Source organism: Cavia porcellus, unplaced genomic scaffold (genome assembly GCF_034190915.1).
Source record: "Cavia porcellus strain 051 isolate PalLab524CR breed Dunkin Hartley unplaced genomic scaffold, mCavPor4.1 scaffold_5, whole genome shotgun sequence".
Classification (NCBI taxonomy): Eukaryota; Metazoa; Chordata; class Mammalia; order Rodentia; family Caviidae; genus Cavia; species Cavia porcellus.
In genome coordinates, this window is record NW_026947488.1 from 77,438,981 (window position 1) to 77,511,069 (window position 72,089).

Here is a 72,089-nt window from a genome sequence, read left to right on the forward strand (position 1 = left end):
CGGATAGTAATTTGGAGATTTGTAAGTTGTCAAATCTACCTCAAGAATAGAAAGTAAAAATATGTCTGTGGAATGAATAGTACAAACATCCATGACAGAGAATTGTTTCTTATTTAAGAAACAATTTAAGTTGGGGTTCTTGGGTCAGTGGTACAGCAGTTATGCTCAAGCCCTGGATTCCATCCCAAGACCACAGCACTAAAAAATACTTTTTTTGTGTCATACTGGGGACTGAACTAAGAACCTTCATATCAAACCACATTCTCAGACATTTTTTACATTTTGTAACAATGTCTCCAGAGTTTAGTTGCCCAAACTGGACTCAAATTTTAGATCCTCATTCCTTAGCTTCCCAAATTGCAGTGTATGCCACCACACTGGATATTAATAATTTTTATAGTCCACCATTTCAATAAAGGATAAAGTTACAATGAGCTTCATTGGGTTCAACTTGGGTTCTGTGTTTTATTGTCACCCCCACCTTGTTCACTGATATTTTATACTTGGTTGCACCAAGATAAGTCAGGGTTCATGAGCTAGTTTAAATACAAATGAATAAAACAAACCTTAAAAAACAGGTCAACCAACAGGCATTCCCATGGTATAGAGGCATAACCAGTAAGAAAAAATGGGAAAACAAAGTAAAAAATAGAGATTTTTTAATGTTTATTTCTCTCTTTAAAATTAAGTTTACTGATATATATAAGGATCATATGAATCACAGGGAAAGTCTACCTGTGTATCATATACCTTGATTTCTCTGTTTTTCTCTGATCCACTGTTCCCTTCCTTACTTATAAGGCTTTGTTTCCACTTTATCCTTTTTATTATTTTTCTTTTCTCTTTCTACTTTTTTCCTAACCCCTCTCTCTAGTTCCTCTTTCTTTTGAATTATATTTTCCTGTTTCACAGTATTTATTGAACATTTTGGTCCTTATTTATTCTTTCAGTTTCTCACACCAGTGAAACAATGCAATATTTACACATATGTGTCCCATTTATTGTACTTAAAAGTATGTACTCAAAGTGTACCCGTTTACCTAGAAATGTCTCACATTTATCATTCTTTATGGTTGAGTAGTACTCTACCATTATGGATTAAAACTGGTGGTCAACCTAATGCCAGCTGGGGAATGTTGCCAGCATAGAGATGTGGAGAAGGAGAAGGGAGATGTTGAGGCATTGAGTCATTGTGGGTTCCTGTATGTGTTGCTGTTTGAGCTGTTGGTTCTCCTGGAGAAGCTCTGGTCCTTACATTGAGCATTGCTTCCTGGCTTCAGATGGGAAGACATGTTCTGCTTAATCTAAGGATGAACTAATCAAGCTGGCTTCCTGGCATGTACTCGACTGTGCTTATCATCCAAAGAGTTTGGGCCCTCCATGTTCCTGAGGATGGCTGTGGTACTTTTCAGGGCAGCCCTGGTCTTTGTTTTGAGCATGACTTCTCAGCTCCAGTGTAGAACTCTCAAACCTAACACCTCCTTCACCCCACTGGCAAAGACTTTCTAGCTTCCACCACTGAACTTTGGGCCTTCCCAGCATGGATCCATAAAATAGACTGGTGTGAGTCCTTCTTGTGGGTTTTAGACCTCCATCTGGACTCGTAGGAGGCATTGTCATGGGCTCTAGGTTTTCATCTGGACTCATGTAGGACATTACTTTGAGATTAAGGCCCTTGGCCAAATATTCTATGTATTTAGTGTTGTGAATAGATATCCTGCATTTCTTTGTGTTAACTCTGGGTAGCCATTGTAAAATAATACTATTAACTCCATGTCCTGACTCTAATTGTTCTCCTCACAACCCCTGACTACAACATTCAACTGTATCAAGAAACTCATCTTTTTAAACCATTCTTTGGTTGATGGGCATTTGAGGTGCTTCCAAGATTTAGCTCTTAGAAACTGTGCCATGTGGTGTACATATATTTCTGTGGTAAGCTGTTTTTAATCCTTCTGGCAAGGTATCCAAAAGGGGAACAGCTGGATCAAATGAGACTTCTATTCCCAGTTTTTTGAAGCATGTATGTACTTATTTCCACAGTGGTTGAACTACTCTATACTCTTACCAAAAGTGGAGAATCATTCTTTTTTTCCCCATTCCCCCTCTGGCACTTGTTGTTGGTTGACTTCTTGATGATAGCTATGTTTTCTGGAGAGAGATAGAATCTCAGCATCATTTAAGTTTTCATCTTTGAATGACCAGTGATGTTGAACATTTTTTCATATGTTTATTTGTTGTTTGTATTTCTTCATCTTAGAAGCACATATTCACAGAAAATTTGAAAAGGAATGAGTAATATATCAATGAAACCTCACTGAAGATTTCCACTTGGTGGATGATTTTACTACAAGAGTGCAGTTATTCAGAAAAATGTAAAAAGGTATCTACCAAGAATAATGTAAAATTCTCAATTCAAAGTTATATTCTTTAATGGGTCTTTATCATGGTTATTATCAAATGTTGCATGTATAGGAATTTCTAATCTCAGAATAAATTGAATGTACCTAATGATACTTTATAATTAAATTCACTATGTTTAGGTAAATATAACGTAATTAAGTAATGCAGAATTTTTAAAATGCTATACTATGAGGCTCCCCCATAAGGCTTGACTCCTGGTCTATAGGAACTGAGTTGCCATGTTGACAGTGTTTTAGAGAAATGGTAACATAGTATTTTGAAAAACTTGATTTATTGCTCAATACTTTTTAAGTATTGTGTTTTCCACTATTTTTTAATTAAATGTGACCTAGCAATATTTTGCCAGGCATTGAGGGATCATTGCCTTTATTACCTGATATTGTATGACTAGCCTAAGCTCTGTGAGGGGTTGGGAGCCACTAAAGCTGGAAATTGACCAAACATGCAAGGCTCAGGGGTGGCTATTCCAAGAACGAAGAGTGCCTGGGGAAAGCCATGTGAAGAAACTCTTTGAGCCCAGAGAATACTTAGCCCAAGACAATCCAGACAGTGGGTTTCTAGGACAACAGGATGTTGTGTGACATTAAGTTGCTATATATATATATATATATATATATATATATATATATATATATCCCTGCAGTGAGGGAGCAGTTCCCTTCCTACCATCTGGAAAGCAAGGGCTGCATATGACTCCAGCTGTGTCTGTTCTTTATTTTCCCATCCTATTGAAGTTCTTCACCTAAGAAACCTCAAGGACCTCATGGGCCATGGCAGGGAAGATCTGGAATAGAAATTGTAAAGTGGTTTTATGAATTAAAAATGTCTGCAAGAAGAAGACAAATGTTATTGCTTCAAACACCTGGGTGCACGATATTTCCTAATAGATACTGTCACATCCTTCATAACTCACCCTTCTACTCAATAATTTTGAAGCACTATTTTATTTACATACAAAGGTCCAGAGGCAGAGGGGTTTTGAAATCCTTTCTTTGCTCTAGCACTCAAGTCTATCAGCACAAGTCATTGGCTCACTTATTAGGTATCTTGTACATAAAATCAAACACACTCACAAATTATGCAGTGTGATACAAATATACAGTGAATGTTAAAAGAGTTATTTCAATTAAAAACACATTGTCCTTAATCCCCTTCAAAAACACATGACTTCACATCAAACCTATTTTCCTTATTGTACTTACCACTTTCTGAAGTAGTTATGGATGTCTTTTTCCATGAATAACTTTTTGAGATAATTGACCAAGAATATAGGGAATGCTTCTCTGAAATTTTATACAAAAATAGAGATTTATAAAAATATTGTGATACATCCTTATCCTTCTTGTAAAATCTAGCACCAGGTTGAAGACATTCCATCTAGAAAGCGGAGGGAGATCATGGAGGAAACTTGGAGGGAGATACATCTTTCCAGGTGATACCCCCAGTGACTCATCTCTCCCTAAAAGACCCAAATTCTAATATTAAATTATCTATACTATCACATAATCCAATCACCTTTTAAACCCCCTAGCTGTGAGCATGAGAGGATCTATCTTGGGGCTACTTGGATCTGAACCATAACAGTATCATTTCACTGTATACTTTTTATAGTTCAGGTTTCTTCTTTTTCTTTTAAATATTTTATTTGAAATACTTTATTTTCCTCTTTTATTTAGCATATTTTACTTTCCTATTTTTCTTTTAAATATTTTATAAGTTAAATTTTTTGTACTAGATAAAAAACTTTATTTTTTCATATGTTTGACTCACTCTCATGATGTTGTTTTACAATATTTAACTTTATCATAACTACTTCTAGCTAAATAATCTTAAGGGAAGGCAAACTTCCTACAGGCAGATTGTATGTTTTGCTGCTTCTTTCATTCATCATGGTGATATATTTTATGTACAGAATAAATACAGTTTGAGAGAAAAGTCAAGATAGTACATAAACAAATAGCTTGAATCCAAAGCAATACAAAAAGATAAACTATAAAAACAGCAGTTATAAGAATATTAGATGCATTTAGTAGCATCAAACAAAATACATTTTTAATAATCTGCATATTTAAAGGTAGAGGACACTTAAACAATCTTTTATGAAATGAACAAAGTTTACCACTTTTAATTCTCCTCATCCCTTCTTGTGTATTTCAATTACCTTGTTATACAATTTCAGTTCAGCATAAAGGACTTTGGTATTATCTGAAGTATAGTATGAGCAAATTTACAGCTTTTTAAATTTTTACTTATAACATAATGACTCAATTGGCTTTCACTTTGAAGGATAATTTTTCTAAAATTTATTGAAAAAACTTTTGCTTTAGAGTAAATTTATTTGTAGAACTTTGTATATGTATTTCCACTACACTCTGACCTTCAATATTGTTGATGAAAATCTAGCATTATCTTTGAAAATAAACTTCGTGTCAGTATCATAAATTAATGTTTAGTCTCTTTTTAAAAGACTATAATATGAAGTAACTTGTAACATACATTTTAAAATATTTCATTGCTTAATACTCACAAAATATTATGATTAAACTTAATTTAATGATTCCATTACAGAAATGAAGTAAGTCTGACAGCAGAGCATATCTGTAGTCCCAGCACTTGAGAGGCTGAGACAGGATGATCACCGAGACTTCAAGGCCAGCCTGGGCCTTGAAGTGAGCTAAAAGGCAGCCTGCATCACAAAGTGAGACTCTCTCTCTCTCTCTCTCAAAAAAAAAAAAAAAAAAGAATAAGAAGAAAAATGGCAAAGTGACATTGTTTAAATTATTCAAAGTCAACTAACTTCAAAGATATAATTTTAAACCCAGGTTTTCATCTCTGTAATGATTGATGCACTGTGTCAACTGGTTAGTTTAAAGAAGTGATTTAGCAGGGGCCAGGGCTCCCCACTTTGTAACATACTCAACATGTGTGAGAGGATGGCAGGGTGATGGTGTGAGGGCTAAACCCACTGGATGAGTGTAGTATGCATACAATAAAAGCGAAATGAGGAGGAACTGATTGCTGGTTCGTGGGAGGAGCTCCAGTCTTTACTTTTAGCTTGGACTTCATCTCTGGCTTCTAGAACAGACTGGTTTCTGCCTGGAACTCCTCAACTTTCAGCATAGACTCTTTAGCCAACCTGGTGCCCAGGAGGTGGTAGTACTCTGAGTTATTACCTTCAGAGAGGTGTTGCAGCTGCTGGAAAACCAGGGGGAGAATCAATGCAAACACTGACCTACTCCCAACCCAAGCAGCTTCCTGTCTGAGTCCTCATCACTTGCTGGTTTCCATGTCTGAGAGCTCTGATGATCCTGGAGTGACAAATTCTGTCTCTGGATGCACAGTTCCCAGCTCAGGTCCAAACACTGAGAATACATACACCAGTCTCTCAATGAAAGCATCAGTGTGGCTACAAAACTCCCATCATCACAAGGACATTTCTGCCTGTGTGTCCTGGCATGCATGAGCTCCTACTCTAGCAGGAAACCATCATCTCCTGAGAGAACCACCTTGCACACATTCCCACCTGGTGACATCCACCGGTGAGCTCTGCTGAAAAGAAGACCACGCTCAGGTCCTCCTCTGTTGAGTCTCCTCCGAGTCATGAAGCAGAACATCTCCATCCTGTCCACTGGACTCTGTGCTACCACCCATCACCAGTGCAAGGAAAATGTCATACAGTGTTGAAACTGCTGCTGTTTTCCTTATCATGCCTTTGGCTTCTTGCATGAAATTTTTCTGGTATCTGCCAGGCCTCTGCAGTGAGGGAAGCTCCAAATTCCAGTCCCTGGAAATAGCACTTGGCCTCACAGTGTTCTTGACTCCCTTGGAGTTGTGGTTCCAGATGACAAGATCCTGCTCTGAGTCCATCCAGGGGAGCTCGCTGTCCAGGTGCATGAATCCTCTGTGGAATCCCTTCCCCTTCTAACCACACTGCTTAGCTCAGGCTGTGCAGGGAAGGCTGGAGGACTTGAGGCATCCTCAGTTTCTCCTGAAGGTTCTCATTCTCTGTTCATTTTTTGTAGACAGAAAACATTAATTAGTTCTCAGGAATAAAATGAAAGATGACAACCACAGATTAGCACTGAAATTATTATTTCACTTTATTCTTTAAAGAAAGACCACTGGCATGTCCACATTGAAAAGATCATCAGGAACTTCATCAGTAGGGAAAATACAGTACCTAGGGATCAAGGAGGGAAATTCAATGTCAAATATTGAATTTAAATCATGTTAAGGTTGTAAATACTACAAAAAGTACATAAAAGAAAGCTATGTAAATTATGAATAATGGAATGACCAAGCAAGCATAATCGAACATCACACAAATTAAATTTGTCAGGCTGGTAGACGACCTCAGTTTTGTTGCATTAAACTTTAAGTCATTATAATATTATCATTATGTTCTTTTATCTCTAAATGGAGTGCCTATGAACTACCATAGGTAACCATGAAATTTTATCTGTTTCCTCACAATGCTAGCGATGTATTCCACGAAGTGCTTTGAAGTACTTTATTTTCCTTTTGAATCTCAACATTTTCTAATTTTGTTACAATAAATATGATTTCAGTTATGTAAAATGAAAATAAATTACTCACTTCAAGCACTCCATTTAATTCTAGAAGTAAAGAAAATGAGCAGACTTGCAATGTTAATTTAAAAATCATTGAGGTCATATTGTAATATATTTTTAAAATCTATTGTGTACAAAAAAAATCTAGTTGTGTACACTAGCCTGGCTTTACCCATGAAAGAAATGCAGCACTGCTTGATGAAATGGTTAGCTGCAAGTACCTGGCAGAAATATGTCAGAGTACAGAAAAGAGCTAAGACATGAAATACAGTAATCTATCAAAAGCATCATTCTCAGCCATGTAAGAATGTGATTTATTATTTCATCTTTGTAGACACACACATACAGAGACACACACAAGTCATTGTGGAATAAAATTGTTCTGAATGATTTCTATGTACTGCCTTTATTACCTAAATTATTCTTTACTCAATATTAAACTTTTCTGAAACTTTGACCAGCCACTTAACATTTTAAAACTCATTTTGCATACTTATGCAAAAAGGTTATTATTGATCTAATAAGTTGTTTACAGCCATTTAGATTACATATGTGGATCACCATAGGGTCTGAATTTTAGAATAGATAGCTTATAAACATTCACTATTAATCTTTCTTTTACTATCATTACTATTTTTATAATTCCTCTCAAAAATTATTATAACTGTTAACATTTCTCTCGTGATAATGTAAATCCTCTCAATTTAAAGGTAATGGTTATTTCTTACACTCTCAATACTTTAAAAAGCCATTCATTTGTTCTTCTGTTTACTATAATGAATTTAATACAAGAAAGATCCTGCATGTTTTTTACACATAACTATGATAGACTTAAAGTATTTTTTTTCATGTTGTTTAACACAGGTTTGCTTCAAGGAACAGAGATAAGTGCATGATTGTTCACAGAACTTGCTTAGGACATTAAACTTTGACTCATAATCAGTGTGACTGCTGTCAGACATCCAATTAAATCCAAGCTTACTCTACCAGTCCTAACAGGAAGTGAGCACGTCTCAGAAATAGAAAGTAAACCTTTTTGGTGAGGCTGAAGCACACTAGTTATTAAATTCTACTATTTTAAGGTACATCTACGAAGTTTACTTTTTGTGTTCTGCAGACAGAGAATCACACAAATTTCAGCATGGGAAGAAAATCACAATTCCTTCTGCTTGTGGTGGTCCTTGTAGCATATTATATTCCTAAGACTATTCCAGAAAATTTTGAGGAGCCATGGAAGCTAATATGGCACAACACTTGTCTGAAAATTTTTGTACATTTGGTAAGTCTGGAACTTTATGATTTGCATGGCATTTTATGAATTCTGACTTATATATGATGTGAAGATTTCTAGGATTCTGTTCATTTTATTTACTGATTTATTGATTCATTTCATTTACTGATTTAAAATGTGTTATGGTTTTGATTAATACTTAGAAATGTGAATGTTTTAGCTTGCTTTCCATATTATAATTATAAACAAGGAGCCATTTCAACAGATTATATTTATGAAATGCTTTGTTTAGATATCATCAACATGATCAGTGTCATCTTTTGTAGTTATTCTTATGTGCTGGTTGGCATTTAAATTCTGAAAATAACCCAGGGATCATCTTGCTATGCAGCACTAGTTTCGTATCTTTATGCACTCTTCTACAGGTTTCAGAGTACATAACAAGGTCACATCAGTAATTTTCAAGAAACTATGAAGGCCACATTGGTGGTACATGCTCAGTGTTACCCAAGAGAGGCAAAATATGCAGAGGTAGGAGGGGAGACCCTGCTGTCATGGAAGCTGGTTGCTTCCCAGAACAACTCTGGCACAGACAAGAAAGGTGTGGTCTTCTCTGGTACCTTTGAGATGTTTCCTCATTATTTCTTTCAGTATTTCAGTTATATCATATTTAAAGTTCATTTTTCAAAATTTAAATTAGGTAGATGTAATTTCTTTTATTTCTCATTTATTCAACTTTTCGATTCTTTGTCAAATCTTCCTAGGCAAAAAAGAGATCAGCTCCCAAAGAATAGATATTTTAGTGGAAATATAATAATTTAGAATTAAATGAATGAATTTCAGATGATAACATGTGACTTGAAGGAGATGAAACAGGTAAGAAGAGACTAATGTGGATGGATAATGTAGACAGGATTATTGCACTCATGATTGGAGGAAGCTGTGAAAAAGAGAAAAATTCTATCAATACTCTAAATGCTGAGGAAATTGTTTCCAGCATAAAAAACTGCAAAAACAAAAATCAATACACAGATTGATACATTTAAAAAATAATGTAAAGCACTTTCAATGGATGGGAATATTGCTGCAATTTAATTTGAAAAGATAGTATGGCATATTGTACAGTGTGCTTTTTGCCCAAATATAATACATTTTGATTTAATTCTGTGTGTAATATGCTATCAAGGGTTTTAAGAAGTAGCCTTATTTTTCTAATACTTGCTCTATTTGCCCTTTTGTATGAAAAATATCTAAGGTTTTGGGTTGTTTTGTTTTATTGTTGTTGTTATTTGACTGTAGCTATGAATTTCTTTTATTATTCAGTTGTCATACATCTAGTTATCTGTGAGTTTTTCTTCCTCTGAAGCTCTTTAATTGTGTGTTTTGCTTTCTAAACTTGGTATATATATATGGTATATTTAGAGAATATTTCAGTATTCTCTAAAGCAATACATTATAAAAGTAATTTTAATGAATTTTTTCTGATGTACTTATATTTTGTTTATTGTGTTCAATTATTTCCTTGTCCTTGAAATTTTTCTGATTGGTTTGACTGCTTTCCTTCATACTCATATCGATAACTGTGATTTTCTACTCATATATTTTGTTGAACAATTGTTCTGCAAATGAAGAATCAAAGTCCAGAATTAACTCTGTTGGACTTACAATACCAGTAAATATCACTTCCTAGTTATGCAAACTTAGACTTCTTATCTTCTTTGGGTTCCTTTTCCTTATGACAATGATAATGTTATCTATTTCAGATAAAGCTAGAGTAATTTTACTGAGACCAGCACCCACAGAGTGCTTGGCAAACTGTCTCATTCTTGGGCAGCACAGGCTAGGCAGGCAGACTGGCTTGCCTTTTCTCTCCCATTCTTCCCTTTACTCTCACATCTGTCTCCTGCTAATATTACAAAGGGTTACCTTATCCCTAAAAAAAATAGTACTTTTGTACAGAACAATTTTTTCCCTTTACGTGTTTGTTGACTTATATTGTTAAAAGAAGGTCTGTCTTTTAAATGGATAAATGTATTTTCAGTTTAAAAAACTTTCCCAACAGGCATTAGCTAGCAACACTGGACAATGTCAAAGTGTTGGATGCACATCTCTTGGAGTGTTTGCATTACTTTTTTTAACAGCTCATTACCTGTCTTTCACCCTTCTGTTGGAGGTTCCTGAGAAAAGATGTGTCTTGCTCATCTCTGGAACTCTAAAGATGAGTAGGGAAATTAAGCAATTTTGTGAAATAATGATTCAATATGTGCATTCCCTTTTTGAAATAACAATTGCTGTAGACATAAATACTGCACTTCTGATTCTTCAAAAAAGATAAAGGAGGTTCTTTTATGAGGATGCCATTAATTTTTTTGAGCTAATAAAGAATTGATATGCACTTAAGTGTTCAAAAATCTCTTCAAATTGAAATATAAAAGTGTATAAATTTCAATTTCAGGGTACATTTCTGGAGTTCCTGGGACTTTACAATTTTTTGGATTTACTAGCAGTAACTACAGCATTAAATGAAGTTCCTCCAACTTCAGATGAAAATGTCACTGTAATTGAGACAAAATTCGACAATACACCTGTCCGTGTATATATACCAAAGAGGAAGACAGAGGCACTAAGAAGGGCTGTGTTTTTTATACACGGAGGTGGATTTTGTTCTGGAAGTGCTGGTAAGTAATTGCTTTGAAAAAATCTCTGCCACTGAAGCAATGCGAAAAGATTTTCCTGAAGATTTTCTACAGACCTTTTCAACTTGGATACTACAGACACATCTGTATTCTTGCACATTGATCTCTTGTAATGTATTATTCTTCTTTGAAGCTCCAAATCACTGTTTCTCATTTATACATGCCTTTCTTCATCAAACTAGTTAGAGCTGCAAAGACAAAAGATTTTCATTCATTACATTGGTTTAAGAAATTATGATTTCTTAATTGCATTGCACTGCTATTTGCATGATTTTCTATTTGATATTACAGGACCAAATAATGTATTGATTTATTTATTTAAATATTTGTTTTGTGCCTGGAAATCTTCCAGGAAATTTAGAGTCCTAGAGGTCTTAGAACACATAAAATTCTGCTTGGAGTTTAAGTTCAAATGAAGGCAATAGCTAATCAATTAATGCATATTAAGTAATACAGTGTATTATAAACTGACAAGTGTAAGAATAATAGACAGAAGTAATCAATATGGCTGAAATTGCAAAATTCTGGGTGTGTAGAGAATTAGAGCAGAAATTGGAAATGAATTCAGAAGTGAATATACTGAGGAAAGGATCTTAAGTCATGTGAGTAAGAAAACCTACTTTTGTTCCACAGTACTTCACTTTAGTAAGTTGAATCTACATTAAAGAGGGAGGGTTTATTGGATGAGGTCTAAGTTAAAAATTCTAACTTCAAAGGGATAGACCTGTCCAGATAAGAAACATGACAGAAAAATGTGTTCATTTATGTGACAAGTCAGAAAAGCTGAAGGAGTGTGGGGAAGAAAGAACAGAGAAAGGGGTAGGAAAAAATATTCTGACCAAAGATGATCATACTGTTTCATAACAGATACATATTGGGAAGGTATGGACAGGTCCCTGGAAAACACAAGCATAAATATCAGGTAGAAGAATAAGGCAAAGAGCAAAGCACCAAGAAGTAATCAAAGAGGTCATAAAACGAAAAAGGAAACCAAATAAGAAGGAAGGACTAATGAGAAGTGCTGAATGGCGTAAATATGCCAAGTAGGTAGGATGGAGACATGACTTTTCAATGCTGAATTTAAATGTTAATTGTGCTGGGTACAAGCTAGACAGATACTTACATAAAAACACAATCCAATAATAAGGAAATGGGAGGAATACTTCATTACCTTTAAGAGACTTAGTTATAAAAGGAAAAAGGAAAAGAAATATAAGATTAAATGAAGGATTAAATAAAAAGCATGTTTTTTCACTTTTTGTGCAACAATTTCAACTGTTTTATGAACAGTTTGGTGAATTATTGGGTCCTGACCTAGAACTTTGATCTCCCAAACAAATGTACAGTGGAGGGTTGAATAAAATGGACAAATGGTATGATTTTAGGGCTCCAGGAGCATCCAAACCCTTTAGCTGAGCTTGAGACTCTGAAGGCGAAGACAAAGACTTCTCTGAACCAGCCCACTTTTATTAGGCCCAACAATAAAAGGTGGGGAATGTGATGAAAGTGTGGGAAATGAGCAGGACTTGGAAATCATTTCAAAGACTTCTCCAAGTTGTAAATTATGCCAATTTAGGAGACCTGCTTTATCTCCAAGATGATATTTATGGTAGGAGTGTGAGTGCAGGAGTGAAATTCCTCCATCTGAATTATTTATTTACTTAATTAGTGTTGGAGCCAAGTGTCCACAGCTGTGGCCTTATCTTGCCCTTTGAGGTATCTCTAGCCTCATAGGCCACTACAGGCCTCAGCCAGGACCAGTGATTCATAGAAGTTCACTTATTATGAATCAGCTCCCCACTGCCAAGCAAGGGACCGAGGCCTAGGACAGACTCACAGATAAACATAGAAAGCCAATTATTTAATTTTAAATCCTGTTCAGGGCCACTGGGTAGTGGTCTCCAACATCTCCTCCCCTTTGTTTTTGTAACAAAGCTGCATCAGTGTAAGTCATAACTGAATGTTTTCTAGGAGTCGGTTCACCTTAGATCCCCTTTGACAAGCTAAGACATCAGAATTTTTGTCCCATTCTTGAATTTGTTTGTCAAATTTTTGGGTTTGTTGGGACACTGATAACACCTCTTTCAGGAGAGTGTCAATATCCATAGTAACATTTGGATGGATAGCTCCTTGTACATGCTTCTTTATATCCTCCCAAGGATGCAAAGTTTTGCTATAATGCAGAGGAGTTATACAGAAATTAGTGGCATGTAATGCCACAATTTAGGAATTCAAATTTGTTCATTATAAATCTCAGGTGGAGAATCTGCCCAAATATTATAGGTCCAAGTAGTGCTGGGTCAGAGACAGAAGTCCATTACTCCACTCCTGAGACAGGTGTAATATATACAGATATGGCCAGCAGAACCATTAAGGCAACCAAAAGATTTTCAGGGGTTGGTGGAATTCTCCTTCTGGTGGCAATATCTCTAGTCTCATGAATTGTTGCATGGTGTCATTCTACTGGATCATTTGTCTTTTCTCCTGGTATCTTGAGAGAGATGGGGATAGATTCTATGGCTGATAGGCAGGTGTCTCTGGCCCAAGTTGGTTGAGCCATTACCTAAGGCTGTTCTTAGCATTGGTTGTGTCTTCCTTCAAGGCTGTATATTTCTCAGGTATCTTCCACCTGTTAAGACACAAACACAACCTCGCTTCCACATTATTAGCTGTATTGATCTTTTAAACTTTAAATTAAGCATGGAAAAGGCAAAACAGTCTATCTATGGGGAACATAAGCATGTTAAGAAAAGTAATCTTTTAAATCAATTATGATGGAAAAGGTAAAACTAGGTCTATCTGTGGGAAAAACAGCAATGTCAAAAATACAGTCTTTTAAATCAATTATGATGAGAGGCCAGCCTCTGGGAAAGTGGATCTGGCAGTCCTAGTTGCAGTGCCCCCATAGAAAGTAAGCAAGCATTTGCAGGTGCCCAGCTAGCTTGGGACACTCACTTGGCCACGGATAGGGAACTTTGCAGCTTCCAGTTGCACTGGGCCAGAGTGGAAGGCCCTGAGTGGGCCTGCCACACCCCAATGACCCTCTCTCAATCTGAGGAACTGGGTGGCCAGAGGCCCAGGAGCTGAGGGCATCGAAGAAGATTTCCAACAGACCCCGAGGAAGCCTTGGAATAACACTTGAAACAGAAATATAGGAAATTGACAAAATGAAAGACCAAACTACAATCTCAAACCTCCAGCCCATCCCAGGAAACCTTAGGAGCTATGTACATAGACGAAAATACATGCCATACACCAAAAATATTGGACATAATAGCAACTGAAATAAAGAAGCAACTCTGGAAAGCTTTAAAGGAATTCAAACTAGAAATACTCACCAAGGTAAAAGAAGAAATGATAAAAGAAATGAAGGAGATACTGATATCTAAAGAAGACACAGTTAAAAACTTGGAGGAACTAAATAAAAAGATAGAATCTCTGGATGAGCAACATAAGAAACAAACAGAATACATAATGCAGATGCACAGAGATATACAGGAAATAAAAAACTCCACTGAAAGTTGTAAAAACCACCTTAATGAAAGTGAAGATAGAATTTCAGACATCGAAGACAAGATTGCAGGTAGTGAATAGGAAAGGAAAGATCTGTTAAAAATAACAAGGAATCAGGAAATAACAATTCAACAACTGCAAGATATGCAAAGAAAAACAACATAAGATTGATAGGGATTAATGAAAAAGAAGGGGACAACATAAAGGATGTCAAGAGGATATTTAGAGAAGTAATAGCTGAAAATTTCCCAAGCATGAGATCAGAAACCGACATCAGGTTCAGTGAAGTCTATAGAACTCCAAATAGTCATAACCAAAACAAAACTACACCCAGACATATAATAATCACCATCCCAGAAATCCAACACAAGAATAGATTATTAAAAGCTGTCAGAGAGAAAAGACAGATAACTTATAAAGGAAAACCTATCAGAATCACAGCAGACTTCTCAGCACAAACAATAAAGTCAAGAAGAGCATGGAGTGAAGTATTACAGATCCTAAAGGAAAATGATTTCCAACCTAGACTGATGTACCCTGCAAAACTATCATTCAAAATTGATGGTGAAATATAACACTTCCATGACAAAGAACAGCTGAAGAACTTCATGAACACCAAGCCAACCCTGCAAAAAATTTTGAGAGACAGTTAAATACGCAAAGGAAAAAACCACTAAGCAAAGCAGATAATTAAACAGAACAAAAAGATAAAGATGCAACAGCAGAGACATAACATGTCAGCAATAAACCAGCATACAACAGTTATAACCATTAATGTAAATGGTCTCAATGCACCAATCAAAAGAAACAGACTAGTAGAATGGATTAAGAAACATAATCCAACCATATGCTGTTTACAGGAAACCCATCTAACCCAGAAGGATACTCACAGACTGAAAGTCAAAGGATGGAAAACAATACTTCATGCAACAGGAAACCCCCACAAAAAAGCAGGAGTAGCTATTCTGTTTGCAGACAATGTGAACCTTAAATCAATAATGATCAGAAAAGGTAAAGTTTGTCATGTAATACGGGTTAGGGGAAAACTTCAAGAGGAAGTGATAATAATCTTAAATATATGCACCAAATTCCAGAGCACACAGTTATATAAAACAAGTATTAACTGAAATGAAAAACCAAATTATCAGTCACACAATTATAACAGGAGACCTTAACACACCATTGAGACCAAGGGACAGATCAACCAGACAGAAAATCAGCAAAGAAATAATAGAACTGATTCACACATGTGAACAAATGCACTTGATAGACATATACAGAGTGTTCCATCCAACAACATCAGAACACACATTCTTCTCAGTAGTACCTGGGTCATTCTCAAAAATAGACCATATATTAGCTCACAGAAAAAATTTAAATAAATGCAAAAGAGTTGAAATCATCCCTTGCATATTATCAGATCATAATGCTATGAAATTAGAAATTAATGATAAGAGATACTGCAAAAATCCCACAAACACATGGAAACTGAATAACATACTCTTGAATAAGCAGTGGGTCACAGGGGAAACTAAAGAAGAAATTAAACAATACGTACAAACAAACAAAAATACAAAATACAACTTACTGGAATCTGTGCGATGCAATGAAGGCTTGACTCAGAGTAAAATTTATTGCACTGAGTTACCATATCAGGAAAACAGGAAGAACACAAATAAGTTACCTGATGCTACACCTCAAACATCTAGAAAAAGAAGAGCAAGTCAAGAAAAAAGCCAAAAGTAGAGAGGAAATTATAAAAATCAGAGCAGAAATCAATGCAATAGAGACTAAGAAAAAAATCCAAAGAATCAATGAAGAAAAGAGTTGGTTCTTTGAAAGAATAAATAAAATTGATAAGCCCCTAGACAACCTTATTTAAAAAAGGGAAGAAAAAAATCTCAAATTCACGCAATAAGAAATGAAAAAGGTGAAATCACTACAGACTTTATAGAAATACAGAAGATCATCAACACCTATTTCAAAAACCTCTACTTGCAAAAGTTTGATAACACAGTAGACAGATTCCTAGAAACATATGAAGTACTAAAGCTAGGTCAAGAGGATATAAAACTGCTGAATAACCCAATTTCTGTTAATGAAATCGAAAATGTAATTAAGTCCTTACCTACAAAGAAGAGACCAGGCCCAGGTAGATTCACTGCAGAATTCTACAAGAAATACAAAGAAGACTTAATGCCGACACTCCTCAAACTCTTCAATGAAATTGAAAGGGAAGCAGTCCTTCTAAGTCATTGCTGGAAGCAAATATTACTCTAATACCAAAACCTGAGAAAGACCCAACTAAAAAAGAGAACTATAGACCAATCTCCCTAATGAACATAGATGCAAAAATCCTAAAATATTGGTAAATAGGATGCAGCAAGTCATCAAGAAGATTATACACCATGACCAAGTGGGATTCATCCTAGGCATGCACGGATTCTTCAACATACGTAAATCAATGAATGTAATCCACTATATCAATAAAGCCAAAAGTAAGAATTACATGATCATTTCTATAGATACAGAAAAAGCTTTTGATAAGGTCCAGTATTCATTTATGAGAAGAACTTAACTGAAAATTGGAATAGATGGTTTTTACCTCAATATAATAAAGGCCATCTATGACAAACCAACAGTCAGTATCATACTAAATGGCCAAAAATTGAAGATCTTTACTTTAAAATCAGGCACAAGACAAGGATGTCCCTTATCACTGCTCCTATTTAATGTAGTACTGGAAATACTAGCCAGAGCAATTAGACAAGAGAGAGAAATAAAAGAGGTTAAGATAAGAAAAGAAGTTAAATTATCATTGTTTGCAGATGACATGATACTCTACATAGAAGACCCCCTAAACTCCATTGAAAGACTCTTAGATATAAAAGATAAATTCAGTAATGTAGCTGGATACAAAATCAATACTCAAAAATCAATAGCATTCCTATACACTAAAAACAAAATCACTGACAGAGAAATAAGCCACACCCTTCACACTAGCAACTAAAAAAATGAAATATTTAGGAATTACTCTCATGATAGAAGTGAAAGACCTATACAGGGAAAATTATACTACACTGAAAAAACATTGAAGACAATCTCAGAAAATGGAAAGACATATCTTGCTCATGAATAGGAAGAATAAACATTGTGAAATGGCCATCCTCCCAAAACTGTTATACAGATTCAATGTAATCCCAATAAAAATACCATCAACATACCTCCTTGATCTCAAGAAATCACTCCTAAATTCATCTGGGGAAAGAAGAGACCTAGAATAGCAAAACAGTTCTAAGCAGCAAAGACAAGGCAGGAGACACAATCACTGACTTGAAGTTATACTACAAAGCATCCATAGTAAAATCAACACGGTACTGGAATCAAGCAGAGCCGAAGATCAATGGAATAGATTAGAAGATACAACCACAAGTACAAACACACCCAACCACCTTGTCTTTGATAAAGGGGACAAACATGTTCACTGGAAGAACAACAGTCTTTAATAAATGGTGTTGGAAAAATTGGCTCTCCATATGCCAAAAACTAAAACTAGACCCGTGCCTATCATCATGTAATAAATTAAAATCTAAATGGATCAAGGATCTGAATATTAAAACAGAAACACTAAATCTATTGGAAGACAAATTGGGTAAAAACCTTAAAGACATACGGGTAGGTAGAGAATTCACGAACAGGACTCAAATCGCCCAGGAAATACTTCCCAGAATCAATAACTGGGATCACCTCTTATTAAAAAGTTTCTGCAAGTCAAAAGAAATCTCCAGCATATTTTAAACAAAACCCACAAACTGGGAAACAATCTTATGAACTGTCCCTAAGACAAAGGGCTTCTGTCTAAAACAAAGAACTTTAAAAAAAATTAGATCCCCAAAATTCAAAGATCCAATTTAAAAATGGGCATCTGAGATGAATAAACACTTCTCAGATGAAGAAATACAAATGGCAAATAAATACATGAAAAAACGTTCATCATCATTAGTCATTAGAGAAATGCAAATTAAAACAACGCTCAGATTCTATCTCACTCCTGAAAGAATGGCCAGGATCAAGAAAACCAACAACAACAAATGCTGGAGGGGCTGTGGGGAAAAAGGAACTCTCCTACACTGTTGGTGGGAGTGTAGACTGGTGCAACTATTGTGGAGGTCAGTCTGGAGATTTCTTAGAAAGCTGGGATTGGAATTCCCATTTGACCCAGCTATTCCACTTCTAGGCATATTCCCAGAAGAACTGAAAGCATCATACCATAGTGATATATGTGCACCCATGTTTATAGCAGCACAATTTGTAATAGACAGATGTTGGAAACAACCTAAGTATCCATCAACTGAGGAATAGATAAAAAGTTGTATTTCTATGCAATGGAGTACTACTCAGCTATAAAGAAGGATCACGCTGAGATATTTATAAATACGTGGGCACAGCTTGAGACCATACTCGTAAGTGAACTAAATCAAACTCACATGTATGAATATCGAATAGTTTATCTTGTGTAAGAAATGATATAAATACATAAAAGTATGTGGTAATCATGTTTCTCCATTATATGGCTTTGAAGCCTCATAAAGTTTTCACTCATTAATTGGAATGTTTTATTCTGGGCTGTTTGATTTTATTGTCTGTGATGATCTGAATAGCTAATTTGAAGAAAACAAGACATCATAATAGCTGGTGCTGATTTAATATCATCTTGTTTTAAAGTTCCATCAAACTGTTGTTGTTCTTTCTCCATTGGTTTTATCATGTTGTATCTTATTGGATTTTATTATATGTGATAGTATAAACAAAAATTTTATAGGCAAAGAGATAATATAGAAACCATTGTTCATTATCTGTTAGCTGGTTCTAGATACCTTATAATACTTTCATCCTCTTGAATGAAAGTTTCACACTGTCTTGATATGTTTGATGCTATAGTATACGAAGTGATACTCGAATATTTCAAGGAAAGAGACACCATGGTAACTACTATTAAGTCAGGTTACCTTGATGTGAAGCACTACGTTGCTTAAATTGTTTTGTTGTGACCTGTATTTTTATGTTGTTATGTCCTCTTTTATCTCAATCTCCCCTTTTTAAAAATTTATTTATTTTTTGTTATTTTTAAATTAAGGGATAAAATTTGAATAAAATTAGGAGGATATATTATAGTAACTTTTTTGATTTCCTATTAACTTGATTTGAAGCCCTGTATTGCTCTCACCATCTTGTTTTGATTGATTTTACTCTGTTCTGTTTTGATAGTATCAAGTTTGAGAGTACAGGCAACTACTTTGAAGGCAATAAGATTCACTATGATGCCCATTCTGGTTTGACTATTATCTTCTCTCAAAGTCCTGTAATGTCTCCAATGTTTAGGTTTTATTGGTTTTGTTCTGTACTGTTTTGTTCAATTATATTATACTTGATGATATAGGCAGTTCTTTTTAAGGTAGCAAGAGGCATTATGGTAAACACTGTTGATTACCTTGTATTCTGTTTTTACATCGTGTACTATGTCCATCCTTTGTTTTGAATGACTCTGCTTTGTTTTGTCACATTTGGTTTTATTCTTTTCCAAAAAAGTAGTAAGAACTGTGGGAGTAATAAAATACAAAATGTCTAATTGTTATTGAAAAAGAGGAAAAGATAGTGCTCTAAAGGATACGCCTGCAAGTGTGTTTTAAGTGTATAAGACAGATGACCATATTACTAAGTTTTTGTTAGATCATTGAACACAACTGTTTGTGTTCTCACTGTTTGAATGTCCACTTTGTTTGCTTTAATTTTGTAACTTGAACAACTATTTCTAAGGTGACAATATGTAATCTATTAACTAGTGATTTCCTACTGTTTATTTTTTTGAAACCCCGTATTACTTGTACCCTTTTACTGTTTTTTTCTTTCTTTAAATTAAATTTTAAAAAATAAAAATTAAAAAATTAAAAATAAAAAAGCAAGCATTTACAGCTCTTAAGTCTTGTAACAACCACCATTTGCTTGATTTGCTTGGAATAACAAAGACAGGAGTATTCTAATGGCTAACTGAGCTTTCTAAATGTCTTAGTTGAAATCATTCTTTAATTAATTTGTGTAATTGAGTTAGCTTCTCCTTTTTAAGGGGCAATTGATCGATCCAAACAGGCTCCTTAAGTTCTCCATTGTAAAGGCAGAGCTGTTTGGTGGCAGAAGCATCAACGGCCTTTTCAAAAAAAAAAAAAAAAACTGCTGATATCCAATACCTTGTTTTTAGGAGTAATCTTAACAGGCTCTTTGTTTCCTTTTAGATTTTTTTCTTAGTTCTTTGTCTTTCTGATATCCCATTTTAATCATGATTTTTTAAATTTTAGGATCTGAACCCATTTGATCAGTTTCCAAATTGGAACTTGTTTGTTTTGTTTTAAAATCAGAACGACTAGTCAGTATTAATTTCCACTTCTGTAACAAATTTCTTCCCCACAAGTTAAGTGGAATAGGTGCCATTAAGGTAAAAGGAAACCTTTTTGTTGGTCTGGTCCCTCATAAGGCAAAGATGAGACCTTTTGTAACACATGATGAGTGGTTCCCAGTCGAACAAGGGACATAGGAGCCCTTTGTGTCAGCCACGTGGCAGGCCATTGTTCTGATGCACACCAGTGTTTATTAGACCTTCAAAGTAGTTTGCATTAATCCTTATAAAACACATAGGCCTGTTTTTATTCACTTCCTGTGTAAAATAAACTTCTCTTTTTGTAGTCCTGCTCTGAGAATTTTGCTGCCTCCTGAGATGTCTGTTTAACAGAAGAAGGTTTCTCTACAGATAACAAAATCAACTGTGTCATGTAGTCTCCCTGCTCAAAAACTCAGAGTTCCATAGCACATGTAAGAACTTGTATCTCAACAATCACCATCAATCACACTAGGCACAATAGTTGTTCCTTTTAAATTTACATCAGCCTTTCCCAATACAAAACCAACTCTTCCTTCAGGTGGATGACCCCAAATTCCTGTGGGAATTGGGGTGGGCTTGTCACTTCCAATGAAAGTGACTCTGCAAGCTGCAGGAAGATCCTGCACTTTGAGTTGTTCCCTTGGTGAGTGAGTTGGCATCTCTCTGGGGAGCCACCTCTCATGTTGTTCTTGAATTTGATGGTGAGTTTGCACTGGGTAAAGATGACTGATATTTTGCCTCACCAGCCATTGCCTCCTCAATTGTTTTGCTGGCCTGAGGAAAGGCCCTCATCTCATTTTTTGTCAGAATTGTACCACCCTTATGGAATTTAGAATGACAATATTTGGCTCGATGCCTCCCTTTTTGGCATCTCGGACAGAATCCAGGCATGGAACCTGAGTCCTCCTTGCCACAGGCACTTTTCTCTTGACATGCTGCAGCTGCAGCATCTGTTCTATCAGATCTAACAAGAACTCTGCAATTTTTTTAGTATGTCCCATTTTTCTACAATTAAAACTTTTCACATTACTCCGTTTTGCATTTGCAAGGCCAGCCATAATCTGAGCCATCATAGTTGCCTTATAGGACACAGTTCCATTGTCCTGACATGCTCAAATATACGTTGTTAAATCCTTCATTGATTTACAGGATTTAAAGCCTGTATACAATCCAGATCAGCATTTTCATATGCTAATTTTAAAGTTAAAATGTTCACAGCTTCTGTGTTGGATACCTATCTGTGAGCAGCTTCTTGTAATTTTTCCACAAGTAAAGGGTTCCTTGGGTCCTTGCAGAATATGTAAAAAGGACATCACTGGAACCCCATCCTCTGGAATAGATATCCATGACTTTTTTTTTTTTTTTTTTTTTTACTAATTCTGCCAATTGTGGAAATAGCTCCTCAAAACATTAAATCTGTTCCTCAAGTGGTACATATATCCCTGTCCCAGAAACCATTTCTTCACTAATTGCTGGATGTGAATTGGGACCTATACTGTTTTTATGAGCCTGATCTAAAAGAAGAGTTTTTAGCTTTACATTAAAATGAAGGACTTGAGCAGGAGATAGGCATGTTTGTGCCAGATGTTTGATATCATAAGGTATCAATTGATATGTATCCAAAACATTTTGTAAGAGTCCCACAGTAAATGGACTTTAGACTCCATTGTCAACCACACTTTAAGATTTTTTTTAGCAGCTGTATTTCAAAGGCATATGAACAAAATACTCGTGATCATTAGCATCTCTTTTAGTTCCGACTGGGAAGCAAGCAAGGAGGGTATTATTTTGTCCCTATGTGGCTGCCTCTTCCCACACTACCTGTAAGTTTTTGGATAGAACATATGCAATATTTTTTAAGGGCTCTGGTCCTTGCTGAGTGATCCTCTAGAGATTTTGTTTTGGTGGCATGTGCCTCAGCAGGGAGCTCTCTTTCCTCCATGTCTGAATCAGAGGCAATTGACTGTGAGCTCTTTAACTGACTTAAAACTGAACAGACCAGATTCCAAGTTGAAAACATCTCAGGGAAATGATTTGTCCTGCCCTGTGTGCCTTTTTAGGATTTTTTCCAACTCTTTCCCAAATATCAATTTTTATAGTGCCTGTTTGAGGAAACTATGGTTTATATATGGTTACCTCTTTTAACATTTCTGTTAAATCTTTCTTTGGCACATGAGCCCTGAGCATTTAAGCAGGCTTTGCAGCAGTTGTAAATACCTTTGCTCCTTAGCTGAAACCTTTTTCCCCATGTTTTACTCCCAGATAAAATGGTTTTTCACAATAGGAAGACTCACTCTTTTTTCCCCCTCTAGGTGTCCCTGGTGAAGTTTTCATCCTGTGAAGGCCTCCTTCATATCCAAACCTTTCCATTCCAGGTGGACTTACTCACTCAGGCTAAAATTCCTAGTCCAAGGATTTTAGGTCCCTGTTTGGGTACCAGTTATTGGGTCCTGACCTAGATCCCTGATCTCCCAAATGAGTGCACAGTGGAGGTTTGAATAAAATGAGACAAATGGTATGATATTAGGACTCCAGGAATGTCAGAACCCTTTAGCTGAGCTTGAGATTCTGAGGGCTAAGACAAAGACTTCTTTGAACCAGCCCACTTTTATTGGGTCCAACTATAAAAGGTGAGGAAAGTGCAGGAAATGAGCAGGACCTTGGGAGTCATTTCAAAGACTTCTCCATGTAGTAAATTATGCTAATTTAGGAGATCTGTTTTATCTCCAAGATGACAGTTATGATAGGAGTGTAAGTGTAGGAGTGAAATTTCTTCAGCTGAAGTCTCTATTTACTTAATTAGTGTTGGAGCCAAGAGTCCACAGCTGTGGTCTTATCCTGCCCTTTGAGGTATCTCTGCCCTCACAGGCCTCTACAGGCCTCAGCCAGGACCAGTGATTCATAGACATTCACTTATTATGAATCAGCTCCCATCACCAGGCAAGGGGCTGAGGCCTAGAACAGATGCACAGATAAACACAGAAAGCCTATTAGTTAATTTTAAATCATGCTCAGAGCTGCTAGGTAGTGATCTCCAACAGTGAATTAAAAATAAAAGACATGATAAACAGAAATAGATTACAAAAGAGATGACTGGTAATGTTGACCTACCAATGGACAATCATCATGGAAGTAATATTTTATTACTTCTAAAATCTTCTATTTTAGAAGATTTGTGTCACTGGCAAATAAATGAGTATGGATGGAGAAATAGATATGGATAAGAGAAGCATCTAATTTTGTCCTTAGAAAGAATAAAGGCACAAAGACACACCTCTGCAAGATAGACTTTCACAAGAGTAGGACTGGTAAGGTATTAAGTGAAGGAATTCTAGATTTTTAAGGGAGCATAATTCTATTTCACTTAAGTTTGGATGAATGTCCCCTTGTCCTGTACAATTGTTGGTAGGCTTTCTATGTTAAAATTACTCCACTTTTATATCCTTGGCTCACTCACCAGTGGCACATTGTTTATGTAAATGACGGGTCTTTTTGATCAGTGAATAACCGTCTGATAAAGCAGTCAAATTAATCTACCTTGAGAGACTTTGAATTGTCTTCAAGAGAATGAAGTTCACTAAGAAAAGCCAATGATGAAGCATGCACAGAAGTGTAAAGGGTGAAGAGCAACTAGCAGGTTCAGGGGAAACCTGAATTTCACTGAGTTATGGATGAGAAGTTTCTTAAAATTTAAGTACAATGTTAAATTTGTCTCCCTGTTATTTTAACATACAACACACAAAAATTCCAGCATGCAAAACAAGTGCAACAATATTTTCAAGGTAACATCTTTCTTTCATTTGTCCATTGTCACTGATATCCTGGTTTTATTCTTTTAATTTCAGCTTTACGTAATTATGATTTCCTCTCAAGATGGACAGCAGAGAGACTTGATGCTGTCGTTGTATCAAGCAAGTAAGATCTTGATTTTTTTTAAAATCTAGATGCCTGACTTATCCAGATTCTCCCATCTTTCTTGAGTAGCTGAGGCCTGATTATGCCAAAAATAAATGTTTCTCATTTTACATGGAGGGGACCATTTAAAAAAAGTGCATGTGCATGTTATAAGCTAGTTGAAAAGATAATTTTAAAAATTCACATATGCTTAAATTGCATTATCCAAAGACATAATTACTTGCATTAGATTACCTCTTCATTTTCAGTAATGGTCTTTAAGAATCTGTTTCTTGGAATCAGTGGATTGTCAATAAAACACATTATAAATAATCCCTATCTCAAATACACACCGATTTTCAGTGAATAATGAAATGAAGAAAGATATATGTCTTACAATGTCACTGAACTTGCTGTCGTTGAGAAAACCATCTTTATAAAGTGTGAAGTGTAACATGCATGAAGTTTGAAAACATTCTAAGTAAAAGAAGCAAGTCAGAAAAGACCATCAAATACATTATTTTGGTTTTTGAAATACTCAGTCTAGGTGAATCTAAACCGGCAAACGATTTTGGTTACCTGTGAATTGAAGTGGGGTGAGATAAAATACAGAACATGAATATCAATATGCATAGGTCTGGTTCTATTTTTTCTTTCCTTTCCTTATTTGGGACAAAAAAGTTCTAAAATTGCTTATGAATATGGGTGCGCAACTCTTTGAATACATTACAAACCACACTATCAACTGCATGGTCTAAGTATATTTTATGAATTATAATTTATATTTCAATAATGTGGCTGTTTTTAAAAATTTAAATGTATTATACTTAATATGTGCATAGATTAATGCTAAAATATATGTATTTTTCTTTTGCACAATATACAAACATCTATAAATTAAATGGTATCTGGGAAAAAAGCTTGAAAAGAAATAGAAGAGAATTTCAAAATTCTCAAATATATAAAACATTAACATAAATCAGAATAAAAATCAACCATATTATGCAGTTCCTCTATACTTGATATTGTAGCTAAAATGAAAAAGTCTTAAAAACCCAGATGCTGGAAACAACAGGCATGCCAGACCCTTTCATAAACTGATTGTTTGAGAATAGCTAGGTACACTATTTTTTTTTTCAAAATTCTTTGGCAATGTTAAATAAAACTGTTCACATATTATAACTTTGTAACAATTAATACCACATGTATATATCAAGGGAAATACATGTGTTCATCATTCTAATATCACCTATTAGAATATCCAGAGAGCAGTTAGCCTAAGATTGCAAACAACAGAAAAACGCATAGCATCTTTAAGTTGGAAAATATTTATTTATTTATTTAGTTGTGTTGAGTATTAATCTAGGATTCTCTCTCAACAAATTTTTAAATCCACAGTAAATTCTTGTCAACTATGTACATGATGTTATATGATAAATCTCTATGGTTTATTCATAATATTGACTGAATCTTTTTATTATTAATCCTCCACTTCTCCCTCTCCACAGCCCTTGGAAATCAGCATTTTGCTCTTTGAATCCATGACTTGACCATTTTAGATATCAGTTATAAGAGGAATCACATGATCTTTGACTTTCTGTGGCCACTCCATTAACGTGTTACTGGATCAAGTGAATTGTGGTGAACTCACATATTGGAGTATGATATACAAAGTGATGTATACGAGGTTCAAACACAGTGCTGAGGGCCTGGGGATTTAGCTCAGTGGCATAAGCGTCTACCTTGTAAGTGTGTGGTTGTGAGTTTGATCCCCAGTACTGATGAAAAAGAGACAAATACAGTGCTGAACAATAAAATCCAGTATAGCTCTACATTCTATTTGAGTTCATATATTTTAAGGACAAAACCAAGCAAGATTAAATGCCTCTATTGTATCAGTTATAGGACATGTAGCCAATAAGTAGAAGACATCTGAGTGTCGTCAGGATTGAATTTCATGACCTAGGTTATATTGCTATGTTCAGTTTGCATTCAATAATTTGTGCACTTAGAATATGTTCATTTCTGTCATGTATATATACTTTGATTTATATAATGCAACATTAAAACTATATTTTCTCTCCAAAGCTACAGATTAGTACCTAAATATCATTTCCCAACCCAATTTGAAGATGTATATAATGCTCTAAAGTGGTTCTTACGCAAAGATGTTCTTGAAAGCTATGGCATAAACCCTGAAAGGGTCTGTATTTCAGGAGACAGTGCAGGTGGAAATTTAGCTGCAGCAGTGACTCAGCAGGTAAGATGTTCATCATTTGTGTGGAGTCTTAGCTGATCTGCTTATAAACAGATTAAAATACATATTAGTGACTTTAATAGTAGAATATTAAAGACAGTGTTTTAAAAGTTCTTCACACATCACAATGTCAACTTTTATTCTTATCACAGACTTTTTTTTCTTAATGCAACAGCAATTCTCTCATATCACTGGTAAGATTATTATGTGTCAGTAAATGTTATCATAGATAAATGAGACAGAACGAGATCAGAAAATTACCACTTAACTCTTTATTCAAATGCATTGAATAACCTCAAATGGAGTATTCCTCTATTACCAGAATAATTTAGGAATTTATCAGAGATTATTTAGGAAATTATCAGAGCAAAGCTTTTGTGTTACTTACAAAGAAGAAATACAAATATTTCAAAAAATTATTTGTATTTGTATGTAAAATCAGATTTACCTGTTATTAAGCAGTGGTAGTAAAGGAATAATGATGAATAACATTTTTCAACCACGATTACACATAGAATGGTTTCAATTTTATGACAAAAATAACCTATTAATGATTGATGTTGACACATCAATGATTTTCTCATGTAGTAGTGGAGGGGAAGATGCTTACTGTTTGGAAATGAAGAAGTTTGGATATTTTTAAGTTGACTAAGTATAACCTGAATTTAATGAAATGTAATTTCTGGTATTTTTTATTTTGGTTATAATCATTTATACTAGTTTTAGATAAAAATAATTTGGCTTATAGAGTATATTCGACAATATTTTTAAATAAAAGAATTTCACATTTGGTCTTTGCTGTAATGAAAGTATACAGCAAATATTGAAATTTGGAAAAAATTTCCAATCACTATTGTGAGCAGATAGAAAATATCACTGTTCTGGAAATCAAGGACTTGAATTTTCTTGAGACAGAGTCATGTCAATATGTCATCTTGATTAATTCATTTAATCTCTTCAAGCTTCCATTTCCTCATCTGTAAGGAAAAATGAATAATTTGAATCTCACAGTCTTGTTCTTCGGGTCACATAGCTAAATTTACTTTAAAATATCTTTTGAAATATAATAATCCTTATAGGTAGTTTGTCGCCAAAATATCCAAATTGAACTTAAAAAAAACCATTAAAATGTAAATCAATACTATAATTTGCAAAGTATTTAGGTATATTCAATATCTATTTTATTTATAAGTTACATGTAAATTTATACTGTAATATACATTATGAAAATCCTAAATATACATTTAGAAAAGTATATTTTATAAAATTAAAAAATACTTCAAAAAGTTTTTTAGTGAGAAACTTTTTGTTTTACGCATACTTGTACATTCCTGTTTTCTGGCCACTGATCTATTGGCACATTAGGGCTGATCGTTATTAATGGAGTGCTTCTTGTGGAAAACTTGTCCATATCTTTTTAAGTAGTATGTGCTGTTGGTGAAGCTGGATATCCTTACGAAGTAAACCTGCTTCTCCATGGCAAAAGCTATTGATGTATTAGTGTATTTAAAAAGAAAAACTTATAAATTTGAAAAAGAAAACCTTTTCTATTAACCAAAAAATATAATGAGATCTATTCACGAAAGTCTCCAGTATGTCATTCTTGGAAGTGACAATAGGACACTGACTAAGTAATTATTGCCTAGAGCTTTTTGCATTTTCTAGAAGAAATATAGGACAGATAGTTTCCCTTAAGTAGAAAGTATAACTGACATAAGAAATATCTAGTTTAAAGAGTAACAAAGGAAATCCTGGATAACAAAGACAAGGCAGGAGGCATTGTAGTTCCAGACTTAAAATTATACTAAAATAAAATCAGCATAGAAGTGGCAAAAAAAAAAAAAATTCCAAAACAGTACTACAAAAACAACAACAAAACACAGATCTGAGGATCAATGGAACAGGACAGAAGATACAAACACAACTACAAACACACTCAGCCATCCTTTCTTTGATAAAGGGGCCAAAAATGCTCCCTGGAAGAAAGACAGCTTCTTTAAACAGATAGCTTTTTTAATAAGTGGTGTTGGAAAAAACTGGCTTTCTGCATACCAAAGGCTTAAACTAGACCTATGTCTATCACCATGAACTAAAGTCAAAATGGGTAAAATATCTAAATATTAAGACAGAAACACTAAACCTACCGGAAGACAAAGTAAGTAGAAATGTTGGGGACACAGGGGTAGGCAAAGAGTTCATAAACAAAAACTTAACTGCACAGGAAATACATCAAAGGATCAATAACTAGGATCTCATCTTATTAAAAATTTTTGAGCACTGGACGAAATCATGAACAGAGTGAAAAGAAAACCCACAAATTGGGAAAACTTTTGCCAAGTGTCCCTCAGAGAAGGGACTTTTATCCAAAACATAAAAAGAGCTGAAAAAAATTAAGCCCCCTAAATGAAAAAGCCTATTCCAAAAAAGGGCATCTAAGATGAATATAAAATTTTCAGATGTATAAATATGAATTGTGAGTAAATACATGAAAAATGTTTAACAACATTGGTCATTTGAGAGATTTAAATTAAAACAGCACTGAGGTATCATCTCACTCCAGAAAGAATGGCTGACCTCAAGAAGTTAATCACTAAGTAATGCTGGTGGGGCTGTGGGGAGAAGGAAAGCCTTCGGCACTGTAGTGGAAGTATCTACCAGTGTAATCACTCTGGAAGTCAGTGTGGAGATTCCTTAAAAAACTGATTAGAGGTTCCGTTTGACCCACCTATTCCTCTTCTAGATATTTTCCCAGAAGAATTGAGAACATTATACCACAGTGATATATGTGCACCCATGTATATAGCTGCATAATTTGTAATAGCCAGATCTTGGAAACAACTCAAATGTCCATCAGCTGAGGAATGGATAAAAAATATATGGTATTTTTATTTAATGTTAATGAAATACTACTCAATAGCAAGGAACAATGAACCCAAGGTTTTTGTAGGTAAATGAATGCAATTAGAAACCATACTCATAATTGAAATAAATCAGACTTGCTTCTGTTAACACCGTATTGTCTCACTAGTATAACAAAACAAGAGAGTAAATAAGATCCAAAAGTTACAGTAGATACAGTAAAAGGGAAAAGAAACTGCTCAGAGGGAAATTATATTGCTTGATCAATGTACATGCCTGTATCTGGTAACCTGAGCAATTACTTTGAGGATAATAATAAGTAATTTAACAACCATTGTTAAATTCCTATCATCTTGTTTTGAAATCTACATTGCCATTGTTTTTTGTTGTTATTGTTGTCATTTTGTTTTTGTTATTTTTTAATTGTTGGTTTGCTTTGGATTTTTATGTTCTCTTTGAAATAAAAAAAGAAATATCTAGTTCTATGAATCCATTTTGAATATTTTGTTGAGACGGTATGTTAGATTATATAAAAATGTTTTAGATTATAAATTTATGCATAAAACAGGTCATTACATTTATTTTATCATTTATAAATGCAAATAATTTATGTAAATCATCTCAATTCTTTCATAGCAATTATATGACCCAGATGTGAAGATCAAACTCAAGATGCAGTCTTTAATTTATCCTGCACTTCAGGCTTTTGATTTAGATTCTCCATCATACAGAGAATATTCACATATGCCAGGTCTGTCAAAATCACTGCTGATCCGGCTTATGAGTGAATATATTACATCAGACAGATCACTTGAGAAAGTCATGCTCTCCAATCAGCATGTACCTGAAGAATGGAGTCATCTCTTCAAGTTTGTTAACTGGAGTTCCCTGCTCCCTGAGAGATTTAGAAAAGGACATGTTTATAAAAACCCAACTTATGGTAGTTCTGAGTTTGCTCAAAAATATCCTGTGTTCCTAGATATGAGGGCAGTTCCTCTGTTGGCAGATGACAGCAAGTTGCGTGGCTTACCCCTGACCTATGTCCTCACTTGTCAATATGATGTTTTGAGAGATGATGGAATCATGTATGTCACCAGACTTCGGAATGCTGGAGTGCAAGTGACCCATAACCATGTCGAGGATGGATTCCATGGAGCATTTGCCCTTCTGAAATTTAAAATTGGTTACAGACTGATAGATCAGTACATTAATTGGCTAAAAGAAAATCTATAGAAAAATGTGCACTCATATCATTTAAAAAATAGTCTCAAAGCTTCAGAAAATTCATATTAGAATTGAACTTTTTTAGAATGATCAACTGAAGATTCACAAACAGCATAATTGTTACTGCAAATAAAAATTTTGTGGTTCAGTTTTTTATACATATGGGTTTCATTCAACATTTCACAATGTGAATGTGCTATTTCTGAAATTTTTCCTCATATCCTGTTAAACTTACTTTTTAACATCATATTTTGTATGCTCTCTGTTCTCTGTGTTGGCTATTATTTGAAATTACAGGAGTAAATATATGAGAGAGTATTGTTTGTCTGAGTAACACTGACATTTGCATCAGTGTGTTTGGGGACTGGAGCCGTCCTATACACTTGAGCACGGTTTTTCCAAAAGCCATTTCCCCGGGCAATGTGAATTTTTCCCACCATAAAATTATGTTCCTTGAAACATTTCTAGAAAAAAAGGTACCAAGAGTTCCATTATCAATGTGGACGATCATTGTGGCACTATGAGGAGTTACCTGCTTGGATTTGGGGGAAGGCAGAGAAATCAAGCTTCAATAAGGATGAAAAAAGTCTTCAAGGTAGGCAATGACCTACTGACAGACAAAGACTGTATCTGTAAGTAGATAACCACCAATCAAGCAATCATAGAAAAGCCTGAGCTGTGAAAAACTCTGACATGGCTACGGAGGAAGGTAAGATAAAATGGACTGATGTTGAGTTTGGGCAGAAATAGTTGTATTAACTATGAACTATGTAATGCATCCTTATCACGAGGAAGCACGTGAAAAGGCATGTTCATGTAGTGCAAGAGCTTCATCAGCACTGTGATGGGTGTCAAAGGTAGGTTCATCTCTTTTGACTTCACCATTTTGAGGGTTTTTGTGCTTGTTTATACTCATAATTGTATTTTGAGTACCACTCAGATATTTAATGTAACCAGAAAAATAACTACATTTGAGTTTATTCCATTTTGTGAAGAAAACTGTAGTAATCTCAGAAATTTAACCAATAGACTCCTTAACTTGCATTGTCTAGAACACTGTCATTAGAAATTTTCCAGTTGAGTATCAAAATTTCTTTTGTCAATAAATAAAACATCAACAGGCAGCTCACATACATGCTATATATATATATATATATATATATATATATATATATGGCAATAGCATTAAATATTCTGGAATAATTAATTTCTAGATAAATAAGTTTATGGTTAATAGTAAATATATGTATATACATGGAAGTTGGATGTGTGTTCTCCAAAAAAATAACAAAATTCTTCATTATCATTTTCATCCTCAGTCATCTCTTTTTCTACTTTCATAAAATATTCTTGGGTAAAGATGTTTGTTCTTGCTGTCTTTACTTCTTCTCATTGTGTTGTTTATTATCTTCATTTTCATCAGTATTTCTTTTGTTTTAACCCCTAAAATTGTCTCAACAAGTTATGCCTCTTCTTTGCCAAATTTAGAGCTCAATTTTCTGTCCTTGTCTTGCTTTTCTCACAACCAATGTTTAACCAGGTCACTTTTACTTTTACTTGCCTTCAGGCTCCTAAAGTCTCCTTATTTCCTTCTATCTCAGGGACCCTCTTTCTCCATTCCATTTGTTGTGTAATTTCTCTTCATAGATCTCTTCTAGATGGAGTATTTCTGGTCTCAGGCCTCAGCCCTCTCCTTTGTCTCCACTTGATTCTCCATTCACATCTTCAATGGATCCATTGCTAAAACCTGCAACTCAAAAGTCCAACCTGCCTGTCTGATAAACTATAACAACTTCCTATAAAAGGCTGCATTTTCAAGTCATACTTAAAAGATTTTTTTGGCTTCTATAACAAATATTCCTTTGACAAATTTACCTTTTGTCAACCTTATTTTAGGATTTCTTTGGAAATTTTTGGCATGCTTGTTTCCCCATATATTAGCACTAACCCTCACTCTGTTTTTTAAAGGAGTTTTAGAACAAGATACTTTGTTGAGGATTTGTATTACATGAGCATGCAGAATAGAATAGAAGTTCTCAAATTTTCATTAGCATCACACAAGGAGCTTGCTATACACTTACAGGTAGGCTCCAGCCCCAAATTTTTGACTTGAGATACCCAGTTTGGGACCCAAATCATTTGCATTTTCCATGAGTTCCCGAATGACTGATGCTCCTGATCTAGTGATCACAAAACAGTTGCTATCACTTTTGAGGTTTCTTCAGATTTAACGATGAGTAAGAATCATCCAAAAGGATGATACAGTCACACCAAGATTTTTTCCTTCAGAAGATCCGAGGGTGATTCCAAAGTACCTTTGGGAAAATCAGTAGGTAGCAGAGATAAACAAGCGTGTTAACTATTTCAGGAAAACCTCACAGAAATCGATTTTGTTACCTAGATGGAGAGAAAGAAAACAGCAATATACCCACAGGAAGCTTTGCAGGAGGCTTAACATTTGCCCTGAATTCTGAAGAGCAGTCAGGAGTGTCTCATCTGAGGGAAATTGAGGGAACCCATTTGAAGCATGAGAGACGATGCCCCAAATCCTGGCAGTGGTAAGTCACATCATCCCTCTCTGAAAAGTGAATTGACAGGGAGTTTCAATAGAAAAGAAGAGTCATGAGAAGCTTGAGCTGCTTAGCCAAATATCCTGAAAGTTGCTTTGAAAGATTGCAGGAGCCAAGGAAGATTTACACCAGTGAGGTCCATAATTGAATCTTCATTATCACAATGGGGTGAACAGACTGTAGAGGCACAAAAAGAACAAAATGAAGTATGAGATCTTCTTGTAATGATCAGACAGCCAAAGAAACTGTGACAATAACTAAAATTATATTTCTGAACAAGCTGATAAGAATTTCAAGAGGCAAGGAGTAATCTGTTCCACTCATGCTAAAATTAAAATAAGTAAAAATCTAAGATAGGCCACTAAAAGTGTTTTGTGAGCCAATCACTTTCACTGCTTTCTATTATCTGCTGTAACTCTTAAAGAATTATGATTCATTCAAAATATTTTTCTTTGTTTCTGTTTTCATGATAGTAATTTCATATTACTATCATGCACTATATGTTCAGTCAGATATGAAGACATGTCCCAAACTAATTAGACTAAAACTTTAGAGGTACGACAGAAGTATCAGTATATTTTATTCTTTATGAGATTTCAATGTACAAAGGATTAAGAAACTCTTTAGAATGAGGAATATTCCTTGTTCATGAGCAGATTTTCAGTCCTTTTAAATGTAATTTCTCACAGTAACATGTAGAACTTCCACAGCACTTAATATATGTTGTACCCTAATTTAGAAAATAAATATGCTAAAGATCCTAGCTGATATTAACATGAATACTATATGTTTGCGCATGTTTTTCTAGTTACCGCAAAATCCTGAGGCAAATAATATCAATTAATATTTTGCACAGAAGGGAAAGGAAATAATTTAATTTATATGAGTTTACAAGAAAATATCTCTATCAAATGCCAGGCCTGAAATAAGCCCTAGTCAGGTCAAGTTGAGGTTCAACTATCAGTTGCTTCAAAAAATTGGAGGCTACTCTGCTTTTTTAGGGAGGATGTTAGGAAAAGGAGAGCAGCGGAATAATAGAAGTATCATTTTAAGTGTAAAACACTTATCTGCAAAAGTTATCTCAGGGAAACTCGAAGTTTTAGGAATTACCTCAAATATTCAAAGACCTATTATGAATAGTGAGGCATGGTTCTAAACAAAAGTTATTAACATAGACCAGCTGTGGTGAAGCACACCTGTAATCCCAGCCCTTGGAAGACTGAGGCAGGATGATCACTACAAGCAAGGCCAGCCTGGGCTACAAAGTGAGTTCAAGGCCAGCCTGAACTGCATGGTGAGACTCGGTCTCAATCAAACCAAAAATCAGTTATTTTTATCTAGTTTTTTTTGTCTAAAAATTTAATCAACATGTTCAAAACATAATTCTGATGTGTTGCAGTAATGTCAAGAGCAGTTAATACTCTGAAAACAACTCCTGACAATGGTGGTGGATACTGACCACACAATTCTAAACTTACTCTAGCGCTTCCCCAAATGCATGTGTAGTGTCGGACAAGGCATAGGAGGGATTTTGACCTAAACACTCTGCCGGTGAGAAGGAGGGTGCTCAGTCATTTAGAAATTCACCAGATTCCAGAGGAACCTGAGATATGGAAACAGAAAAAGTTTTAGATTCTCGTTGGACCAGGGGAAATCAAAATTATGGAAAAATCACAGTGGAAAGTATTCTCTCTCGAACACTGTAGTTCAAAAAAAAAAGTAAATAAATATAAATAAATTTAACCACTAAATATTTATTGTGATAGGTAATTTATTTCCACTTTTTTTGGTCTTTAAAACTTGATATTTTGGCATGTTCTTTTCACATTTGTTTTGTTTTACTTTTGTAAGCAGAATCTTCTTACCTTTGTTTTATATAGAATATCCTTGGGGGATGAATATTTTTAATTTCTTTCCCTTAATATCAACAAAAGACCAACTAAAGCTAGAACTTTGTGCTTCTGGCTTTGAATGAATAAGTAGAGTCTTGAATGAAATAAATAAAAGAAACAATAAACAAAAACAGTATCATTGATTAAAATGATATTTTCTGAGACAGTGTCCCACAATTCAGTGTGACCATAAGCTTTAAATGAAGTTTATCACATTGATTGAAATACAAGAGTTATAGAAAACTCAATGGTACAAACCTTACAATATGTGTATACAAATGCCCACGTGCATGCATAAATTTTTACACTGTTTTCATCAGAGCTTCAGCCTATAACTCTTTGGTGATCTTGGATAAAGTTCCTCATCTCAGACTTAATCTATTATGCACCAAAAATGATGATGTATTTTTAAATGAAGTTTATAAATATATATGTCATAAATATGGCAGGAGAATGTTTCAGCATTTTACTCCCATTACTGTGGTAATCTAAGCACAAATTTAATTGCAGATTATTTGGATGAACTTATAACTTCCAGGTACACATATAATGCCAAAATTAAAAGGGAAGTTTTAAAGTTTTAAGAAATTCTCCATATGCATTTCACAAATCTTCTTAATCTGCAAAGTTATTTGATTGTCCCCTGGTGTTCAAATTTGAGCACATATTAGTAACTCAGTATTAGAGCTAATACATGTTCAATTTATTTTCAGCATTTAATTTTTATTTTAAAATATAATACTCATATGCTTTAAATGTTCCCAGCAGAAGTCAATATATTACAAAGAAAAATTGATTTTTTTTCTGTATTTGAAGGCTCAACTCTTACAAGGATTTCAAAAGAAGTAAACCAAGGTAGAAGACCACAAAACGTGCTGTCTAAAGCCAACTTGCAATAGTGTGTGAGAAAGAAGAATTTTTTACTAACATTTCTAGCATAATGATGTTAATCTGCTTGGTATTTTGTCAAGCTGTGAGGAATAAATGTCACAAGTTATTAGGAAAAAGGAAAATCACAGAACAAAGCTTTTGTGAAACAGACAGGAATAGGAAACAGGACACAGGAAATGTGAAAAAGTTTAAGAAATAGCCTTCTGAAAGCATAACTGTTTCTCCATTAGGCCTTCAAAGCAATTAAGTTTATTCAAAGATAAAGAATGATAACTTGTCTATTAAGAGCAATTAATTAAAATACAGAGTGCTTGATGACCACTTTTAAAATGAACATACTTAGAAGATAAAGATGATAGAGTAATTGATTAGCAAGTTAAAAAGCTCCAGAAAGAAGAACTAGATCACAGTAGAGAGACAAATGTTGACTGGGATTGTAAGACATATTTATTTTATTCAGTTGACTACTGAAATGATCTAATTACTAGATAATTACTAAAATAAAAATTATGATTTCAATATCAGTTTCTATTAACAAATAAAAATCTATAGTTAAGATCATTTGAGTAAAACACAATTCAAAAATTGTTAAGTACAGAACTGAGAATTGTTAAATTCTTATTTGAGTTAATTTAATTAATTAAAAAGAATATAAATGTTACTTATTTAATATGACTCTTTTATTTTACCAGATAATTTATGTGTAATATCATAATAATTATATTGACAAAATATTTACTGGTTTAAATTTTTCATTTACCATTTATCATTAATTAAAAATTCTTAACTGCATAAGCATTTTAAATATCTTATTATCTTACAATTTCTGTCTTTCTTTGCATGTATATTTAACCTAGACATATGACAGGGGGATATATTTCTAATGAATACGGAAATTATAACTTTAGGATGACTTTTATATTTCTTTACAAATGTACACTTAAGCCTTAAGAAAGTTTTATGATTCCATGCATTCATGCATGATTAGACACAATGAAATAAAAACAAAACCTAAAATTAAAACAAAGCTAGACCTACCCCTTCATTTCACCCCCAAAACAGAAAGATAACCAGTCTGAGTAACTTTGCAGGAAACCTGTAACAGACCCAGAGGTCAAAAATAACTGATTAACAGGTCTCATGTTTTATTATAACACTAACATAAATAAGAGAGAAGGCAAATGTCTCTCTTTCACAGTACAAAAAATTGATTTTGCCTTCTTGAACACATGTATCACATATGCAATTGCCTAGTATCAATTTGGAGAGAATCCCTTCTCATAAACTGAATCTGAAGCACAGAGGCAGAAGGGGCCTGCCTTTCGTTTTTTGGGACTTCTGTCTGCATCCTGTCACATCAGTAGTAATCCTACAATATTGTCCTTCAGCTTAGGGCAATACCTTAAAATTTTGATAATTTGTATAAAAGAGTTCTGAAGCGAGGAGTGAGTGGTGGCACATGTCTATAATCCCAGCACTGAGGAGAGGCTGAGGCAGGTGAATCAACAGATTTGGAGGTCAACCTGGATTATAAGAGTGAGTTCAATGCCAACCTGCACTACATAGTCAGACCTTGACTCAAAAAAAAAAAAAAAAAAAAAAAGAGCTTTGATTTGTTTGGTCATCTCCATGTCCCACTTATAAATCTAATTTGGTTACTTAACAATTTCTTTATTATTATCAAATTAAGTATACTTCTGTCCAAGCAAACTGGTGGAAGCGGAAGGCATTATTTTAAGTGAAATAAGCCAGACACATAAAGACAAGTACCTCATCGTCTCTGTCCTGTGCAGCAGCTAACAGTGAGCCTGAAGGTAAAATAGTTATTAATAGAAGCCGAGAAGGATGCAAGCACAAGCTCAGTAAGGAAGGCTGGATCAGATAAGAGCTTCTGCTTTGTACGTGTGAAGGTGTCACATTGTATCCCATTAATATGTACAATTAATACATGTTAATAGAAAATAAAATAATTGTGTAAAAACTTCTAATTATCAAGAGAAAACTTTTTGCTGATATATTACAGGAAGGCTGAAAGTTAGTTATGAAGGTTATAAATGTATGGATATCATTCTCTGCATAGGAATAGATGTCCAGGAATCCTTTAAAATCATTTGATGCCTCCCTGTCACTGATTAGGGACCACAAATTCACAATGGTTAATTTTGAAAACTTCCTGAAAGAATAAATGGAGGCTTAAGATTTTGGTATCACCCTTTGGAGACTTCCCATTAACACTTGGGATGGGCCATTCTCTTCCACCACTAAGACTAAGCTAAGACCACTAAGATGAAAAAGAACACTCCAAAGCAATATCCTCCTTAGTGTATGATCATTTTACCCTCTTAAGTCATTCCAGGATTATTTTTTGCCTGTAGTGTCATAGACCTCTCAATGTTTCACCAACCCCTCCTATCACTGTGTGCACCAATTGCATTGTACACACACAATACACAGTGGCTGGTTTGGAGTATCTGGATCTTTGTCCGGCCTGAGACATTGACCTTCCAGCTCCCCGTCATGTCTCTGTTTCTTTTTTATCCTTTGCCATACCTCTCATATACAGACACTTGGAAATCTTGGCCACATCCCTGATAATCAGAAGGACAGACAGAAGAAACATGAAATGGTAGCCAAATAAAAGCAAGACAGCTTCACATCAAGGTCCAACATGACCCAGAGTTGTCTAGCATGCATCTTCTGGGCTGGAGTCTGCTAGATAGCATTTATCCCCAAAGACTGCATCTACTGTTATCATTCCTCACTTCTGAGACACTGTTCTCTCACTGTGTTTGCCATTACTTAATCAGCTGTGAAATATATCCTTGCTCTTATATTAGGATGACAGCAACCTAAGGGTATGGATAAAACTCTAGTCAGACTAAATAGCTTTGCTGGTTTTTTTTTTTTTTTCCATTTCACTTATATGCAGAAGTAAGCTAAATAAAAACTGTGTTTATTCTGTTTGTTTTCACTCAGTTTTATCAATCATTGAGTATTTGTGTGCCTGAAAAGGCTGCCACTGATCAAGCAATAATTCTATTTCTTGAAATGTACCATGGATAAAAGTATTTCCAAAGCACTTCATGACTTAATTCTAACACCTTTGGCTATTTGTAATCCTGTTCATTCTCTGAGGCTCTACTCAAATCATTTCCTTCTCCTTTCTTTCTCTAATAAGGATTCATTTCAATAACAGTAGATTTTATTCTCTTTTTAGTAGTAGTAGTTCACTCAATTTTCATTTTTATAATCAGCCATGCTATCTATCAGTGTTTTGCACATAAAAAATGAATAATGGTTGACTCACTTTGTTTAAAATCAGAAATTTTCTTAAGGTTTTCACAAATAATACATTGATTTTTATACAGAGAAAAATTATCATTCTTTGTACAAAATTATATTGAATCTCTAATGAAAATAGATTGAAAATATAGTACTTATAACAACAATTTTGTATTTTTCAATGTATAAAATACTTACCAAGATGAATAAGCTATATTCAAAAATGCACCCCCGCCTCCTGCAAGAAGAATGGAGAAAGTCAGTCTTAGCTTTTCTTCTTATAACGAGACTTATGTGATTAAAATATTTTCTTGATTATTTTTTGATAAATTCAAATGTAACTCTGACATACAATAGAAGCGTATATTCAGATGTAGAGACTAAAGATTTTGAATTTGTTCTATAAAAGTATAGCTAACAAATTTTAAAAGATACATTAAGTTATTTAAAACAGAAAAATAGAATCAAAATTAATCATCCTATATATTTTTAAAAGTACATGTGAAATGGTGTATTATTTTCTTACTTGTATTTTAGTCAGCTGCAGGTGTTCTATTTTGTAATTCATCTAATTCTTTATTCAGGAAATATTTAATGTAATGTTACACATCAGATAGCTTAATATATAATGATTTAGAAGTTATTGTCTGTTCTGTTGAGGTTCTTTGGTTTAGAGTAAAAGAAACCCAGATGAACAGCTTTGTGAAGAAATGCAGAAGAGAGGTTCTCAAAGTACAGAAGAGAGTCTAACAGAAAAGGAAGACAGGACTGCACAGAATGAAGCCTCATGGAAGTAAAAATGACAGAGCCCTGAAACTAGGCTCTGCTCTCCGGCAAGTTTGCACCAGACTTCGGGTTTGACACAGAGTGAGTGACAATGCCACTCTTTACTTCAGAAAAGCTTTCATGCTCTTTGGCTTCTGCTCTGGGAGTTACCTCATTTTCTGTTACATAATTTGAATTTTTCAAAGAAAAATTTCATTGTTGAGTGTAATCTTTCAAACAAGGATATTGATTTTTATTTGTAAGTATTTTTACTGATGTGTATTCATTGTACATGTGGAATCCATGCAAATAATTTGCCCTCATCAAACCAAACCTCTTTCTCCACACTGACTTCATACACAGCATCCCCAGTCCCTGATAATCATTCTTCTGTTTTCAGGTCAACTTTCTAAATTTAGCTTCTACATATAAGAGAGTATATTAGGTCCTCATCTTCCTGGGTCTGGCTTATTGAACTAAGCCAGACCTCAGTTTTATCATTTTGCTACAAATGACAGGATTTCACTTAGCTTTGTGGTTCGATAATACTCCAATATATTTCTGTGATACATGATATTCTCTAAAATCCCCCATATGAGGGTAACACTATCTGTTGAAAAACCATCATACTAAAGTGTGCAAATGTGTACATAATTTTGGTAGAGTATATATATGCAATTATATTTGTACTGGTAAACATATATGTGTGTGTATATCATTAATACATGTGAAAAATATACACTATGTTTACTTTGGCCATTTATCTGTTGATGGTCACCTTGGCAAACTCTATGTTTTAATTACCGTGACTAGTGCCACAAGAATATGGACAGATGGGTATCCTTTAGGGAGCTGATTTTATTTCCCTTGGATATATGCCCAGAGGTAGAACTACTGAATCATTTGATAGACCTGTGTTTAGTTTTACAGTGAACACTCATACTGTTCTCCATACTGACAGTAATTTTTTATTTACTTTTTCTCTGTATTCTCACCAGTATTTACTCCAGTTCACTGACAATAGCCATTGTAACTGAGATTCAATTATGTCCCCTTATAGTTTGATTTGCATTTCCCTGATGATAAATGATGTTGAGCATTTTTTTATTTGTTGGCCATGTATATTTGTGTTTTCCAGATGTCTCTATTCAGATCATTTATACTGTAACTGGTTTATTTAGTTTTTTGATAAGATTTTTTTTTACTTCCTTATATGTTTCTGATATTAACTCTGTCAGATGAATTGTTGGCAAATATTTTCACCCATTCTGCAGATGGTATCTTCATTTTGCTTGTTTCTTTTACTATACATAAGTTTTAAAATTTTATTTAATTCCACTGGATAATTTTTGCTTTTGTTTTCTGTGCTTTGGGAGTCCTATCCAGAAAATTATTCCTTGTATCAATACCTTGAAATGTCTTCCCTATTTTCCTTCTAAAAATTTCCAACTCTCAGATAATATTGTTAGATAACTGATCCATTTTGAATTGATTTTTATACAGGATAAGAGAATTCTTTCTTTCAGAAAACTTTAGTTTTCTGCATGTATATATTCAGATTTTTTATCACTATTTGGTAAGAGGCTGTCTTTTCTCTAATTTTTTTGGCATATTTGTTATGAGTCAGTTGACTGTAGAAGTATTATATATGTGGTTTTAATTACAGGTGATCAAGTCACGAGAAGGAAGGCTTCAAAATAATGAATTCAAAGCTCAATGAGGCCTGGGCTTATTTAAGGCCTCAGTTTGAGATTTTTTGTACATTTTCTCCTAACCTTTACAGTTGTGTGTATAAACACATTATCCATAGCTCTGTTTATATATTCAGAGTTAGAACCAAGTTTCATTAAATAGATTTTTAAAATCATATGTTAACTATAATAATACATCTGTCACACTTTTAAGGTAACATGCTCAACCAGTTATGGATTTAACAGACTCGTATTTTATTGCAAAATTTTTTCAAAGATTTTGTTTCAACTGCATGTGTTTACTTCAGAATACACTATTGCTAACATTTTAATTTCATTCATGCTCTGGCAAATATTTTCAAGACTGAGAATCAAAACTACATATTTTCTCCATCCAGGTAGCCAGGCAACAAGCCATGTTTTTTGTCTTCTGAAGTGATATCTTTTTGTAGCCAAATCGTTCATTGGTAAGATGTTGTGAAAAAGTCCATGTAGTTTACTTTTGAAGTTACTCTTTTTCTCCAATTAATTCCTCTTTCATTGTTCCTATCTTATTTATTTGATATCTTTTTTGTCATTGTGCATCTTGAAGAAACTTTCCATACCCATTTAAAATATATATGTACACATTATTTCTATTATTTTCAGTTCCATAAACTTTCTTTAGGTATTTTTCAATTTAATGACATTGTTTCATTAATTGGCTTAATAACTTGTTTAACTCAGTTTCAAATACCTTGATGTCATTTGCTTTCAAATTTATTTTCTTCTTCTCTTTCATCATTTCCCTGTTTTGGATTGCTTTTATACATATGGATGAAGACAGCAAAAGTAGATACATTTTTTCCTGCTACATAATTGGAGACATCTGGATCAATTTATTATCCTGTAAAGAATTCTGAAGATTAAGTGTACCATCTTTGATTCATGATTTGGTCATTTTCCTTCTAATATTTAATGTGATATTTTTAAAACATAAAAAAGTTGAGTTTTACTGCGGATCCTAACATAGTTCACCTAAATTTAGCAGTGAGCCTTTTGTACCTTCTTCACCAGTTCTTTATTATTCTATCCATTCTTTATCCATTAATCCATCTTATTCCTGGATATATTTCAAAACTGCACTTACAACTACATTTTACCTCTAAACCTCTCAGTATGGCATCTTTGTTGTGAAACAGTTAACTGTAGATCTGTGGTTTAACTGACAGATGGTTGAACTTGATAATAAAGGCTTCAAATATGAATTCAAAGCCCAGAGATATCTAGGGCTATTCAGGATCTTAGTTTGAGTGTTTTGTACATTTTCCTCCTAAGCCTTATGGTATTACTGAGTAGATCAGCACATTATCCAAACCTCTTTTTGTATATTCAGGGTTAGAACCTAACTTTGTATATTCAGAGTTAAAACTTTCATGAGCCAGGGGGCACTGTTTAATTTTGCTCTTGCATTCTTAAAAGTTAAAATTACATACAATGGAAGAAACAGATCTTAAACATCATCACTGAGTTCTGACACATGAACACATTCCTACAGCTGAAATTATGCATTTCAAGGTACAAAACATTAAGATCATCGCAAAAGATACCTCTTTCCAGTAAACCATAGTCACATGGCCACTCAAGATATTGTTTTGATTTTTATAACAATAGATTTGTATTTCTGATTGTTACAAATCTTTTAATTTAGTCTAATTTTTATTAAAAATAGTTATTCATCAAAATGCTTTTCTATTTCAATAATAAGAACAAACATTAGTATTTGGTAGTTGAAAAACTGTGTATCAGACACTATCTAATTGGAGTCCCCAGAAAGCTTTTTCTAGAAAGGTAGGATCTGAGAATGCTAGAGGTGGAGAAACACATATGGGTATCATCAAGGCTCAATATCAGATTTTCAGATTAAAAAAAAAAAACAGTGCTTTCCCCATCATTTGGGAGGGAAATGTGTGATTGTTCTAATTTTATTGTAGTGATAAACAAAAATTCAGCAGTTGATCATAAAATTTAGAAGAAATAATGTTTTGATTTTTAGGAGATTGAATGTATTTTCCACTAAAATACATTTCTTATAGTCTGCTAAATAGAATACACTGAAGATGTAGGTAGAAAATGTATGTCAGATGACAGGTGCAAGGACAAGGATTGATAGTAATGCTTGTCGGGTACTAGGATTCAGTCAGCTTTCACAACATTTTGCTAGTGAGAGGCAACACACTGAACAGTTACTAATATCACTGAACATGCCATACTCTTCAATGTGACACTAATGCTACCTGTATGTGAATTTGTTTCTACATTTTAGACAAATCCTATAGCACTAAGAATTCTGTCCACTAAGATTGTGTTAAAAGTAAATTTCTTTCCTATGAAAAAATAGTTGGATAATATTTTTTATGAATTAAAATGGCTTTAATTTGCCATCAAGTTGTTTTTCTGTGTCAATTTGTTCAATCTGTTCTTTACATGAGATACTGTATTCTGCATGTAGAGTGCTATATTTTTTTGTTTTCTTTTAATTATCTTACATATTGTATTTCTATTCTGTTTAAAGCTAAAATGTTGTATCAATCAAATGTTGTATTAGTATTGCAAGGTTATATATCATTTTCACTATACTCATAAATTCCAGAAAACCAATATACAATTCAATCTATTTCTTTTGACTTCCTAGATGAAGTGACTGCATAACACAAAAATCACTAAGTTTAGCCATCTATTAAATAGCAAAACTACATTCTTTGATTTAAGATGTATGAGTTTAAGGACTTTAAAATTACTTTTATTGATCAATTGTACAAAATTAATTAATATGTAATAAATATATTTGTATGATTTAGTTTCCTGAATGTTTAGCTTTGATATAAGCTTTTAACATTAAAATGTATCTTTTATCAGGCTGGGGATTTGGCTCAGAAACCCAAGCATCTGGTTGGCAAGCGTGAGGTCATGAGTTTGATCCTGAGTATCCCCCCAAATAATTATCTTTTATCAAGTGCAATACCTTAACATCGTATGCTAATTAAAATGCTGAAGAGACATCCTACAATACAAGGGAAAGTGTCAGTTTGAAACTTTTCATGTATTTAATTCAAAGGAAATTGAAATAGAATAAAAATATAATTATTTTGACATAATAATAAGTCAAATAACCTAATTTTCACTCAACATAGTCTTGAAGTTCTTTCTCTAAAGATTCATGACCATTTCTCCTTAAACACAGAGAACTGTATTTGCTGTTTCAAGAAACAACAATAAAGAGAGAATTAGTGAATTACATCTATGAAGACACTAGAAAAAGATAAGCAAAATGGAGAAAGGAGGACTGCAAGTGTTGGGACGTGGAAGGGTTTGAGAAAGAAGAAGTAGGTTTCTACGAGAAGAAAGAAAATCCAGCTTTAGGAAGCCAGGCGGGCTTAGGGACAGAAAGTTGAGATGGTTTACCAAGAGATTAAAACCTAGAGAAGAGAGGGAACTTTTATGAAAAGATACAAAATTTATGGGGGCTGGAACTTGCATTCTCAACAGACATTAAATTAAGTAATTAGTCTGTTGACAGCAGACACATGAAAGATACAATAAAAAAGAGTTAACAGAAATTTACAAACTGAGTCATGAAAACATCAAGCTGTTTGCATTTCTTGGTTCTAAACGTGCCAACATCAGGAATACCCATTTCAAAAAAAAAAAAAAAACTGAACAAATTTTCCCTCAGATTTCTTAACAACTGTGGAGATACGGCCAAAAGCCATCATTTGTTGATCTTTCCAAAATGGCTTTACCACTGCATACCACTCTGTAAGGTGAAGTCCACTGGTTGGCATAGAGATCTTCCGTTTGTTTTGTACTACATTACTCTTTAGTACTGTGAACACAAATAAAGGTCATTTGACATTTGAGAAAAGCTTCCAATAAGAGAAATACAGAATGGTGCAAAAAAGAAGGTAACCAAAAGGAGAGGCAATTCACGACAAAGCAGGAAAACCCTTTTAAAACTCATAGTCAATATATATAATAACACAAATGAAGAGCTAATATTAGTGAAACATCAATAGGAAAAAACAAACAGAAAGTAAAGTGTCAGGGGTGCTCAGTAGTATAGAGTGTGCTTAGCATGAATGTGGTCTTAGAATCATTTTCCAGCACTCACCCTCTGCAAAAGAGAAAAAATTTCAGAACAAAGATATATATTGTAAAATATATGGACAATGGCAGAATAAATACAATTTTCAGTAGAAACACTGGAGTACAAAAGTACAAAAATTTCACAATGACAGGTGTACACACAGCAAAAATATAATCAAATGAGAAATAATAGGTAAAAGATAAGGAAATTTGAGGATTAATTCAAGAGCTGCAACATCTGAAATGAAACAGAATACATAAAGATAGTTTTAAAAAGATAACGGTATAGGGCATATCAGTTTTTTAGAATAGCCATAACAAAATGCCACAGACTTCGTGGCTTAAACAATAAAATTCTTTTCTTACAGTTACATGATCTAAAAGTTTGAATTGAATTTCAGTAGAGTTTACTTGATCTGCATATAAGAGATAGATGCTGAAATGTTTTGAGTAGGAGATTTTGACATATAAAAATGTTCATAGTATAGTTCTTAAAGCTCAGGCAGTTTGAGAATAAATTGAGATAAATTCAGTATTAGTATCTGACTTGCACAAATATCTTGGTAGTTTAAGTCAGAGAAAATAAAAATCAAAACCAGAAAGTAGAAAAAGAAAATGTGTGCATAGTGTTCAGAGACAGATTATTTCAAAATGTAAAACTCATTCCATTTTTCTTTGACATAAAATATTTCAAATACTTCCTCTCCTTCTCCCTTCCATTACACCTTGGTCCCTTTTCCACTTGTTATTTTTCTGTCTTTCAACTTTGTCAGGTATTTACAACTTTTCCCTCTAGGTTTAAATTCCATAATCTGTCATTTACATCCTTCCCTTGTAGGACATCTGAACACTGTGTCCTCTTTCTCTCTCCCACACTCACCTGGTCCAATCTTAATAACATTTAAGTCCAACTTTTTGTTTTTTCCCTGCTATACACCCACAGCTAAACCAGCGTGGAAAAAACAACCTATATGGTCTCCTTCAAAGTTCACTGCAGTTGACATCAAATGAATCCTAATATTTCCTTTGTCTTCTAGTGTCCCCTTGTACATGAGCACCTATTTCACAATTTCTCCTTTCTACTCAGCCCTCTGAACCACATTTCCATTCATTTGAAGCTAATAGAATATTTTATTGAAAGTCCATAAGTAAACAGAAGAGACTGTCTCAACATTTCTCACTGCTCTGCCTATTAACATACCTGTGTCTCTTTGCAAACACTTATTACAGTTTTATAACTGTATGTACTATATAATGGACTCTTAAATAAATCTCATTCTTTCATGTTTAAATAAGCTTACTGCTTCACAATATTGTTTTATAAAATTTTTCTTCCCTATTCCATTATCATTATCTTGTGTCATCAGCAGAAATTGGAAACTTTTCTTCTGAAATGTGATCTTTATTAGCAATTATTTTCTGCATTCTCAATGTTCTTTGCTAATTGTTTTTTAACTCTTTATTTTCCAGGTATTGATTCATCTCATATTTCATTTCATGATCTTCAGGTTTTGTTCTGTTAAAATTTAGATCCTCTTTTACAATGATTTCACTTAACATTTCTGTATTCTGATTGCTTCCATATTCTGTTTCTTTCTCCTGGGCCCCAGAAGTGTCTACTCAGTTCACACACAATGAAGTATACAATCCTCAAAATTAGCACCTTCTCAAAATTTCCAAAAGTCAGTGAGTGTAATTTCTTTTCTCCCAGTGACACAAATCACATTAATGCCTTATATGAATCATTTATTCCTGCTTTCTCACATCTAACATCAATTTTACCAGTGAATTCGTTTGTCTTTATTTCAAATTTTTCCCAATCCAATCATTTTTGTAATTTCTATGTCTGCTAGTCTGGTAGAAGCCATTATTATCTTTTGAGTTATTGTAATACACTTCATAAATTGTTGTAATTTGAATATTGAATTTAACAATGCTGTTTTTAATTTCAATATAAATTAGCCACTATAAACCAACATGAACAGAAGCAACACTCTTTTTATGAAGGAAGGGCTAAAAACATTCATAAAGCATTTAAAATAGTTTTTTTTTTACTAGAAAGATAGGAATCCAAAAAAAGTTGTTTGAAGTTTTATGTATAGTTCATATAAAGTTTATTTAAAATTTTATATTTTTATAATATATTTAAAACATATGGACTTCTTAAAGTCAGCAAGTTTTCTTGTTTATACCATGAATCTGTTAGCAAACATATTTAAGATAATCTTGTAAGTTAACTCTAAAACTGTGGAAAACTAAATACATTTAAAATATTAAACAAAAGATAAACATAAGATTCAATATTTCATTTAATTAACATTTATTGAGTTCTAACTGTATACTATCACTATAAGAATGAAAAAAAATTATCTGACTATATCCGTACGTAAGAACTTATTATTGGACCTGACAAGAAATTATGGTACAAAGGCTAAGTTTTGAAAGCATCAAAAACATAAAATATTAAAAGCATCTAGAATACATGAAGAACTCTATGAATCAAACCACCCCTCCAAATTTAAAGGTCCAGTTCAAAAATGGGCATCTGAAATGAATAGACACTTCGCAAAAGACAAATTACAAGCAGCAAATAAATGTATGAAAAGATGTTCAACATCACTGGTCATTCAAGAGATGAAAATTAAAACAACGCTGAAATTCCATTTAACCTCCAAAAGAATGACTATTATCACGAAATCAACCAGTATCAAATGCTGGCAGAGCTGGTGAGGAAAATGTAGTCCTTCTATACTGTTGTTGGGAATGTAGACTGATTCAAGTACAGTGGAAATCTGCAGAGATTCCCCAAGAAAACTAAAATTAGAAGTTTTATTCAACACAACCATAGCTGGTAGTGGTGAAAAACACCTATAATCCTTCTTCATATCTTCCCAAAAGAGTTAAAAGCATCATACCAGGGCCATATATGCACATTCATGCTTATGAGGCAATTAATAATAGCTAAATCTTGGAAACAGCCCAAATGCCCATCAACTGAGGAATGGATAAAGAAGATATGGGTTTTTTATAGAACCCTGCCATAAAGAATAAGCCTGAGATGTTTCTAGATAAATGAATGCACCTTAAGACAATACCCATAAGGAAATAAATCACACTCACATGTTTAAATATCACAATGTTTCTGTGGTGTGAGAAACCAAAACTGCAAAGAAGGACCAAAATATTTAATAGATACTGGGAAATAGAAAGAAAATGTCAAATGTGATGGGGAACAATCGAGGGAAAGGGGAAAGGAAGAAGAAAAGAGAATAGAAAAAACAGAAACAAAGCTTTCATAAATAATTAGGGGAAGAGAGGCTGAATGGAGATAATAGTAATGGGAAAAAAGAAGAAGCAAGATACATATTATGCTCAGGTACAAATTCAGTATGATGACTATCACTTTCTGTTTCTAAAATATACCAATAAAAAGCATAGTAAAATAATAGTCAGTGAAGCATTATGTTGTGTCTAGACAGTAAGAAATAGAGATCATGAATAAAGGGCCTATAATAATGAATAGGAAGCATTTTGCAGTACACGATCCCACCTGTATCTTGAAAAAAGTTGCTATAAAGTGAATAAGGAAATGAGTCGATATAAAATAATTAATTGATTTCTATATGAAGAATCAACATTAAATCAAATACAGCTTTGGCCATTCATGTAAGAATAAAGGTATAAAAATCACATAATTATTAAGCAAGTTCAATTAACAAGTACTACTCCAGTGACACATTTTATACTCTTTCTTATAAGGCATCTGTTATATAAATGCATACATAAACACTGGGTCAAATAATTTTGCATGAACAAATATTTGCAGAGACTAAATATTTTGAGAAGGAAGAGACAATGATTAATCAAATTGGAACTAGAACTCAAGTTGAATATGAAAAAATACCAACTGAAAGAGGCAAGCTGATATTTTTCATGGGAGGAAAAGGTTGATTTCCCTGTCCCATCCACAAAATTTACTCAAAATACTAAAATATTTACAAATTGTGTCACTTAGTTTCTTCATATATTATGATGGGTATAATACCTTTAAATTTGCTAAGAAAATATTGCTATACATAAATATAAATATTACATATACATATATATACATATACATAAATATGTATTTTGAGTGCCTCAATGTACAGAAGTGTGAACAGTCTACTCAAGCATGATGGGTAACAGGGTGAGGGAATTTCAGTTGGGAGAAGAAATAGAGGAAAGAAATCACACATGTGAAAGAGAGTATCATTTATTTGTCACTATCTACTGTCTCCCTTAAAGTGGATCAAAGTAAAAATTAAGTGAGTCAGACATTAAAGGATTAGCATTAGAAACAAAATTTCTAGAACAAGTCCAATTTTCCCTGATTCTCCTAGTTACAAGTATCCTACTGCAATTGTAGTGGTATTTACAGAATCAAACTGCCTGGAATAAAAACTCAATTCTGGCTTTTACTATTTAGGGTTTTACTATTTATATCTCTTTCAATAGGTTTCTTAACTATTCTAAATCTCTGCCTCTCCACCTATAAAATAGGGATACTATATTAAATCTTTATTTTTTTAAAACAAATAAAAGTCAGCTGTACATAGGCCATAAAATCAACAAATCATAAGCACTCAAGAAATTATTGGACATGAAGCTGATAGAAGAGAAAGCAATCATATCTCCTGTGGTTGGTTAGGACCTTTTGAAGTCTTACAGAAATGAATCAGGTGAGAAATATACTGAAGAAAATGAGATGGTGGAGCAAATTTTGAGATGACAGATGATGTGCAGAATTCCAGATAGATGTGCAGAGAGTGAGAGTGTTATTTATCAAAATGGAGTTATCTGGGTAAAACTCAACTAAAATACAGCCAAGAGGCCACCAAGTTAGCCCCATTATATACATTTATGCCAGTAATATGAAATCCACAGACTTTCTGAAACTAAAATTTCTGGATAAGCCACTTAAACAAGAATATTTGCTTAACAATTGCTATGAATAAGCTAACACCAACCCAGAATAAGTCTCTGAATTAATGATCTGCGCTCCCAATAGATAAATCATGCAGACATTTCATGAATCTTTATCTTTCTCTCTGCTTCTCTCCCTCTGCCCTTTCCTTCTCTTTTTCAAAAATTTCCCTGTCCTATACTTCTTTATATATACTTATGATTCCCATCGTACAGGTATCCTAGACTATAGCCTCCTCATATTTTTAAATAAATTCTTCGTTTTGGAGAGTCACTCTTTGTAGCTAAATATAGCTTGCCTGTATGAAAATATTGGTGATTGAAAGACAGACAGACAGATAAACTGACAGATGTAAATTGGCAGGTATAGAAAGATACCTGCTTTCATTCATTAACTACTCACTTTTTAAAATTCCTGTTTAACAGTGAAGCCTCAACAGTATCCTTTACATTTTATCTGAATTTTCATCCTTACATTACAATGTTTTGCAACTAGATATGCCTTGATTATGTTCCTAGCTATTGTTTCATGTCATCCCCAAGCACACAATCAATAAAGATCACAATTGATGTGCTTCTGCATGTTTAGAGTGGTGATATTTTAAAGCAGTTTGTATCACAGTCACTCATTTTAAACTCATATGTGTGTTCTTTGTTTCACATGTGATATAACATGAAGGGTCAAGTTTATGATAAGGTTTAAGAAATTCTGTTATTTATATGTGATCTGTCTGAGACATAGGTAAAGAATTGAATCCCATAGCAGATACTTCTATTTTTGCTCTGTTAGCATTTGTAACACAACAGAATATAAAGTCTAAGCAAAACATCACATGAAAGATTATAACAATGCTTAGCAATCATAGGTCACATGATGATCTCATGATTTTCTAAGTCCCATATTTAGTATTTCACAAGTCAATCAATCTTTATAGAAAGGCAGGAGAGGTGAAATTCCTTAGTAGTCAAGTTGCAACCTCCTGTGAATTCTTCTGTGGTTCCTGGGTGATGACTGTGAGTTTCAAATATATTATGAAGTAAAATTTTTAATACAAGATTGTAGTTTTAATTCAGAGACTATCCTTTTCCTAGAACAATTGGCATAGTCTTCAACTATAACAGGGATAATGTAAATATAATATTAATTCAACTCTTAGTTGCCAAATATATGTGGAACTTTACACCTCTCAGTTTACCAATTTGTGGGAGGTAGTGGGAAATATGCTGTAATTCATTGTTAAAAGGATAGTATTTTTTCAATCACTCTTTTTGTAATGATTTACTAGTCAAACACAAGTAGTTCACATTTAAAACATCTTTAATTCATATATTTAAGCAAATCATTCCATGACTTTCACCCTTTGTAACTCAGATTTAAGAAGGCAAAAGCACACACAGATTTCACATCCTAGGAAATAGAACATCATTGAGCTCTGGGAATTTAAAGATATTAGGTCAAAAAACAGACTCTTAGGACATGGAGACATAGCAACTATGAACATAAGAAATAAACCAATAGGAAAATAAACAACTTGAAAATGTACATGAATAATATGTCTGAAATTATTATGTAAACTTTCAACTGTTAGTGAATGATTTTATGATTCTGCCTGTAATATACTATCCATTCAAATTATTTTCCTTAATGAATCTTTTTCATGAATGTTATTAATAGTTGCTATTTTTGCCTGTTGTATTATTTCTCAGGGATTTTTAAATCTCACAGGAAATAAACAGGTCCAAAAAGACAGATTATATTTAAGATCATTCTCTTTAGTATAATTAACTCTAGTGCAGAAATTTGAAAACACTATGTTCATTGAACTCCCCATGTTGACTTCTAGTGCATAGAATCCAGGTAGTAATCTCTGTGCATACATATGTGGACACTGTTTTGGAGGAAAGATGAGCTATCTTGAAATATGTTGACTTAGTGTCGGTCTGAAAAAGCTTCTGTTTTATAATAAAACCGACATTAGTTTTATAAGATTTCTAAGATTTGTGGTGGGCATGAGTTCCACAGTCCTGTCACCCACCCATTCTCCCATGACTGGCAGGAGTTATACAGAAAATGGGAATAAAACTCCAAAGCATTTGTTCTGTGTTTGAATTAAAGAATATCTGCGACAAGATATCACAAAGTAGTGTAATTATTCTCATTTAGGGAACCCTTAACTTACGCATGGACCTAATTTAGTGCTTCAACACAAGGTTATCAACACTTAAAAATAGAACACCTTTCTCTCTTGGCCCTGATGTGACCTTATTATTCTAAAACTGTTGAACATTATTCTAGGGTAAGATTCTAGAGCACAAAGAGACATTTTTGAGGGATACTTTTCCTCTTAGCTGAGCACCTTTAAAGCACAAAAATACAAACTCTTTTTCTAGTTTATTTTACTCAACACTACATGGCACTCACAAAGCATGTATTGCCAAAGTTATCAAGAAAACTCATTTCTACATTTCATTTCTTTCTCTTTATAATACCTGCACAGTTTGAAATGAAATACATTAAACTGGAAGAAATTTAACAACATAGCCACATAAATGATAAATACAATACACTATCAAGAGAATATCTGATTGTCTATTATGACTCCATCTATAAACAATACGTAACTTTAAACATAATTAGGGCAGGTGAAAATATACATGTACATGAAAATTTTCTCTCTGTAGGTTGTGTATTATTTGTAACACTATTAAATTTAACATAACACTCTTAAATCGTATGGTTTAAATGGATATATTAGTTCCAAGTCATTTATCATTTATTTCCTAAAAGAAAATAACACATCAAAATGAATTCTTTATCACTTCAAATTTAATAATGCTAATCATGAATTGTTTGTTCTCCTTATAAATATATTTTTTTCATTCTATATTTAACTGATAAATGTATGGATAAAATAAACACAATGAATCAACACCAAACATTTATTTCATAGAGGTTTATCTCCCTTTAGGTCTGAGTCTCCCTAAGTCTCTAATTATTAACAAATTTAAAAATTAAACAATTTCAGTCCAGGGTGAAAAGGCAGGCTATCTTCTCACAGAAGATAAAGGGTATAGTTCCCTGTGTTGAAAATGACACCATGAAGAAAGATTATGGAGTGTTCTTAGCCAGGGCACTACAGGAGGAGACGAGGCAGAGTTTTTTTTTTTTTTTTTAAAGATCCCTAAACTTCTACTGTGACTACAATGTCCATAGCCATCATCACTTACCTGCCTTTAGCTGCATCCCAACAAGAGGGCATCCTTATTCCTCCTCATGAGTGCAAATTTGCATAAAAGGAGGTCTTCTAGATACTCTTGGAACCTGTCCTATACTGTTTTATGTCACTATTAGATTCTTGTTACTTTTTTTAGGGAAAGAATCTGAGGATACTCACCAAAGGAGCTAAGGTAAGCTAAGCTAAGCTAAGCTCATTTTCATTTCTGTAAATATTTGTTTATTTACAATCTATCTTCAGGAAATATTTGTTTCATGTCTCAAAGGGATAAGTGAGGAGATGGTCACACTGTTTTGATGTTTATTTTCTAATGTGATCCTTACACATAGTTAAAGCATAAAAATCTTTAATCACTGTTTTATTCTTTAATGTACCTAGGAAAATTTCTGACAAAAAGTAGTTTTTAAAATGCATAGTGTTTGGAAAAGTAATCTTTGATTCTGCTGTTGGATTACTGGATAAATGATAGATAAATAGATAATCTTTGACCACGCATACACACACACACACATATATTTGTCATGTATGTGTGTGTCGGTGCCACCTTGTAATTTAGCAATGATGGCAAATGAAAGAATTTATGGAGTGATGCTATGGTAAATGTCCTGCAAGAAACTTTCTGTGTAATTAGAGTTGGAGAAAAGAAAAAAAAAATAAGTATCTGTCCATTTTCATGGCAAGAATACTCACCAGAAAATGAAACTAAGCTCTTCTTGCCATCAACAAAAATAAAAATTTCTGAAAATTTAAAAGATTATCATGAGATGAGATGTGATACACCAATAGCTATATATTCAAATATTTGTTTGTGAATATGTGTAGGTAAAATTCAATGTGCCTGTTTATGTGAAAATGTTTTCAGGAGCCTCTGAAGAATTTGTTTCAATCACTCCATTCACTAACGCAATACTGAATAACCACTTTCTTTATGTAATTTATACCACAATATAATAGATCAAATTATGCATTTATCAAGCATAGACATCATGTTTGTGTTCTTTATTAATTTATTGCAACTAATAATGCAAAGCTAATGGTTAAACAATACTGAATTTTAAAAATTTCCACTGGAATAAATGTATGTATGCATTATGACTGCATCTATAAGCATTTGGCTTAAAAACACCTGTGACTTTTTTAAAACTTTGACTTTTTTAAAGATACAGTACATTTTATTATTTAAAATAGAGATATTTTTTAACTTCATCAATAACTCCTAATTCCTTTATTTTTCCTTCAAATAACTTCTGACAAAATTTCATAATTAAAGATAAAACATTGTACTTTCTAATATCCAAAACAATTTTTATTATATCAGTCTTTAACATTTTTAACATATGTTTTAGGCAGATTTACAACATAATTTGGGGGCATATAAAATGCCAATATATAAACTGTTTAACCTGAGAACTGAAGTTTCACCAAGTAATTTGAAAGTGATTTCTCCTGTCTGCAACATTTCCTGCTCATTTTTATACAAGAAAATTGGCAGTAAACCAACAAGGGAAAGTTATTATACTTCTGAGATAGAGGTAGCCACTACATATAACTGCAGTAGAGAAATACAACATAGGCAACAACATTTTTACTAAATTCTATTTTTGAAGGCAATTTATTAATACACATTACTTAATATAAATTATACATTGAGAGACCTGGTTTCCAGAAAGATGTAATAACATAAGTTTTCCTATTCCTCCTGCTAATCACAACTAAAAACTTCAGACATATATCTAAAAATGGATGGAAGGTGACTTTGAAAGATGGAGAGAAGGTAGCAAACTGGAGACTTCAGTACCCAAGGGAAGATATATTGATGATTTTTCTTGGTTTTCTTTTTACCTAAGTATTTTCAAACTATAAACAAAAGAACTGATAATCCAGAAATAACATTGAGCACAAAAATAAACACACAAACTAAAAATCTCCAGCATAAGCCTACTTTTTTCTAGCAGAAGGGGCAGAAAAGAAGCAGCCAAGTAAAACAGAAGCCATGTAGACCCAACTACCCTAATTGAACTAAATCCACAAAAATAAGTGGTCCATTTATCTCTCTGAGTTGGGCATCTAGATTTCCATGCTTGCCAGCAGCAGGGAGGTACTCTCCAACATCCCTGTTATCTTGAAACTGGAGAAGATCAGGCAGGAAGTCAGATACTTCCTAACAGACAGTAACAAGATGGCTCCACCAAAGTCCTGCTAGAGTTGTTTAGATTATGTTGGGTTAGATTATATTGGAATCTTACCATTACACCTCCTTTAAAACCCCTTGAAAACAACAACAATGTACTATTATCCCAAACTGGGAAAAAACACTCACAATATGTATTTGACAAGCAGTATCCAGACTACTGAAGAGCATTCAAAGCAAGATTTTTTTTTAAAGATCAACTAGAAAATTAGAAAGCTACATGAACAATCACTTCACTGAAAAAAATACGCAGTTAGAAAATAAGCACATAAATTATATTCGATATTAAGAGGGAAGCACAAATTCAATATACATAAGTCATAACCAAGTACCTATCAAAACTGTTGAAATAAAATCATAGCAACAGCAGAAGTTGGTGAGGATACAAAGAAACTTAGATCCTTAAGAGTCCATTGCTGACAGCGATATAAAATGATACTATCATACTAGAAAATAATTTGACATGTCTTAAAACACTTTTCAAGCAACACATAACCTACTAAGTTTGCACCATAGAAATGAAAACTTACACAAAAAATCTACACATGGATAAAATAGTAACTTTATTCGTATTGGAACAAACCATAAAAAAACCAGATAGCCTTTAATCATTGAATAGCTAAGTGAACTGTAGTTTATTTATAATGTGAATTTTAATCAATGACAAAAATTAACAAACTATGGGCACATACAAAAACCTGGATGAAAATCCAGAGAATTAATGAAGACTGGAAATACTTTCATAGAAGATCTCATTCTGCATGCTTGTATTTATGTAACATTTTCAAGGTGATAAACATAGAAAATAAGAACAGATGAATGATTATTAGAATTTAAAGGGTTCTGGTAGGTAAAGTGAGTATAAGACAAAAGAGCAAAATGAACAATTGTGGTGATGAAAATTCTAGAAATCAAAGTCAATATCCTCATATGATATAATAATATAATTTTGAAATATTTTGTGATTGGGAAAACTATATGAAGAACATACAGATCTCTCTATATTCTTCTACTCCCTGTGCCTATACAACTACTTTAGAAAGAAAAATAAGTAGTTAAAAATATTGCATGATTGGACAAGAGGGTATAAAAAACAAATACTCTGAAATTAACATGAAAAATATTTTTAAACAGTATTTATATTATTTGTTTCATGCATATTTTGGAAACTCTTTTACTGATTCACATTAGTATTTTCTTTGCACATGTTATATTCTTTGGTCTTACTTACAAGATGTACAATTGATAATTCTTTTCTATTTTTATACTCAGTTCAATACTGGGTATTACAGTAATTATTGTTGCCTTTAAAATAATTTTATTATTTTTATTTTTACTATCAGATAAAAATTTTATCTGAAATTTTAAAATTTTGTGTTATACAATAACTTCAAATAAGCTTTAGAAATTATGATTAGCAAACATGAGCAATTTTTAAAAGGCGTATTAGTCAAACTAGAGTAACAAAAACATAAATTCTAGCAAAATCTCTCCCATCTGTGAAAATAAAAGTGGGCAATTATAAAATTAATACAAGAAGTAGACTGTTTTAATTAAATACACAATTGATCTCATTAGTAGAAAACAGGACTGATTCCTTGAAATTTGTTAATTTTTGCCATCAGTATTTATTGTTAACTAGATGTAAAATACTTGGCCTTCCATTAATTCCCTTTGAGCTTGACATAGACACAGCTATGCTTTCAAGCACTCCTGCCAGCGTCATTCTTTGATGGCCTGGATTCTGAAAAGTTTTCCTCCTGAATTCCTTTCTACAATTTATTTTCCTTCTTCATTTCTTCTCAATTTCATGAAACATGGCACTACACTAATAGAATACTCTTCCTTGCATTGCCTTCTCCACAGATAAGTTTCTATTTCTCTAGGGAGCAATATTTTGAAACGTTCTTTCCCCTTGTTTTGTGTGCAAAGTTCTTTCTGCTGTTTAAAAAGAGACTCGTGAATTTTCAAAAATATTTTCCAAAGTATATTTGTCATTTTTCATTTTAACTGAAAGTGTAAAAGTTACGGATGTTTTGCATCTTCTTCATTACAAAGTACTGACTGTCTCCAATTTTAACGGAACTTATGGGTAGGTAGAATATATCAAATTTCCTGAGGTCTAAAGTTGATATTAAACATATACTCAAATATTAATTTGTTATTCCTATATTTTCTTGAATAAATTGCTATCCTAATATTTTAAGAATATTTCCTTTTATTATTTAACTGTAGAAATTAGTTATGTATTTTGGATATGTCCTCCTCAAGTATGTCTTTTGCAAACTACAGTTTCTGTTTTTGGCATCTCATTTTCTTCACAGTGTAAAGTCTTTTAAGTATTACTGCACTCCAATTTATGTTTTTTGTATTGTGCTTTGTACATTTTCTTGCCTAATCTCATGTTTCTGTAAAATAAGACTTAAAAAAAAAGAGCCGATTGTTAAAAAAAAATGATAAAAAATAAAAAGAGACTTGTGGGTTGGGGATTTAGCTCAGCGGCATAAGCACCTGCCTTGCAAGCAGGCGGTTTGTGAGCTCGATCCCTGGTACCATTAAAAAGTTAAAAAAAAGAGAGAGAGAGAGAGACTTGTGTAACAAGCAAAGATACAAAAGTTTGTTCCATTATTCACAAATCTGTATCCTTACACAAATGAGCTGTGATTATTTTAAGCCCTGTATGTTGGGTTTTAAATCAACCTGTACACCAATACCCTGGGTTACTTTAAGTTAAACTGATGTTTCATAAGTCTGGAATAAGATTATAGAAGTTGTATTAAGAATGACTATTGAGAAATTAATTCACATGTATTAATCTAAAATATTACAAAATTATTTGGAGGACGTTTATGACAAGAACTTTCAGTTGTAATAAAATCCTTCAATTAGAGTAAATGCTGGTACTTAATATATCAACTGTGAACAAACTCACAACCAGGAGTTTTGCAAGAGCCCAAGAAAAGTAAGAAGTCATGAAATGTCAGAAAAAAATTGAGGGGAAAATTCTTGGAGTTGTATTTTTAAGAGAAAATTTTCATATGGTAGATACAGATAATTTTTAATTTAAATGAATCTTATATAATCAAGCTAAACTATACAAAGAGTCACAGCAATACTTTTAACTGGTGCTTAGTTTTGGAGTAGCACTGTGAGAAATATTCTGAAGTTTGGTCATAAAAAACAACAGTGTGCTTCACGCTGACATCTGCCATTGGCTCAGGCATGGGGGAAGGCTGTCCTTAGGCTCTCATTTGGCATCCATAACTCAGATTACCAGTTTGCTTCATGAATGTGAAATTCAAGGCTCACATAGCAGTGTAAAATTTTTTTCCAAAAATTTTGCACATTTTCAGTGTGTTGTATTAAATTACATTTGATTTAGCAAGTCAAAAAGATTTTAGTCCACTGCAAATTATAGAAAAGCTAGAGATCAATTAATAGAGTATAATACAAATTTCATATTCTTGGATTCAAACTGTCAGCTGCATCTCATTTTAGATTAGCTAAAGTGATATAGAATACAGACAGAAAATTTATTTATTATAAGATGTTTGGGAAATTTTTTTAAATTGAGTATTAAAAGGCCAGAAATTCCTTGGAGTCAGGATTTATGCCTGTTTATTCTTTTATATCCCATATGAGTTGAACACAGTAAGCAATTAAAACATGTTTCCAATTAATTATTGAAAATAAAATAAGATGTGAGTTAAACAATGAAACAGTAATGCCTCATTTTGGGGGATGGTGTACCAATTAGGAAAGAAGAAAAATATCTAATGTTGCTTAACAAAGAGCTTTTCTAACTTATGATTTTTCCTTTTTCTCATTATGCTTGATACTGAATAGCCAGAAAATTGAAATATTTTATTTATTCATTTTCTCAGTATTCTAAACTCTGCTACAAATTATACCATTTCCAATTCCTGACTGATATACACACATATCTTTAAAAAGATATTGAGTGAAAGAAGGAGAATAAAGAGAATGGATCATTTTTATTCAAAAAGTTTGCAAGAAGTTTGAGAGTTGTCTTAGTGGTAAAATAAATTAATCTAGCTGTAAAGTTTTACTGCGGCCACGCTGAACAGAGTCTTCTTCAGAGGGAAAGGTCTTTTGGCATAAGTTGTGTTATGAGGCTGTTTGGCAGTGAGACTTCCTGGCAAGCTCTGGGTTTGTTATAGCCCTTTCCTGAAGACGAGAGCATGCTGGAAGTCAAGCTCGGTATCCTCCCTCTCAAATTTGCTGCTACTTTTCTTTCCTTGTTTGTTCATAGGGATAGTCTGGGGAGGGATGAGGGCATAACTTTTCTGTCCAGCAGAGGTATGCACATACTGACCCCAATAGAGTTGCCTGATGCTCGACTCCCCCAACAGGGGTCCTTCCATCTGCATTGTTCACAAAAGCTCTTTCCTTTTCTCAAATTCAACCTTCACTAATAGTATTTTTCCTAGCTGCTTGAACTCAGATGGTCCTGAAGATGAGAGAGTTCAATGCAATAACTTCTATGAAGCTCAAGCTAGCAGTTGCCACCAGTGATAATTCTTTCAAAAAATACAAATGGTATTAGAATTTAAAGTTAGGGAAACACAATAAATGTGTTACAGACACACGTATATATAGCCACATGTATAATCTTTACAGTAGAGAAAAGAAATTTTAAGAGTCAGCAAGTATAGTATTTTTATAATGCTTTACATTGCTTGGTTATAATTGTCACAATTTCCATAACTTGAAAATTCTTCATTGAATTCATTAAATATTTCCTATAATTAAGTCAATTTTATTAATTTTGTTTGGTAATATACCAGTGTAAGTCATAACGTTAAATATAATAATGATATTATCAGTATGTTGTAGAGGTAAAGCTAGTACTACAAGAAAATCATGCCAAAATTTTTTGAGGTGTACAAGTATTTAATTTGTAACACAGCATAATCTCTTTACTTCCAGGAATTCTGAGAAACTCTCAAGTGTATTACTAAATTGGCAGAGAGACTCAAGTCTTATTTCTTACTTATTTGTACAAGGACAAATTATATATTAGACCAAGAAAGATGGGGAATGATTGATTCATAGCCAAATGAAAGCATCTATACAGTATGTACATCAGAACAGTGAACTGCTATTGTTTTAACACATAATACAAAACTTTATAATAAGGCAAATTCCACATACATACAAAATACAGTAAATTTGAAATGGAAAAAACTGGATAGTTATTTTGATATTTAAGACAGACTCTTGTTAGTCAAAAATATTATATCTTGAGTAGTGGATAAAAATGAAATTTGATTTTGTATTTCACACAATTGCTTGAGTTTAATATATTTTTATTTCTATCAGAGAAGAAAGACAACATCATTTTTGTGGAGAATGTGATTAAGGTGTATGTCATTAAAAATAATTGGGTGGGATGCTGTGGGACTTGGTTAGAAATAATGTCTATGAAATATTTCAGATTCTTAAGGTACTATATAAACACAAAATAATATATATTACTGTAAATTGAGAAAAAAAATTAGTTGTTGGAAGTCAAATATAAACTGAAAGACAGGAAAGTAGGTTTGCTATTTCTAGGTCACTGCTTAATATAATAGTTCAGAGAACTTAGAATCTTACAGATGTAGCTAGATACTACTTTACAATTAATATATTTTTATGAGTTTTTTGATAATTTTATATGTTTGGTTTTTGTTTTTGTGGCACTGGAGACTGAACCCAAGAGTGTTACTATTGAGAAACATCTGCAGAACTTTTCTTTTAATTCTGAGATAGGATCTCACTAAATTGCTTTAACTGGCCTCTAACTTCTGGCCATCTTTCTGGCCTCTAACTGGCCATCTTTCTGCCTCAGCCTTCCACCTAGCTTGGATTACTGATGTATTTTTAATTCATCAGAATTTTTTTGTTTGTCATGCCAAGGATTGATAGGTATGAGACTATATTGGTTGTTTTTTTTTTTTTTTCTTGTTGCTGAGATAAAATACCTGATGTCCAAAGTGAAGGAAGGAGAGGTTTATTTAGCTCACAGTTTGTGAAAGTTTCAGTCCATAATCAGCTGGCTCCAAGGCAGAGTGGCACATGGCAGCCGAAAACCGTTCCTGGTGGCAGAAAGCAGAAAAGAGCACAAGTAACAAGAGCAAAAGGGGAGAATTCCAGAAAGAAGACACTTTTTTCCTTATACTGTATGTAGGTTACACCCACTTGGGTGTAGCACTCACACCCATAATCCCTGCATTGGACTGTGAGTCATTGACAAACCCTCAACGCTCACCTCCATGACTCATGAGGCTTTGGGGGGACATCTAGACTCAAACCATAATGGATCCATTCTTCTAATAGTGAGATAATATAAAAAGCACTGATGAAAAACTTTGCACAACAAATAGAATTCTGATATGACAGCCATTTCATATATAGAGGAGACGAAGAATAAATCATTAATAATTATTCAAGTAATAAATAGGAAATAATTTAAGCCTTGTCCTTTTGATTTCTCAACCTAAGTTTTTGATTCTTAGTCTGCTGCCCTCATGATAAAGAATAAAATTACTGATTTTGAGTAATTTTACCTTAAATATGGCAATATATGTGATTTGATCTAATAAATATAATTTTGAAATTAATAATAAACTTAATTATTGGTGACAAGAATTACTGATTAGCAAATTTAATTAACTAAATCTTCCATCTACAAGGAACAGAACATTTTAGATAAGAAGCCAGACTTCAAAATAAATCATAAAAACATTTACGAGAAAGTCCTGCTAGCAACATCTCTGGGCATGTTTCTAAGACATATTTCTTTCTGTAATATAAGTAGTCTATGGGGAAAACAGAGTCACACTAATCTTCAAGGAATCACAAGCAGGGAAGGAGGAGGACAATTAGTGGATTCAAGGAATTTCCTCTATGCTCTTAAAGGGACACAGTACCCACAACCCGAAGAGGTTGAGTCAAAGTAACATTGTTGAAGATATTTTTGTGTGAGGCTAGATGGATACAAGCAAAACTATGTGATTATTTCGCTACTTAAAGAATGATTAGTATTTTAAAAAATGAGAAGGGCAAAGAGAAGACACAGTAGATAACTTTAGTGCTTGTGAATAAGCATTCCAGATTTGAGAAATCAAGTGAATTCTATTGGTGGAATTTACTTTAATACAGTAGAATAACCTGTTCAAGATGGGCACTGAAGCAGTCTCTTCTACACATGAAATCATTGTCATTTCAGAACTAATGTCTCTTCTATATATAAAATATAAGAATCTCCTCCACTTCTGTCTGTTCATAAAGCTGTCAGTAGGTCCACAGAGGAACAGCTAAACTAACAGAGGCCAGATTCAGGCAGTGGGTCCCGTGAACAAGTCCTCTGGGTACAAATGGTACTGTCTCAAAGCTTCTCACGTTCAGTGAGGCCACATATTAACTTAGTGCTTCATAAACCCATTCTTTTTTTTTTTTTTTTTTGTACCAGGAATCAAATTCAGGACTTTGTGCTTGCCAGGCAGGAGCTGTGCTGAGCTGTCTCTGGCCCATACGTGCTCTCAGAATGACACTATTTGCCAGCGGAAAGCACCTCAAGGCAGTGGGGACTTTGGCAAAGTGGAACTCACTGAGGAAGAAAGACTTAGGTTGTAGTCCAGATTATTTGCCGAATGAAAAAGGAGAAGTATATACCACTTTTGTGCTAAGAAGTGAGGAGAAGAGGAAGCTTAGGGGAACTTCCTCCCATAGGGGGAATCACCTGTGACCTCCAAAACAATGGGGTAGAAACTGTATCTTTCGTCTTTGCAGGGTTTTGTTTTAATTTATGTCTAAAATCAACAAAACTGACAGTGGAATAACCAGTGGTTATTCAAATGTTTGCCCCCTAAAACTATAGACCAAAACATAATTTTTAGCTTCTCTTCCCTTAAAAGTAGAAAATATCTGTCATTAATTTTCAGACTTAAAAAACTGTGTAAGTAGAGACCACCATCAATCAGTATTTGAAGTGGTCAAGAATCAAACTAAGTGCTTTCCAATAAAAGAATATAGGCTTAAATTCCAATTCCTCCCTTTACTGATTCTATAACTTTAGGAAAGTTAATTAATCTCTCTGAGACTCAGGTTTTTAATATTTTTAAATTTTAAATTTTAAAAACTAAGAAAAACATCAGGAAGTTATTGTAAGAATTCAATGAATAAAGGTTTTTAGTGCAGTACTTGGCATATAGCAAGAATTCGGGATAGCAAGGATTAAAAATATAGTATTTTATATAAATAGATGCATTGTACATAGATTCTTATATGCATATGCACATGCACTTATCTTTCAAATATAATTTAAAATATATTTATAATTGTATATTATATTTGTATAACATATCTTTGAAATTTCTGAGTTTTAGGCTCTGAGACATTAGGAATAGGACTCAGTATTCAGCAGGCCACTGTAGCAAATTTTCTTTTTGGGCTTCTGTTTATCATGGCTAACTTCACATTCAATTTATATTGCATCTGAATTGAAATGCTACTGCCTGTTACAGGTAGGGATTTCCTCAATACAACTCTCCTGCTTCAAATCAAGCAAACAGAATGTTTACTTGAATATGAAACTAATACAATCCTCAGAAAAAGCCAGCTGTGTTTCCTGTCTGAAATGGAGGTAATGTGCTTGCAGACACGGTTCGGAGCATCGAATGAGTTCCATAAATTGCCATCTCCCAAGTTTATCTTACTTAGACAACACCTCTCTCCCTAATCCACCAGCCACCTGATGTGTTTTTTATGTGTCACTTGAACTGAATCACAGAAAATAAAATGAAAAAAAAAAAAAAAAAAACCCGAAAACTTTAGTATCCCTTCACTAGTACATTTACCTGGTTTATATTCAGGTTTCTCTCCAGATTCTCAGTTTTATAGTAACCTCAAAATTATCTGCTAACAGTTTAGTTATTGTATGCCCATTATAGCCTCACCAAAATTTACAAAAATGAAAAAAAAAATCATATGCAACTGTACACCCAACATAAAGTGTTTACTATTTTCCATTACTTAAACATGCAAATAAATATGAAAATTATACTTCTGTGTTATCCAATTCTGACATTTGTTTAGTGTCTCCACAGAAATTCTGCTATGTGACTATCTCTGAGTTGGAATTTTAACTGAATAAATTATTCCTGGTCTTCTGAATTATTTATCTTGGTTGCATGATATGCAAATTAGTCTGTATTAACCATGTCCAGCAGCACAGCACTGGGTCAGAAGCTGTATTCAGTTGCTGGCAGAGGTTCTGTCGAGGGAGAGGCCTTCCAACAAAATGGTAAGCTGGGCTGCGTCTCTGGTATCTCAGATACAGAAAGGACTGTCAGGCTGCTGGCTGGAGACGGGGGTCTTAAAAAGTGGTCTGTGTGCAGTGAATGTTTATGTGTCAGTAAGCTATTCTTAAGTAGATCTAAACCAGTGAAAGACAGCAAAAGAAAGTTATAATTGCTACCTTCACATTTATTTTTTTCAAAATTAAATGTTTTGTCTTAATTGCCAATACCAAGTATATTTTATTTAAACAAGACTAGCATATTTGCTAATGTCTCAGTAATGTATCTTTCACCAAGACTAAGAATTTGTTTTACTGGAATAAACATAACTATTTGCAGAAAAAGATCCAAACCTACATGAACCAAGCTATCATGCTTACTTTGTGTAAAGAATAATGTTTTAGAGGACAACTGTAAGTGTCCTAAATATTACATTTAGCATTTATTTGTAATAAAATGAGAAGATGCAAGGACATAGTTTAGTAAAGGAAGTAGAAAATTATAAAAACTCTTATCTATCATTTAGAATCTCTCAAAATTCCCTAATATTCTTAAAAGAAATTATTAAATGTAAAATTTGACGTCACACAATAACTTTTTATTAATTTACTGATTTATGGTGTATATAAAAAGAGATATAAATATTAAATTATTGCATCTTTCAAATATGAATATTTTTATTTACATTGTTTAGTAATGAGAGAGATAATTTGTAAGTCTGCATTATAATAGCAGTTAAAAATTGAAATACTTCAATATTTGATGGTCATAAAAATTAAGTTCTGGAAAACATCAAATATATTATTTTCAAAATTCAATTTGCAAAAAGTGTACATTTTTAAGATGATGAATGCATTTTAAATGAAAGAATTCTCAACTTTAACATGAGTACTGCTAATCTGTTTATGCAAATAATTTGGATACTGCTTCTAGCTTATAAATTCTCACAGGGTTAGAAATAGTTTTGGACTGGGAACTAATAATTTCACTCAAATCTCTGGTACTTTTTAACAAAATTGTTAGAAATAATTTAAGTAAGTTTTAATCTATTTTATTCCTGCCTGCATTTCCTGTTATAACTACTGAAAAGTGAAAGAGAAACTGCTAATTTTCCATGAAAATGTTTTCTCTTTAACCAGGAGTATTCGTTCCCATTTTGTACAACCACTCTAGCTACATTGAAAACGCTCAGTATGTAATCATATTTGTTATAAAAATGTCTTCATAATTGCAGATCCTCATGAAGTTAAATTGGCCTGCAAATGTTGAACAACATACTCATAAAATCATAATTTATAAATATCATAAACTTAGAAAAAATTTAAGCATGAAATAAATGCATCAAAGAAGTGAAAATATTAATCTTATATTCATAAATAAAAATACAAATAAATATTAAAGTTTAGAAAGGTACTCAAATACTAAGAATAGTTAGTGGTAAGCCTTACTTTTTCTTATTGTTTACTATGGTATTACACTATTAAAATGCATTTTGTCTATAAATTTTGAAAAGTTATTTTTAAAAAAAGTAAAGCAGGCAGATTATGAGAAGCAAGACAATGGTATTAATGAGTGAAAGAAAGGAATAAATAAATTCAGCCATTTATTTTTATTTCAACGGTAGTATTCTCAGTCCTTATTCTCAAACTCTTTGGACCACCGGAAAGCAGCTCCTCTCTCTCTTCCATGTGTTCTGTAACTTGTCTGAGTAGTGGTCCTTGGTAATTTGATCTCAAGTCACTTAAATGTTCATGGATTTTTTTTTTATTCATGCCAACCAAAGTTGTCTTCTGCACATAAGTTACATAAACTACTGACAAAATTCAGCTGTTAGTTGCACAAATGTGATCTGATTATGACAGAAAAAATAAGAGAAGACAAAAAATGAATTTCTTGTCTTAATTTTCAGTTGAATGTGTGTACTAGCCTTTTGAGTACTTGCAAAGTGATGAAAGTGTCCAAAAGTGAGCTTTGAGAAAATAACTTTTTCAAGCGTGATCAAAGAATCATCCATAAAAGAGTCTGTAAATGGAGAGACATTAGAGATAAGGAGATTGGCATCACAGAAGACTAGAAAGAGAACTTTTCCAGAGTACATGGAATTGAATGCTGCAAGAAATAGTTGATGATAATAGTGAAAAAAAGGCTATCTATCTAAAAAACAAAACTTTTTAAGCCTTTTAAAAATACATCTACTCTTTTGGAATATTTCTAGAAATTTAAAACAATATTATCATATATATATACTGTTTTAGTTAAAAGAAAAATAATAGAAAAGAAAAAAAAGAAAAGGTGGAAAGTTCGGGTAACCCTAAAGAAAAAGGCAGAATAAAAAGTTTTAGGAATCTGATTGGCAGGGACAAAACTATGACACTTTGGTACATATCTCTGCTTATGGGGATAAAAATGTACCAAGGTACATTTTTGTTAATTTTAGTTATAAATTTTTAATTAACTGCTTCAATTTTTTTTGTTTTGTTTTGATTTTTCCTTGTATTTTTACCGGTACCAGGGATCGAACTCACGACCACATGCTTGCAAGGCAGGCACTTATGCCGCTGAGCTAAATCCCAGCCCCAACTGCTTCAATTTTTTAAAATGATCCTAGATTATATATAATATTAAATGTTACTTTAAATAACCATATTTCACATCACAGCGATCACTAAAATGTTGCCAATTTTGAACATTTATGATATAGAGTGTCAACTTTTATAGCAAAATAGAGCAATAGACTCAATTTCATAGACATGCTACTTATCTGAACTTGGAGAAAATATTTATAAAAGAGCTTTGTAAATAGATATTTATAGCCATCTCTGTTTAACACACATCTTCAGACCCACTATTATCCTCTGGTCACGGTGCCACTTGTAAAAGGTAAAAAGTGAGTCGAACAGAGTTTTGAGAAATGCTAATAAATTCAGTACACAATGAAAGCATGAACCAGAGGACTTCACATCGATGGATAGTCCAGGGAATATATTTTGGGAAATCTTCATTTGAACTGAAGCTTGAAAGTTATATGGATTGAATACACATTACAGGGTGGGTCAGAAGTCACAGGAGAAAAACAGATTCAGAAGAAGGGACTGAACAATGGAATTGCTTCCTGTGCTTTCTCAGAACAGAAGAAAGATGAGTATCAAAAAGTATAGCTCTAAGTGAAGCTGAAGTGCAGTACAAAGGTCAAATGATAAAACCATGTGTCCCTATGATGGATTTGGACTACAGAAACTCATTTAGAGATTTTGTGTGGCAAAATAGGCTAAATTTATATTGTCCAATATGGAGGTGTTGATGACCTGGCCTAGATGAAAGATTTGGAGCAATAGTACTAGATTTGAGAAACATCCATAAGTTATAGTCACAAAAACTTCACAGTTTGTTCATTATTGAAGATGAATTGTAAAAGGGTTTTGCTTCAATTTCTGTAGTAAGCACGTGGACAGATGCAGAACCAGTCATTTACTGATAGGTTGCTATGCTGCACGATTGATAAGAAAGCTGAAGAGTTTATGACTGTGAGAAATTAACCAACAACAACAAGTATAAACAGTTAGAGCCTTTAAGATACATCTGAACTGGGTTGGAAATCTGGGAGTTATTCATATATAGATGCTCATTAAATCAGAAAAGTGGATGAGTTCATCAAGACAGAACATAGAGAAAGGAACCTAGGGCCATGTTTTGAGGACCTAAACATTTAGTACTTGGGCCACAGAAAAACCTATAAAGCAGACCCAAGGAGAAAAAAGGAAAAGTACGGTAATATCATGACAGAAGACAAAGAGTGCCCAGACACTAAAGCTAGCTGAGAAGTTGAGACATGAAAAATGACCACTGGATTGAACAATGTGGCGATTATGTTAGTGAACTGGCAGGTCAGAAGCCAAATTCCAGTAAGTCGGCAACAATCTGATGTCAGGATGTCAAAACATCTAGTGAAACTCCTCTTTCAAAAATCAAGCTATGAAGAGGGAACATGTGAAACCAAGCCAAGTTGTTTGCAAGCACTCCTTGTTTTTGAGACTGATAAATCAACAGTGCTTAAATGTTGATAGAAAACATGCAGCTGAGATGAAGAAGGTAGTTGAAATGACAGAAGAAACAGATGCCATTAACAGCCTAGGCACCTTAAAACTTGGAGAATGACTAGGATCTGGTATAATTCCACTGATTAGTCTCTAATCCAATGAGCTAGAAGGCAAGTCATCTACTAGTGATTTGTGACAACGAATAGGACAGAATAAGTGGAAGAACTTTGCTAAGAACTGGGAAAATATAAAAACAAAAAAATGGAATAAATTTTAGGAATGTGAGAGGGGAATAGAAACTGGTAACTTCAAAGATAGAGTAAAGCCATCTGCTCAGCTTTTCCGCAGCAGTCCTGTACCTTTTGGCTGAGGAATATCTCATTAACTTTCATATGTTGGAACCTAACAGGGTTCAAAAGTAATATCATTGGGAAAATGATAAGTCATAAGGCTCTGCTTATGGGGATAAGTCATAAGGGATTAGCATCCTTATAAAAGAGACTTAAGAGGGCTGCTCCATCCCTTCCAGGCACAGTTACGAAAATGAAGCGACAGGTACCATTCTGGAGCAAAAAGTGACCTCTCACCGAAAATTGAATCTGCTGGCTCCATGTTCTTGTACTTTCCAGCCTGCAGAATAAAAAGAAAAGCATTTTTACTGTGTGTAAATTAGCCAGTGGAAGGTGTATGGCCATAGCAGTTGAAATAAACTAAACTAGCAAGATATTTAATTTTCCAAGCTTCAGGGGAGTCATACAAGTAAGAATAGCAATGTCCCCCACTTCCTTATGCCACTTGCACATGTCAAATGATTTTTCCATGGAAATTGTTGAGCAAAGAGCTTGTGCAATATCAACTTTCAATAACTAGCAGATGCTGATGATTTTCAGTTTAATGGTTCACATTTTAATAAGTTCTATTTTAAAACTGAAATTGTAATTTTTAAATTTAATAACAAGCAAATAGTTATAATATGGAAACAAGGAAAAGATATTAATATAGAAAGATTGGAATTCTAACAGTCTCTATATCTTATAGGTTATGGTACAATTCAGTTTAACTCAGCGGAAGTTTTGAACGACTACAATATGCAGGCGGCTACGGTAAGTTATAGAGATCTGACAGTGAATTAGACTTTCCTCCTAATCTACTCTTCCACACTTTCCCACAGCCTGTTAACTGTTTGTCAAGCCTTGAGTGTTTTCACTTGAAGGAACTGCACAAGCTCTTCCTATGTCTGGAGTACACTTCCTCTAGATAAAGATACGGTCACTTCTTCTAGATATAGATACAGTTCTTCCCTGTCTTCTCTGAAGCTTTCATTTAAACATTATCTCATAGAAATCCATGTGACTGGTGACCATGTGAAAAATAGCTCATTGCCCCCTTCTGATCCAAAACACTCATAACGTATTTACCCTTACTCATTTTTTTCATTCACAGAATTTTCCATTATATGGTACCATTTATTTACTTTTTAATTCTCCCCAAATGAGTATACAGTGGTACCTTGGTTCATGAATGTTTTTGTCTGTGAATAATTTGGTTTGCAAACAGAATCATTTGGCATGATTTTGTCTATGAACTCTGCATCAAGTGATGAACATGATCAGAGCCATCCTTCCCACAGAAACATCAATGTGACCAACTTTTCCAAATTCCATTTGTGAACCAAGATGCCACTGTACATTGTTTCAGATTAGGAACTTGATTTTGTCTACCAGTACTAATCCAGTGCTTAATTCATATTTCAAAGGACTCAATAAATGATTATAGGAATATTATTTGCCACATATGTAAGCCTTCATGCATGTATATATGTTATATATGTGTCCATCTCTCCACAATGTAACACGTTCTGCATTGTTCAGAAATCAGTGCTATTTTTAGGTTATTATACTCTGTGTAGCTTTGTTCTTAATCACATTCAAGTGGTTCATCTATGTTTTCTTTTTAGGAGTGGAATTCAACTTGTAGAAACTGGGAGGAAGCACAGTCTGCTTTGCAGAAGTACTACCTTTCTATTTTTTATGGGATTGA

The 72,089-nt window shown here is 33.5% G+C and overlaps 2 protein-coding genes across 2 annotated transcripts in view; both read left to right on the forward strand.

Annotated features, from left to right (window-relative positions):
• Positions 1-8,016: 8,016 nt before the first annotated feature.
• Positions 8,017-44,620, forward strand: LOC100723674 (arylacetamide deacetylase). Its single transcript, XM_063249197.1, has 7 exons — positions 8,017-8,274; positions 10,682-10,904; positions 24,714-24,783; positions 26,851-27,022; positions 30,515-31,811; positions 33,504-33,660; positions 40,398-44,620. Exons 1-5 carry the CDS (start codon positions 8,137-8,139, stop codon positions 31,109-31,111), a joined length of 1,200 nt encoding a protein of 399 aa, XP_063105267.1. The 5' UTR covers positions 8,017-8,136; the 3' UTR covers positions 31,112-31,811; positions 33,504-33,660; positions 40,398-44,620.
• Positions 44,621-65,902: 21,282 nt separating this feature from the next.
• The window catches only part of Sucnr1 (succinate receptor 1), a 12,461-nt gene continuing 6,274 nt past the window's right edge, over positions 65,903-72,089 (forward strand). The window contains exons 1-3 of the mRNA XM_013160034.2: positions 65,903-66,017; positions 71,088-71,152; positions 72,007-72,089. The exon at positions 72,007-72,089 is cut by the window's right edge and continues 6,274 nt beyond it. Coding sequence (XP_013015488.2) covers positions 65,933-66,017; positions 71,088-71,152; positions 72,007-72,089 — 233 coding nt within the window. The 5' untranslated portion in view covers positions 65,903-65,932. The remainder of the gene's footprint in view (positions 66,018-71,087; positions 71,153-72,006) is intronic.

Excerpts from the sequence above, each read along its gene's own strand:
- LOC100723674 (XM_063249197.1), top strand. The coding sequence starts at position 8,137 with ATGGGAAGAAAATCACAATTCCTTCTGCTTGTGGTGGTCCTTGTAGCA. Across the intron at positions 24,784-26,850 it reads GCTGTCGTTGTATCAAGCAA|CTACAGATTAGTACCTAAAT; the intron begins GTAAGATCTTGA and ends TTCTCTCCAAAG. Across the intron at positions 27,023-30,514 it reads CTGCAGCAGTGACTCAGCAG|CAATTATATGACCCAGATGT; the intron begins GTAAGATGTTCA and ends ATTCTTTCATAG.